The 69,565-nt window shown below is 56.6% G+C and overlaps 1 protein-coding gene across 3 annotated transcripts; it reads right to left on the bottom strand.

Annotated features, from left to right (window-relative positions):
• Positions 1–28,103: 28,103 nt before the first annotated feature.
• On the bottom strand, positions 28,104–55,329 carry NTN3 (netrin 3). 3 transcript variants are annotated; one of them, XM_042864365.1, is made up of 8 exons: positions 55,294–55,329; positions 52,588–52,663; positions 47,195–48,166; positions 40,839–41,027; positions 35,325–35,474; positions 34,959–35,012; positions 30,991–31,065; positions 28,104–30,901 (listed from the first exon to the last, which is right to left on the bottom strand). In XM_042864365.1, exons 2-8 carry the CDS (start codon positions 52,598–52,600, stop codon positions 30,573–30,575), a joined length of 1,782 nt encoding a protein of 593 aa, XP_042720299.1. In that variant the 5' UTR covers positions 52,601–52,663; positions 55,294–55,329; the 3' UTR covers positions 28,104–30,572. The 3 variants fall into 3 exon arrangements, with proteins under 3 accessions (XP_042720299.1, XP_042720300.1, XP_042720298.1); XM_042864366.1 differs by lacking the exon at positions 52,588–52,663; XM_042864364.1 differs by lacking the exons at positions 52,588–52,663; positions 55,294–55,329 and having other exon boundaries at positions 47,195–48,203.
• Positions 55,330–69,565: the final 14,236 nt, after the last annotated feature.

Raw genomic sequence — 69,565 nt, 5'->3', positions numbered from 1 at the left:
TTACAGCCAGTTTTTGCAGACCACACAGGGAGAGGTTACACTCTCCAAAACCTTGGAGATTTTTTAAAAAATATTTTTATATTTAAAAAAAAAAAAATAGTTTCCAAGAATTAAATAACACGAAAGCGTATGAAATATGATGTAGGGAATGTTCCCATTGCACTCACATCTGAAGTTAATTTGGGAGACGCTCTGAATAGCTTTTTAAAGAGTGGATAAACATTGGCATCAAAAGTGTAAATAAAGTTACCAGACAAAGCGGCCGTTCAAAGAGAATTGTCTCTGGGATATTGGCCGGGCAGTTTTAATGGCTGCATGCAGGAACATTTGAAGATAAAATAAGGGCCTCGCTGATTAGCTTGGGGCTGAGTTTCCCTGCTTGGTCTCCCTCTCATGACGTCACATCGGAGCAGTGCTGGCAGCTGCTCATCAACGGTTTCCTACCCAGCGGTATCTCCGCTCAGGTTCCCATGCCCACGGCACCCAGCAACCCGGCCGTCCCACTGCTGCTCTGCACCTGCTGGTGGATCGCCCGCTGTGCCTCAGCAGGAAGGTGGTCTCTGTTTTTTTTCCTTGTTTTCTTGTCCAAGCAGGAGCTGTGCAAGGTCCGGGTTTTCACGTGGTGAGCGCTGCTCCCATGGGGACCCATGGGGCGAACGGCTGAAGAGAGCTCAGAGCATCTCTGACAAACCTGGCTTCTGGATCGCGTGGAAAAAGAGTGTTCACGTTGCTTCCCTGCATCCAGGAGCTCCATGTCAAGGGCTGATGTTACACTTGAATACATGGAGCAAAGCCAGAGCTCCTTCTTCACACGAGACCTTGGTCATGGTCCTGTGGACAGGGTGCAAGCAGTGGCAGTGAGAATGGACAGAGTGTAAATCCATCTCAGTGTTATCCACGCGCAGATCACCTACTCTTGTGGCTGGATATATATAGCAAATAACCATCTCTAATTTTGTCTTAATGACTTCATTTTGCTTTCCACAGGGAAAGCACTCGAATTCCGGTATGATGCTTCAGCCTGGTGGTTTTTGGATGATCTGTACTGCTGCTCCATGCTTTTTGTGGGACTTCACAAGGAAAGCACGTCCATTTTCAATGTTACACTTGACGGGATAGCAACCTCTCCCTGCACGGTGGGTGTGCTTCCATTCACCTCAACTGCAGGAGAGTCCACCCACGGCCACTGCTGACCCAGCCCTGGGGACGTGCACCTTGTCCAAGCCCAGCCTGGGGAGCTTCTTGGATCCAATGGGATGGCACCGACCTGTCTCCCTGCGGGAAGGACCTCCCAGCCCAGCCCAGGGCAGTGCACACAGCCTGCACTCACTGTGAGCCCATGGATTTTCACCTCTTTGCTGAGCTGACTTCACTTGGAAGCTGTTAAGATGGATAAACCTGGGAGGACCAGTTTTCTCTGTCCCTCCCTTGGATATAATAGGAGTTAAGAACGTTCATAACTCTTTTGATCTCTTTTTTTCCCAAGTGATAAAGAGCAAACCTCGCTCTGGTTGGTCCCTCAGCACTGCTGCTAACCACAAACAGCAGCAGCTCTCCGCACTCCCACCACGTGCAGAACCCAGCACAACAGGGAAGCTGCTCACCCGGGCACTGTCCAGAGGGAGTGCCATTCCCCCAGAGACCGTGGCATGAATTTTGTTGCAAATAACTCAGTAATTACACTTGAACTCCTCCTTTGCCTGGGACTTGCCTGCACTCTGTGTCAGATTCCTGCTCAAACGTTGGAGGGACGGAATCCCTGATGGAGGTTTCATGATCACCTTTGGGGTAGAGGACCTCCACACCACAGAGCTGTCCTGGAGGAGGAAGAGGAAGAGGAGGAGGAGGAGCTCAGTGCAGGCTCTCACAGCACGGTGCCATCCCAGGGTGGGGGGACAGGAGCCCTCCCCACCCGCCCAGCACTGCGAGCGTCGTGAGGCATCAGCCTTCGTGCCACTTGTGTAAACTATTACAGCAAAGGGCAGAGGTTAAACGCAGCACATGTGTGGCATCAATTAACAGGATTTCAAGGTCTCTGGTGGAGTTTCTGCTCAAATCTCTTGTGGCAGGTTTGGTTTTCTTAACCCCTCGGATGCCGTGCAGTTGGCAGCCTCGGCTCTGCCCTGCTCCCTGCTGCTGCGGGGGTCCCCTGGGGCCATGCTGGGAGCAGCCCCTGTCAGTTTGGGCACAAGGGGACAGCACACAGCCCATGGGGCCGGGGGTTGAGTGGGAGGGGAAGCGCTGTCCCCATAGGAATTGATCCTCCGAGTGCCCCAGGGCTTTGGGTCTCACTGTGCCTTTGGTTGCTGCATGTAAAACGGACAGAGCGTCCCCACGTCTTTTGGGGCAGCAGGAGGACAAAAGTGCTGTGAGGGATTTGGTGAGATTTGGCATTTGGGGTTGTAGTGCATGAGGGGGTTCCCACTGTGCTTGGCTGGGGGGTTTTGGCAAGGAAAAGGAAGGTTTTAGCTCCTAAGGCTGTGGAGGAAACCTGAAAATGTGATACTAGCATGGCCTGAAGGCTCATAAACTCTAAGGCAATAAAAAGAAATCCTAAAAAAAAAAAAAAAAAAATTAAAATTAAAACCAATGCAAACCGAAGTGCCCCAGCCTGGTTGCATGAGCAGCTTCTTCCCCTGCACGTATGAATTGTTCATCTGTCAGGTGTGGGTTTTGCAGATGGGAAGCCTGCCTTGGGGTTGTACTGCAGGGCTGGGGACAGTGGCAGGAGCAGCACAGAGCTCTGCCTGGGCTGTTTGCTCAGCAGTGTCCCGGGGGCAGTCCCCACGCTGCAGCAGGATGCACTCCTGTGTCTGTTTGCCTGTGTACACCTCTTCTTTATGAAAGGAGTAATTTCAGTCCTCTGAGTCAAAACCAAACATTCAGAAGTGCTACAAAGCTACACGTTTTAGATACCATTTGAAGAGAGATTTACATGTACTTTTAAGCACCCGGATCCTGTTTAGGTGACCAAAAGGCTTTTCTAAGAGAAGGAGATAGTCAGCTCCCTGATTCCTGGTGTCAGAGCTGTGGGGAGACTTCTGGATGAAAGATGGGTTTGGTCCAGACGACTCCACACAGATATCCACTGTTTGTTAGCAAACCTGTAAAAATCTTGGTAATCCCCTTGATCTGAAACAAATGGGCTCTGCTGTCTAGTGCTGATTTTATTATCAGACACTGCTTAATATCATCACATGGCTTGGACTCGTGCCTAAGACTCAACGTCAAGTCAGTCGTGTGTTGGCCAGCGAAGGTCTGTGCTTTGCAATGGATCAGTTCTGGTTCCTGGCATCTGTGTGCTGCCTGGGTGGTGCTCAGAGCTGCAGGGCAGAGCTCTGTGGCCACCACTGCCCTTTGGGGACATGGTGAACCCCGAGTGGCTGCAGGCTGGGCCAGCTGTGTGATGGCTCAGGACGTGGGCTGCCTGGTGAGTGGATGAACCCCTCTGCCAGCTCAAGTGTTGGCCCCTTCCACTTTCTGGGAGTGTTTCAGCCCCCAAGGCTGCACAGGGAAGGAGTGTCCTCAGGTCGAAGCCCACAGTCTTGATGGTTACACATGCTGGATGCAATGTTGGCCTGCCAGCCGTGCAGAGGGGTCACCAACCTTCGTATAAGGTGGCCTTGCTAGGGAAGCAGAAGGCTGTCTGCTGCAGAGCTCCTGTCCCAGAACTGAAGCTGCGGTGCCAAACCGAGGGGCAGAGTCTCACTGCAGCTCAGCTCTGAGGGGTCTGAGGTCACTGCCTCTGGTCCCAGGTCACCAGAGTCGCCCTTCTTCCCCAATCTGCAGAGAGGTGGGGGCTGAGCAAGGTAGGCCCAGGCTGAAATGCCCACATTGGGCTGTATGGATCTCAGACTTCTCCTATCAGAAGTGTGGGGCACAGGGAGGGTCTGGCCAGGCTGTTCAGGACCCTTTGCTTCTGTCCCCGAGTGAGGCACTGGGGTGGGCAGGACGTGGGGAAGAGGTCTCCGGAACCCAAGCTGTGGCTCTTTCTGTGGGTGCAGGCAGGCTCTCTCCCCATGTCCCATTTTGGCACAGGCACGAGTTCCTTCATGTTGGAGGAGGAGTCCTATCCAGGTGGGAACATGGCACACACCATGTGTGTGTGTCCTGCAGCACTTGGCACCTGCGGGCACAGCCAGCACCCTCCTGCTGCCACTGTGCTGCCGCTGCTCCCCCATCCCACTACTTCGCCCACAGCACGTCCAGCAGCACCACCCCTGATTTTGAAAAATGCATTTATTTCTTTGTTTGGGAAGAAAGGTCACCCCTCGCTAGCGACTCATTACACTGGAACAATGGAGATGGCAGCGGCCGGCCGGGATCCTGGCGCTGGGATCAGCTCCTGCGGGCGTGTGAGCGGGTGCTGGTGGGGTGGCACAGCGGGAGAGCCTCCCCAGAGCAGTTCAAGGCATGGCTGGAGGACCTCCGTGTGCATTTGGGCTTTTGTTTGTTTGTTTTGCGAGTGTGTGTGTGTGCGCAGTGTGCGTTAGCCCCGCTGTCGTTAGGAGAAAAAGGAGTATTTAATGAAGATTTTCTCTTTGCCCCCTCCCGAGCTCCCCGGCTTTGACCAGTTCTGCTTCCTTCATGTGGGAGGCAGCTGAGTTTGCCTCAGTAATTGCATTTCGCTGTTGCTCTGTACCACCGCGGGCTCAGTGACACAATGAAGATAGGAAGCACTCCTCGTTCCCAGGCCTGGCACTGTGCAGGGCCGTCCTTTCTCCCTTCTCTCCAGCACGCAGTGGGGTTTGCTGCCCATGGGGGCGTCTGTGAGAGATGCCATCGGTGGCACTCGGGATCGATGAGGAGCTGGAACCGTCGCTCGGGGCACTGCGCGTGGCGCAGCCTGCCCCAGCAGAAGGCGTGCCTCTGCATCCACCTGGATGTGATCCTCCCGCAGGCTTCCGGGCAGCCCAACAGCCCCATAACTCCCTGTGCCCAGCGCTGCCCAGCTGGCTATGCAGCCCCTCCCGTCCCCTCGACGTCCCCAGCCGTGTCCCCTCTCCCCCCGCAGCGCACAGCTGTCCGTCGGGGCTCTCGGGGGACGGTGGGTGACACGGAGCCGGAGGGATTCCCCGCGGGGCTGCGTTTCTCGAACGCGCGGGGAGGTGGCAGCAGAGGCCCTACGACGGCGGCGCGGGGCGGCGGGGACGCGCCTAGGGCGAATGGAGCGGTGCCGCGGCCCGACGGCGGGGGTGCAGCCGGGGCACCCCGTAAACCAGCTCCGTGCGCTGCCCGCCTGTGTCCGGAGCCGGGCCCGGCTGCAGGAACCTTCACAGGGCAGCAACGAGGAGTTAGAATCGTAGGATCAGAAGGTCAAAATCTGCTTTAGAGCCGTCCGTGCTTCAGCATCCCGTTCCCTGCTCGGCCCCAGGCTGTGTCCCGGTGAGGGTGTGGGGAGATGGGAATGCCACGAGAGCCGCCCGCGAGGCTTCGGGGCTGTCAGAGCTGAGTTTGAACCCTGATCTCAGGTTGGCCCGCTGCCCGCAGTCCAGCCAGATCTAATCTGGGGCTGTACGCTGCCCATGTTTAATGAGGTATTGTATACAGATGTGTCTGACTGTGTATATGCACATGTCCCCAGCTGCGGGTGTCTCGCACAGTGTTTGCATCTGTCTGTTAGTGAGTTTGGGCATCTGGGGCTCTTCCCCTCTCCTGATTAAATGTCTGCCCGGCAGCATGTTTGTGTATCTGCGGATCTTATCGCGTTTGTCTGTGTCTGCACGTGGAGGTGCTCACAGCTGACGGCGTTTGCATACACACGGGTTGCTCTGCGCTGCCGATGCACTCCTTCCAGCATGGGGACAAGTGGAACGATGGGGCAGCTGGGAGCAGCTCAGGTCCCCTGCCTGCAGGAAGCTGGGGGACCCCAGCCCCCTGCCCATGTGCTGCCCACCCTGCCATTGCCCAGAGTTGGCTGGGGTGTGACCTCCAGCTCGTACCCTCAGTGCTGAGGTGCCAAGCGTGCATACTGGGAAGCACAGTCAGTGGTGGAACCATCCCTGGTGGAGCAAGGCAATCCTTTCTGTGCTCCGTGGCCGTGGGGGTGTTTGGCTGCAGACTGAACAATTTGCATTCGATTACAGAAGCTGGAAGTATTGGAAGGATTTTCCTTCTGGTTTTCTCTCAACCAAAGCCAACTTGTCTGAATTATGACCTAGGAAGCGTCTCGTTAGAGGCAAGCAAGGTCTCCAAAACACAGACCTCACTGAAGACGTTCCCTAGTGGTGCAGTGTTGCGGGCTGCCTGAACTACATGTGGGTGAGCATTCATCTGCATGCTATCGTCTTGTCCATGGTTGTCTTCCCCAGCTGGGCCCACTCTTGTGGAACCTGAGTGGACAGATTTCTGAAGGCCACCAGCTTGTCACGCAATGTCCTCATCCCTTTGCTTCTGCTAAGCCAAGGTCTGGACATCCTCCTCCTCCTTCTGCCCTCCCCTGGAGGTGCCTGTGTGGGGCCAGTGGGGCACCATGGCCGGGGATGTCATCTCCGCATCTCTGCAGTGAGGTGAACAGCCAAGGGCAGGGTGTGGAGCAGGGGCTGAATAGAGAGGCTGGATGGATGGCAGTGGTATCTTCTGCCCAGGTTTGGGGATGGCAGAGAGGCAAGGGAGTGCAGCTGGCAGCTGTGCTGTGAGCTGCGACATGGCTGCGAGGCAGCTTTCATACTGATGACAAAATGCCCTTCCAAAAATGTTTTCTTGGACAGAGCTCACTTGCAGTCTGCTGAGCCAGCTTCATCCAGCTGCTGGGCACGAGCTGTGGTGGGGAGGCACGGATTCAACGCTCCCCAACTGTGGGGCTCAGCGTTGCACACACTGGCTGTTGCTGCCATGCAGGAGGGGACGGGGTGTGCTGGGTGCTGTGGGGACCTGTGCCACTGCCCTGAATGCTGGCCCTCATGCTGAGGCACCTGCTGTTCCCTGCCAAGGACCTGTCTGCCTCTGCACCGTGGCCAACTCAGGCTCCTGGTGCTGCCCAGCTGGGGACCCTATGCTTCCCAGCCACTGAGTGCGGGACCCTGGACCCTGCAGCTGGGTGACAGCAGTGCCTGGGATGGGGCCCCTGCCTGGCCTGACTGTTCTTCTGTGCTTCATTTCTGTTTCCTGGTAGCTGCTATTTCAAGGTTGAATTTGATGAGCATCAACTTTCCATCAGGTGATCTTGCGATGACTTTGTCTGCAGATCAGCCCTGCTCCTGCCTCCCACAGCCATTCCCAGTGCACGTGTTGCACTGTGTGCAGACTGCCCCAAGCACCAGGAGAAAGAAAGCCAACCCCTCTGCGCCAGCCCAGCCGCCCTGTGTCCCCATCCTGCACTGGCCCCAGTGGCAGAGGGCCATCCAGGTTTCTGTGACATGAGTGGCTCTGCACACAGCTGGGCTGACCAGTGCTCTGAGAACACTCCAGGCTGCCGTGGGGCCCCTGCTGCTCCCATACACCAAGAGGAGGAGGTTTGCCAACTGTGCCTGGTGCAGCGGGGACATGGGATGCGGAGTTTCCATGGCAGGCTGCCCACCCGGAGCGATGGATGGGTCCTCATGCACTGCGGGGAGGGCCAGCAGGGAGAGGGGACGGCCCCACGGCTGCTCCCAGCCCCGCAGCCCCACTCGTCACCCCGCCATTCATCGGGCCAGACAGATGCCCCCAAATAAAGGCCGCTGTGATTGATACCCAAAGACAATGCGGTGGGAGGGGCCAGCGGGGCTCCGCATGAATAAACATGAGGGTCTTTGGACAGAGCTTCCTCTCTTCACAAAATGGGACTGATTGTGTGGCAGGCATTTAACATTCAGCTGTGGTTGGCCTGTCTTCCATTGCCCCCCCAAACTGCCGAGGTGCTTCATTTATTTAATAATTTCCCCTCCTCCCCTTTTGCGCTCGCTCAGCGACAGACCTGGGTCCTTTCACGCTTTGTCCTCCCTCTTTCTTTCGTTCTTGCTCGCGCTCTCTCTCTCTCCCTTTTTTATCTTCCTTCCTTTTCCTACTCCTTGTTTCTTTCTCTCTCCGGCTTTTGTGCAGGGGGCCGTGACGAATGGCTCAGAAAAGAGGGTGCTGTGAGAAACTGGAGCTGTGCTGGCAGAGTGGGTGGTGAGGACTTGGTGCGAGGGGTGAGGGGGGTCTGGGGGCTCCACGTGGAGTGGGGCCGGGGGCGGTGGGGGGCAGGGGCTGTGCGGGGCCTCTCTCTGTGCCTTGGGGAAACCGAGGGTGGTGGTGCTGGGGTAGGGGTGCCCTGTGCCCCCTGCCTGTGGGGACCCGGCCCTCCCTGCTCACCCTGCACCTCCACTGCTGGCTCTGTGTTGCCACCAAGGAAGGGCTGCCTTTCTGCATCACTTAGTGCATTGAGATGTGGCCCCAGGAGAGGATGGTGAAGCTGCTTGGGAAGGTGCAAGAGTGAGGTTGCGGTGGTTTTGGTGGAGGATTCTTCATCCAAGGCTTGTAGGAGTGCTGATGAGCTCCCGTGCTGGTATGGTGAGGTCTGTGCCAATGTCCCCCATGGCTGCTGCAGCCCCTGATGCATGAAAGCTTCTGCTCCTGCAGAGGGACTGAGGAACCGGCACGGAGTCCAGGGCTGGTGGAACCGTGATGCACAGGGAGCTGTGAGCCACAGGCTGGAACCGCTGTGCTGCTCACCCCTGGAAAGGCCAAGATGCACCTGGGACAATCAGAGCGAGGGCTGCACGTGGGATGGCTCTGCTCACTGTGACATCCCACCCCTGCTCTTGGTGCTGCGGAGCTCATGGCTGGGGTGCTCAGTGACTACAGAAAGACAGAAAGAGGAGAGAGAGCATCCCTGATGTGCATCCTGCTTCTTGCCCACCCAAGGCTAGGGCAGCTGCACCAGCAGCTCCTTGCTGACCCTTCCTCCACCCCGCTCCCTCAGCCCCAGCTCTCCATCCTCAGCCCCAGGGACTGATCCTGCTGTCCCGTTGCCCACAGCAGGGCCCAGCCGGCAGCCTGCAGGGGACGGGCCTGGCAGGCTCCAGCAGCAGGAGGGCTCATGCATTACAATCCAGTACAATCTGTCCCCCTTCCCGCTGCCCAGCGGTAGGGGAGATGGTTACTGTTTAATCCCATTTGACAGCTCTTTCATCATCTGCCTGCCTCCCTCCAGCTTCCCTGTGGATCCTCCAAGGCTCCTTTGTGGCCATAATCAAAGCCTGGTGAGTGATGGCTGTTTGGGGGGAGGGAAGTAAGGGACAGCGGAGGGTGGCTCTCCCGCTGGGGGGCGAGGGAGCGTGGCCTCACCATGGCCTGGAGAGCTGATGGAGACAGGGATGATAGGATGCAAGGTGTGGGGTGCCCCCAGTATGCAGCTCCTGTGGGCATGGCTGTGGGTGGTGATGCTGGGGCTGGACACAGCATCCCTGGCACTGGAAGCTGGGCAATGTTGCCACACTGCTGATGGGCCCATGTGGCTCTGCTTCACAGTGTGAACTAACCTCCCAGCAGTGCTTCCAGGGAGTCATTGGCACCGCCAGCCTGGCCTGACCCTCATAAAGTCACTGAGTGTTTGTCATGGGTTTCAATAGGCGTTAGGCTGTAGGGCTCTGCCTTTGCCTGACTGTAAACTTTTAGGGGCTTTATTCCTACCTACCACCTGGCAGAGATGAGGCATGGTGCACAGGAGGATGGCTTGGCACACACTTCAAGTGCCTCCTGGACTGACCAGACAAATACAGGGTCTGTACCAAGACAACTCCTTGCTCAGGAGTGGCGGAGCTGGGAGGTATGGGAACCTCCCAGCAATGAGCCGCAGTGCTGCTCCTGTGGCCCACGGCTGCCAGCCCAAGTGCCATGGCCAAGGGTAGGCTGGAAGCAGGGCCCTGCGCTTCCCAGGAAGGAGTCTGCGCACCCGTGGGTTATCGCTGCATCAGGGCTCAGTGACGGCGCTTCCCAAGAACACATGTTCCCTCGTAAACCCGGGATCTGCTTATCTCAAAGGGCACATCCGACAATTAGCTTATCTGCTGTGAAAGTGAGGAACAGCTTTAGTTATCTGCCCGGCTTCCGCAAGCCAAAAAAAAAAAAGGAGAAAGAGCCCCTGGAAGGACAAGGCACATACACAGCGTCCTATAAATAAAGTGAGTGCAGTGAGTGTGCTGCAGACAGGCTCCATGTGCTTGCAGTGGGAGCTGGAGATGCCCCTGAGTTTTAAGGATGCTTGGTGCTTCCTGGTGTCAAACGCTGCCTTCGGCTGCTGGCAGCTTTGCCAAACCGTTCCAGGCTGGGTGGTAATATTTCAGGGTGGGTTGTGGCTTATGATTAAATTTTTGGGGAAAAATCTTATCCATAGTGCCAGGCTGTTTCCAAGAGTGAGGGTATTAGGAGATGAAGCATTTGTCCTTATTTTGTTATAAAATTCTGCAAGAGCTTGAAATTTGGCAAGTAGGGAAGGGAGAGAGGCTGAGATTTGTCTCGTGTCCCTGGAATATACTCAAATTTGACCAAGTCAGAACACTTTATTTGGGAAAAAATGCACTTAGCACACGCTGACCATGGAAGTGGGCCCTGCTCGGAGGTGTAGGTTCCCCCCTGCATTTCCCACCCTGGTGGCACTAGGGGACATCTTGGGATGTTGATGCTTCTTCCCTGATGCTGCTCTTTGCTTGACTCCACAGCAGCATGGCAGTGCTGGCTTCATGGCTGGCAGATTAGTCTTCATGGCTGCATGATGTGGCAGTGGCTGTGCTTGCTGAGCCCATGGGATCTGATGGAAACCGTGGTTTCCCAAGTGCTTGCCCTGAGGCAGCATGCAGACAGGTGAGCTCCCCTCTGCTGTGCTGTGTTCAATGTCATTTCGAGTGCCCCACAGCTTTTTTCTCTTGTCCCTCAACAAACCAGCCTGAATCACATACATATGATGAAGCAGAGAGTTTAACCATCACCTTCTGCGCTGATGGACACCGGCAGTGATGTGCAAACTGCCCAAACTCAGGGTGCTGCAGGTGGGGAGACTGTGAGTGTGGCCCCTCTGCTGCTGCCCCCACTCCCTGTCCCCATCATTGCCACGGGCACAGAGGTGCTGGCAGAAGCAGAAGCCCTGGGGCTGCTGGGCAGCTCTCTTTGGAGTGATGGGTGCTGGGCACACAGCAATGAAATTGCCAACAGATGTTGGAGAGAAGGCTGTCAGAGTGCTCACGATGGTTCAGAGCCCAGCTGTGGGGCCATATGATGCCGGTGCATCGCTCACCTCCCTCCCAGCCCTGCCACCACCTCCTGGTGCCTGCTGGCCTGGCTGGCACCTTCCTGCCTGCAGGGCAAGGATACTGCTGCTCTGCCTGGCCTGGAGCACCACATCCCCATCCCACCACTTCCACATTAGGGAGCATATGAACAGGAAGAGGAACGGTTGTTTGCAAGGGTGGGTAGTGATAGGACAAGGGGGAATGGTTTTAAACTGAGACAGGGGAGGTTGAGGTTGGATATTAGGAGGAAGCTTTTCCCCCAGAGGGTGGTGAGGCACTGGAACAGGTTGCCCAAGGAGGCTGTGGATGCCCCATCCCTGCAGGCATTCAAGGCCAGGCTGGATGTGGCTCTGGGCAGCCTGGGCTGCTGGTTGGCGACCTGCGCACAGCAGGGGGTTGGGACTGGGTGAGCATTGTGCTCCTTTGCAACCCAGGGCATTCTGTGATTCTATGATTCTGTAATCCCTTGCTCTAATGCCAGCTGTTGGACAAGTTGCTTTCCTGCAGGTCACTGCTTGAGGACTCCATTCTGTGGAGACCTCAGGAGTGCAGTGGAGCCAGTGCCCGACGTGGGGCAGGCAGGGATGGCCCTGGGGCTGCTGCTCCCTGGTTGTGGTCACTGCCCACTCCCCCCCTGGCCCAGCACTCTCTCCCTGTTCTCCCCAAAATCCACATGAAAAAACAAGTATCTTGTTTGCAAACTAAAAACTAGAAATGATTTATATGTTTATAAGCCCAGCTCTGGCTCTCTTTATTTTGGCAAAGGGATTGTTTGCATCTTTGCAGAATTCCTTCACCCAAACCACTCATTAGATATGAATTTCAAAACAGCCGGAGGGAGCGGGTGACTCAGGGGAATTAGCAAATGGCTTCCCAAAACCTTTTACGTCAAGGCCAGCAGCTCGATGCCAGTGGCACAGAAGATGTTGTCACTCGACGTTGGGTCAGCACCCTTGAGCCAGAGGATGTGTTGGAGAAGCTGGGCTTTCAGTGCCCTGCTGGCAGGTGCTTCAGCTGGGGAAGCAGTGCAAGCAGAAGGGCTGAGAGCTGTGGATTCCATCCCCAAGGCTTCAGCGACCTCCTGGTGCTGGGCCATGAGTGCTGCTTGGGATGGAGATGCATTCCCCAACGACCTTGCACCCTATTGTAGGGGACTTCTGGAGGAGTAGGCCTGCAGCCTGGGCATGGGGATAGCATATGGAAGCTGTGAGGGCTGTGTTGCTGGGGAGCAAGCAGGCTCAGCCTCTGCCCTGAGCCGTGGGGCTGAGCTCCTCCCTGAGCACATCTTGGCCCTCGTCTCGCGAGCAGAGATGAAAATAAACTCAGCTGAAGGGTCCTTTAACTTTCTCTACTCGAGTGAAAATAAATGCGATTTCCCTGCCACCCGGCCCTGTAAATTCCCCTCACTGTGAAATATCTTCCAGATATAGTAAAGAGACGGCTTTCGGCTATTTTTTTAAACATCTTTAACTGCTGTATATATTTCCAGGGAGACGTAATAAGCGCTGCAGCTAATTTATCTGCATGTACTGTAAATATTTTCAGGAGATAGCAGAAAGGATTTCAAACACATGGCTGGAGGACTGGCACACAGCGTACGCTGGGTGGGAAGGATGCTGTTAACCCTCTGCTTGCCGCTGCCCTCCGCAGGCCATCCCCATTCCTCCAGCTGCATGCAGGGTACCCACAGGGGGGCAGAGGCTCTGCATCCCCCCTGCCCCCCTCCAGATGAGATCTGCTCCAGCCTGGGCAGTGCTGGGAGATGCAGCGCTGATGCTGCCAGCATGGGGTGGGCTCTGGGAAGGCAGAGGCTGCAGTTTTAACCTCTGTGAGTGCCTGGCTGTGCTTGCAACCCTGGGTTTCTGCAGGCCTCACCGGAGAGGCCAGGTTGGTGGGCCCTCAGTCTTTCAGAGGACACATTTCATGTTGTTCCTCCTGACTTCAGACAGCGTTCTCTTCCTAACTGGCTGACCACATCACTGCCATGTGCCACTGCTGCATGTCTGGCTCCCAGCCTGTCTGCAGCACCGTAATCCACAGTGGAGAGATGTCCCAGGGGCAGGTGAGGGCAGGGCACGTCATAGGGCAGATGTAGGGTGACGACTGGGTGCTGGGTGGGAGAGCAGAGCCGTGTCGTCCTGAGAGGCTGTGCCTGGTATCAGCAGGAAGCATCACAAAAAGCACATTCAATTCAATGCCTGCTATGGAACTAACAGCCCTGTGTCACGAACAGCCTGTCCTGAAGCTGTGGGTCATCCCAGTGCAATGCTCAACCCTCGAAGGGGCTGCACTCTGACCTGCTGGGCAAATCTGCTGCAGGCATCCCTTGCTGCTATGGACACCCCTTGCTGCTGTGGTTATCCTTCATTGCTGTGGACACCCCTCACTGCTGCCCCAACCCTGGGGGAACCTGGGGAGACCCTGGCCCTGCATCCTCAGCTCTGGTGGCTGTGTGTCCCCTGCCACATCCCTGCCCACTGTTCCTGCTGCACTGCGCAGTGCGGCTCTGGGCTCTACTGCAGCTTTCTGCTTTCACCGAAGGAACCGTTCTCTCAGCTTGTGATTTGTTCCCAAGCCTCGTTTTTACATGGTGCAATTTAACATGCAGCAAGGACAAGAAGTACCTGTTGGCTTGGAGCCCACTCTAAAAGCCGTAAAAAGGAGATAAAAGCCTTTAAATGCTAAGCCTGTCCGAGGAGACAATAAAAGGCAAATGTCTTCCCAGTTTTATGTCTATGCTTTTTACTTGATTTATGAAGATTTTACCATATTCCTTCATGGTTTGTGACTCTTCAAGCAGTTTGACTGTCGTAAAAGGACCAGAGAAGCAAACCTCACCCTTCAGAGGCTGCGTGGTCTCCAGGTTCAGGCTGGTCTCATTGTGCAGGGCTGCGGTGCCCCGGCTTCCCCCTCTCAGCAGAGGGCACCGCCAGCAGTAGAGGAAGCATGGAGCAAAGAGAAAGGGCCAGGATGTTTCTGCTCAGCCTCCTCGTGGTCAGCGATGTATTGGGGAGAGAGCTGCAAAGAGGATCCAGATGGGGAAACTGCAGCGGCTCCCCGCGAGCAGCTCAGTGTTTGCACTGGGGATGCGTGGCCCTGTGGGAAGGTTGGGGTCAGCATAGGGCCATGCGAGGGGTGTGGGGCCAAGAGACCGGGGTCTTCATTGAGCCAGAGCACTCAGATCTGGAGCTCATCAGCCCAGGGGCAGGATGTGTGCATGCCTGTTGGGGCAGGGATGTGAAAGCAATTTCTCTCAGTAAAACAATGCTTCCCTCCTCTGCTTCTTTCAGAAGCGGAGCTGTGAGCCCAAATGTCCTCAGCTGACTCTGGTGGTACACGGCCTCCTTGGGGGAGGTTCTGTGGGTTGCTCAGGGAGTGGAACAGCCGTGGAGGTCTCGGACGGAGCAGGAGAGCAGCACCTGACTGCTCGGGGTGCTGCTGCCCGGTGCCAGCTTAGCTGCCACCCCTGCGAGGGCTCCCTGCACCATCCCTGTCCTACCAGGTGCTGTGGCCCTCAGGCACATTTTGCTTTACCCAGCAAGAGGGAGTGATTGATACACATGAAGCTGCATTGTTTTTTTCCTATTTCTGACACTTCCAAGCTCCAGATTCAAGTGGTGACCGGAGTCTCTCCATCCAGCTCTGTGGTCATCAGCCCTGGCTTGCTGAGCCATCCACTGCCTCTCACGCCTTGGGAAACTCCCAACGTGCATCTGTGGTTAGGGGTGCTGGAGAGCAATGTGGGGGAGCAGAACTTGGCTTGTCCTTAAAAGTCTCTAAAAATATATATTCTTGCCTGTAAAAAAATTAGTAATTTTAAACCACAGGCGAGTGCTTCACATTCCTGAGGAATGCTGCCCTCTGTTTACTGCTCGTATTGTTCTCAATGAGCTGGAACCGTGGAAATGAATATTCGCTCTGACGCCATCCTTCGCCTTGAGAAAGAAAGGAAGAAAGAAAGAAAAGGGAAAAAGAACCAAAAGTGCCGAAGGAAAACAGAGTCATTCTCCCCATGACTGAATGAAAGAATAACACGGGACCGTGGAAACAGAGCTGCCAGGGCGCAGCAATTGATTTAAAGTGGGCTCTGAATGCCGTCACCGTGGTGGTGCGAGGGCTCGGCCCAGCTGGGGGTCACTCCTGGTGTCCCTGAGCCCCTCCCCAGCACGGAGGGCACATGAGGGGTGAGGCGCTTGGGGGTCTCTGGCCGGGACATGGTGAAGGGAGGAAGATTTAAAGCCCAGCCCAGAGCTTCCTGTGCTTAGGTTATCTCAGGCTGGGGCATTGCTTCAGACCACACAGGAACATGCTGAAATAATTTTTACTGGTTCCGCAATATAACGTGCAGCACATGGGGATAGGAGCCGTGCTGTGCTGACACGGTGCCTCAGCGTGCCAGCATGCTGCAGGGCTGCCAGCACACGGGTCTGCAGCAGGTCAGGCATTGGGATGCAGGGGTGACGTTCACTGGGATGCAGGAGAATGCGCATTGGGATTCAGTAAGGATGTGCAGTGGGATGCGGTGAGAACGTGCAGTGGGATGCAGTGAGCGGATGCACTGGGATGTAGGACATGCACTGGGATGCACTGAGGACATGCACTGGGATGTAAGACATGCATTGGGATGCAGTGAGGGGATGCACTGGGATGTAGGACACACATAGGAATGCAGTAAGGATGTGCAGGCTTTGCAGCCTTGTCCTGAACTGGACCAAGGACTTCCAGGCTGCTGTGACCTGGGAGCAGAAAGTCTTCCTGCAGGATGCAAGCCTCCTTGCCTAGGTTCTGCCTTTCCAGAACATACCCTGAGGGCTGGAAGGAGCAGCAAAAGCAGCTGAGCACTTGGGCTTTGCCCCAGGCAGGCCCAGTGCCCCATTTCTGGGAAGGGCAGGGACAAGGGAGATGCAGCACTGTGGCACAGCCAGGGAGGGACCGGGGGGGGTCCCACGCCACCTGCACCTCGGAATGAGGGCAGTGTGCTGCTGGCAGGGAGGCACCCCCGTTAATCATCACGTCGGGTAATTGCGTGAGTGGCCGAGCGGGCAGAGCAGGGCTGGCCTGCAGGTGTGGTGAGAGTCGGGGGCCCCGCGGCCGTGGGCCGGCACAGAAAGCTTTCAACTGGAATAGGGTTACCGCCAGGCAGCCCAGCAATGCCAGGGATGTGAGGAATCCCCTATCTGCTTCAAAAGGACGCATTCTTTATCGGCTAATTAAAAAAAGGGCAGCGGTGGGGGGTGGGGGGGGAGCGGTGCGCACCTGTTCCAGAAAGCACATGGCCAAGAAGGGGGTGAGGGGGGGCTGGGGAGGGCGGCCGAGTGGTGAGCAGGGCAGTGGTGGCACCTGGCAGCACTGCTGGGTGCGGTGACACCGTGGTGCATTGCTGTGGATGCTCCTGCTCACTGCACCCCGGGTACTGCAGGGACACTGAGCCCCGTTGGGTCAGTGCTGAGCACAGGGGCTTGGGGGCTGTGACCGTGTCTTCTGCATCCTCGTGTAGCTGTCATCCACCACCTGGGTTTGGTTGAAATTGTCCTGTAGGAAAGACTCAGGCTAGAAAACACCTGCACTATTGATTTATTGGCAGGATTTATCCATAGAGATGCCTCCTCTGGATGGTGGTGTGGCACATCTCCCTGCCACTGGTCAGGTTTTGTGCTGCCACTCTGCGGTTGCTGTTTCCTCTTTCTTGGTTGTCGTTACTGAGAGAGAAGAATGTTCAAAATTTGGGTTTTGTCCTGAATTGCTCCCACAGGGAATCGATCTCAGCAGCATTGATCTGGACAAAATTTTGAATAGAAGAGAGGAAATAATTGTTCTCAGAGCTGGAGAGCAGTGAGCCACAAACTGACCATTTATGGATCCTGCTGCATCCTTCTCCTTTCTTCACATGGCACATGCGGGGAAAGAGCATCTTCAAATTCTCCTTCCCTCTCTGAATTTGGATGCAATCAGTTGGTGTCTTCAAGTCTCAGAGCTGGAAAGTGAGACATACCCACAGACAGCATGATTGCACCAACCTCATTTTCTTTGGAAACCGAGCCAAAAAAGAAAGAAAAAAAAGGGTGAACCGTGGTGGAAATGAGCCAATTGTAAGCTGTCAGAGCAGTTTGCACACACAGCTCAGCACTGATTTAATGAGATCGTTTCTCATCTTTACTTAAATAGGTGTGACTGGGACTGGAGGAGCTGAGGACGGAGGATCCCAGTGGAGGACTGGCTGCTGTGATGGTGCTGGGGCAAGGGACAGATCTGTCACTGAGAGCGCAGGAGAAAGCATGGTGGAGTGGCTGGATGTAGGGGATTTCCTGCCTGCACACCTCCATGCCAGCACAGATTGACCCTATACAAGGGCAGGCATTGTCCCCAGGCCCTCGTGGGATGCTGGCGGCACAGGAGTGGGACATGCTACCCTTGCAGAGATGTAGGAGGGACCATGGGGATGCTGGAGCCCAGGGCCTGGAGCCTGGGGATTTGGGCAGCAGCTGAAGTCCAAATAAAGCGAGGCTGGCTCTGAGGCAGTGAGGGTTTCCTGGGGGTCCCTGAGGACTTCCTCCCCCACAGCCAGGTGGACATTGGCAGCAGAACTGAGGGCTGTCCTGACATTGGCAGGGGTGATGGATAAGTCCCACCCCCTGAAACACCTGACACAGTGTCTGGCTTGGGTATGCAAGGGCTCATCCCATGGATCACACCCCGCACCATGGCTCAGATCACAGTCACGCTTGGCAGGGGCACAGCTGGATGTGGTGGAGTTTGGGATGGCTCCCTCCTTAATCCTTTTCCACCCACATGCAGTGCAGTGCATCCACTGCTCTGCCATGCTCCTGCCCAGCCCAGCCCTGCCTGCACACAGAGACAGCACCATCCTGCATCCCTTGTGGACAGGGGATGGATGGATACACCCTGAGCACGCACATGCTTCCTCCCCCGCACCTTTTCCCTCACTCTTGGCTCAGCCTCCTCTCCTCCCTCTGCCTGGCAGCTGGGCTCTGTGTGGCCCCATGCCAGCTGAAACCTAATGTCCTCCTTTCCTTCCTCACGGATGCAGGGGACCTGCTGGCAAAGCTGGGACCCAGGTGATGGCAGAGGGAGAGGAGGCTCTTGAAGTCACACAGGGACCACACACCCCAGTAGGACAGGCTCTTGCCTCTGTGGCCAGGTGACAGCATGGCCCAGCCATGGAGACACAGCTGAACCCCATGCTGGCCCCTGCTCCCCCAGCCCCTGCTGCAGGAGTGGAGCTGCACGATGTGTAGCTGAGCCTTGGCAGCAACCCCACAGTGGCCAGGAGGGGACAGATGGTGTTCGGACGCACAGAGGACACAAAAGCTGGTGTCCTGGTCACCTGAGCTGGGGGCAGCTGCAGGCTGGCAAATGGCCTGGTTGCCTCTTGCTGAGCCAGCCCTGGGCACACCATGGGATGCATGTGACACCCGAAGGGCTGGTGTGTTCCTTGCTGGTCCACTGTGGCTCCCAGCTTTCCAGCACACCCCATCTTGCCACGGGATGTTGACTCGTTGCCACTCTGAGCCTTGTTCCTGCTGGCAGTGTTGCCAGTTGCCTGTCCCCATCCGTGCTCCCAAAAGACAACATACTGCTTCTCTTTGTGCCAGCGATGAGAAGCTCCTGCCACCAACCCCTATCCTGTGTGTGCAAACACACGCAAATATGTTCCCATGGCCAGTGTGCCAGCTCCATCCTGCAAACACCTGCTGGTCCCCTGCAAATGCAACACATGTGCTGCAGCCTCAGGGCACTGGGACTGGGCTGGCAGGCTGCTGGAGACAGCAGAGCTTCAGGCTGTGTGCCCGATCCATTCCCTCCCTGTGTCAGGTGACAAAACCTAAAGGAAGATTTCAGGGCGAGTACGTGGGAACCTCATTTGTTTCCCCAAGGAGAGACTGAAGCAGAGCACAGAATCCAGCTCTGTGTTGTGCAGAGCTGCTCGTATCTGCCGGCTCCCATTTGTGAGTGCTCACAACTTGGCACACCTGTACACCAGAGCCAGGGACACAGAGCAGGGGGAAAGTGCCAGGTCTGGCTGCACCAATCTTCGGCAACCTCCACGTTGGCACAGGGGTGGCACAACCTGGCAGTCCCATGCCCCACACCCATCCATGGCTGAGGACCCCATTCCATGATGTTGGATTTTCCAGCAAAAACGTGAGAAGCTAAGCTGCCTCCAAGGAGAAACCGGGGGTGGGGGAGTGGTGGGAAGAGGGAGGGGGAGCTTCCCCTCCTAATTTCAATAAACTAAATGAAAGGGGTGGAAAATTGGTATTTCATGCAAAACTTGGCGAAGGTTAAACCACTTCCAGATGCTGTCTCAGAAGGTTTTGCTCCAACCTGATCTGTTGCAGATAAAGCTATAGACACCCCTGCCAGATATTGTATTACATGCCAGTGGAGTTTCCAAGCAGCACTAAGATCCAGTCGGCCTTTTGTGCTGCATTGTCCCATAAATGAAACAGGAAGGACCCAACAGTGTCCCTGTGGCCATGCACCTGACTGGAGTCCCACCAGGCATCTCTGGGGACCTGCAGCAGAGCAGGCAGTGTACTGGATGGGCAGTGACAGCCTCAGCACAGGGGACTGAGCACAGTGTGGCTGCTGCTGGGTTTTAAGGTTAGGGAAACTGAGGTAGGGCCAGGCCAAGCCTGGAAAGGGGCTGCTGTCCCCTGGGCTACCACCCTGCTCCTCTCCTGGCCGTGCTGGGGCAAGGAGCTGCTATGCCCAGTATGGGGTCAGCACACCTGCCCATCACTGGCATTCCTGCCCCCTGAGCCTGCTTCCTCCTCCCCCTGCCTGCGTTTTGCCCCCGCTGCCTTTCAGCCTCCGCTTGTTTTCTTAGAAGGCGTCTCCTGTGCTCACCGAGCCCAACAATTTCCTGCCCAGGCGAGTGCATTCCTCATCCCTGTTGCAGGTCCCTCCCACTGCCTCCCCACCTTGGGAGCACAGCACAGCCCAACCCCGTGCCCCCCCTTCCCTCCCAGTGCCCTGCCTCAGTTTCCCCAGCTGACACCCCACACTGTTTTTGGGAAGCAAATCAAAGCTTGGGGATGCAGGGTCCTCTGCACTGGGTTTGGGGTGTAGTGGGAGGTGCCATCTGCCCCTTCTGGCATTGCTGGAGAGGAAGGGGTGGTCAGGACAGTGGTCTGCAGCAGATCCAGTGTGCCAGTCCAGCTCCAGCCTGGGCACTGATTCAGGTTACGCTGCTGTTCAGAGGTGCCACAGGCCCTGCTGATGGCACTGAGATGTCCCCTGGCTCTCCAATGGGAGAGCGTTCCCTTTTCCCCCCACACATGGCACAGGAGGGTGATGTGGCAAACAGGACAGAGCTGCTGGCAGCTGTGCAGTAATCCTGAAGGCATGTTGCTGCCCTGCCTATGTCACTGCTCAGGTTGTCTTCCTGCTGTGTGAGCTGGGAAAGCATGTGAAGGTCACCCAGGACAGCGAGGGTGGCTGTCATCTTGGGGCACTGAGCCCAGCACTCACATGAGACTGGCACTGCGTGGGGGAGAGCGCGTTGTCTCCCCCTGGGTGGCCACCACCAGGTCCTCAGTGGCCAGTGGGACCTGCTTCACCACAAGGACCCTGGTGGATGGGGCTGGGGCTGCGACGGATGCGCGGGCAGGGGCCAGGGGCACGGGGCAGGCAGCCCAGCAGTGTGGGTGCAGTGGCCGGATGCGCCCTTCCCTGTGCAAGCTGCCAGCCCAATACCCACCCATGGCCCGAAAAGAAAGAAAAGCCCCAGCCCGCCTGTCAGGAAACCTCAAATCAGGGCCAATGTTTTCAAAAGTTTTTTTATCCTCTCTCTTTTAACACATCTGCCAATATAATCTGACCTTTTCCAAATAAATAAAGCCCTCGCGCTCCGGCTTTGATCCCGCACTCCAAATTTTCTATTTACTTAATTGGCCCATCCAAGGTCTGAGCAAGCCGCGGGCCCACAGCTGCCGCCGCCGCATTCCTGGGGGCTTATCGCCACCCGCTCACCTGGTTGTCATTACTGCAGGGCCAGCTGCGCCCCGACACAGCCTCCCAGCCCCATCCTGGCATCCCCGGGGCTCACAGGGACCCCTCACTCATGTGTCCAATGCAGGCACTGCTCACCTGTCCCCAGTACCCTGCAGGCCCTGTGCCACCAAGGGCGGGGGAGAGGTTTCCTGGAGTAGTGCAGGAGGAGAGCTGGCAGGGAGGGAGGGGGCAAAGCCTGATGTGCTGCTCTGAGATCGCATCCTGGTGATCCCATCTTCCTTCAGGTTTGGGAATGAGTGTGCGCTGCAGGAGGGAGCGCAGATCTCAGAGTGGCAGCGATGGAACACAGCACCGTGAGGACCAGGATCTGCTGGGCAGCTGGGACAGCTGTGGGTTCATGGCCATGAGGAGCAGCCCCAAGGAGGTCAGCAGAGCTGGGGGATGCACGGTGCTAGGTACCTTCATTGGGGTCTGCCTGCCCCCTGTCTCTCTGCAGATGTGTCTGCAGGACCACAGGAGGATGGGGAGCCCCTTCAGCTGTCATTCTTTTGTTTAGGAAATGGGAAAATGTCCAGTGAAGGCTCTAGACAGACCCAGACGTGCTTCTTGATCCTGTGTCTTCCATCCATGTGTTGGCTAAGCTCATCCCTGCCCTAAGAGGCAGAGGATGCTTTTTCTGGCTTTGACTTCTCAGCCTCTGCAGGCAGGAGGCAGAGTCCTGGGAGCACCCAGAGAGAGCTGGGGACTGGGCTGCTCACTGGGCAGGAAAGACCAGCACTGCTGCATGGAGCCTCCAGCCCCAACCTGTGTGTCATCCCCAGGGAGTGACCTGCAACGGCCGTGCCTGAAGCATGCTCTGTGCAGGGGATGTCACTCTTTGGCGCTGCCAGTTTGCCTCCCCATGTCCATTCTCTGCCTGCCCATCTGGCTCTGGAGCCAGGAGGAATCCTCATAGCCCATTTATGCTGCTTTGAGTGGCTCCCTGGGTGATACCATAACTCAGTTTGTGCCCAAGATCTCCTTTCCCTGGAGAAGGCTGTCTGCATCCTGTGACTCACTAGTGCCTACCTGTTTAGCTGGGTTCACCCAGAGACTGAGAAAGGTCCTTGCTTTCCTTGCTGGGACAGTGGCTGTCCCTCTGCAGCTGTGTTCTCAGCTTTATGAAACCACACTGGGTATCTCCTCCGCTGCCCAGCTCTGCCCCATCCAGTTCAGCCTGTTGTTAGGCAGTGCCTCCTGGTGACACCCAGTCCCCAAACCACCCCTTCCTCCTCCGTGGCAGCAGCAGGAGGCAGAGCAGAGGGTAGGGAGGGAAGGAAGGTGGGGTAGGGTGGGATTTCCACGTTTGACGTGTTGATGTTTCCCGAGTAGAAGCCAGTCATTCAACATCTGGCCGAGAATATTGCGTCTTGCTTAAGAGCAACTCCAGATGTTCCCAAGACCTTTTTTTCATTATTTTATTTCTTTCTTTCATTCTTTTCTTCTCCCCCCTCCCTCCCAGCCACTCTTGACTCACTAAATCAAGGGAGACAGGCTTTTAACTCTCTGGAACGACTCAATGGTGAGATGAAACGAATTCTCTGGAACTGTGTGAGCAGATGTGTGCTGGGGGAGGGAGAGGGGGAGCAAGGTAAAGCAGAGCAGGAGACAGAGCAGGCACAGTGGCCATCGCTTTGCATGAGGTGCCCCACTTGGATCCATAGAATGATGATGGCCAGAGGGATGAGTGGCCTGTGAGGAGTGTGCAGGGCTGGCAAAGACAGGACCTGAGACTGGGGGTATAGGGGATGGAGCAGATCCTGTTTCACTGGGTGAACTGGTGATCTCCTCTCCAGCATAATTGGGTCCAGTTCTTACCTCCTGAAAGTGGCTCAGAGCCGAGGAGGTCAAGAGAAGGATGGGGCTGGTATGTCGGTGACGCTCATCCAAAGAGGTGATTTATCATTGCTGACGGGAATGGGAGAACGAGCAGCCAAACAGCAAGAGACTTGGGAAAAGGGAAAGTGTGATGGGAGGAGGGGAGAGGTCAAAGGTGAGAGAGATGAGTAGCAGAAAGATGGAGGATGGTGGTGAGAACGTGAAAGGAAGACCCAGAGATGTGGAGGCACGGATCGCTCTCACGTTTCTTGACTCCTGCTGGGGCTCTGTTCTGGTTGGCCCTGCAGCATCAGTACCAATCATGCACCATGCAGGATGGGGCCTCAGGTACCTCTGAAGTCCTAGAGCTGCAGTGTCTGAAATCTCTTCAGGCAGAGAATCACAAGTGTGGTGCCTGTCTCCCATTACCTGCACTGTCCCCTCCTGAGCCATCAGGTCTGGCTGCAGCCATTTGTCAGAGCTGCTCTGTTGGGGTTTGAGTGCTCCCTGGCAAGCTCACCCCTTCCCAGCGGGGTTCTGCACACTCCTCAGATAAAGCCAAGAGGCTTAAACCATCTGCTTTCTTCTCTTCTCTACATCTGCAAAGTTACACTGACAAAAGATGCAGTGACGGGGATGGAGAGGGGGGAGGGTAGCACAAGAAAATCTCACTTTGCTGCCTTCCCTTAGAATTAATGAGCTAAAATATTGGATGAGTGCTGCAGTCAGCCAAGAGGAGCAGCCTGATGGCATACCTCCATCCAGCGTGAGGCTGCACCGACAAACCCAGGGGAGATCTTCCCAGAGAAATAACCCATGGAGGCAGTTAGCACGGCAGCCCCATGACATCATGTCCCCAGAAGGTTTGTTGTCACCAGGGCTGAGTCCCTTGCCATTCCCACTGCTCAGCGCCCAGCCCAGTGATGGCCCCAGGTGGGCTTAGTGCTGGCTGCAGGTGGCCACTGTCCTGGGGATGGGGCTGGGAGGTGTCCCGGCTTCCTGCCCTGCATGGGGGTCTTGGCTTCTAGCTCCTGGCTCCGGAGAGCGAGGCTGAGAGGCCATCCTGGCTCTCAGGAGGACCTATGCCTCAACATTTTCCAAACAAATCACTTGGATTATTTCTAACTGACGTTTTTTGGAGGGCTTTTCCTTCTGCCGGAAGGGAACGATTTGATTTATTTATTTCTCAAAAATTCTCGAGGAAGGGAACTTCTGACTTTGGACAACTGCATGGAAAGCTTCTCCCAGCCATAAGCAGCACCTACACCACCATGTGTGCTGATCCAGGGCGACCTGCAGGAGAACAAACTGCATATCCCCAGCCCCAAAGCACCTGAAGGAGTGTGCCTTGCTGGAGGAGCCAGGCTGCTGAACCTCAGCCCCAGCTCTGTACTGGCCTACCTGCCTATGTTTGGGGTGCCTGTGGTAGGGACAGCCCAGGGATGGCCGCACCGTGGCCCCACTGTGGGCTGGGGTGGGATGCGGAGGGCTGACACCTGCCAGGTCACCTTTTAGCAGCAGGGATGGGGCAGATCTCAGAGGCTGTGAGATTTGGATGGGAAAAAATACATATATTTTCAGCCATTATATTTCACAAAAGGAGCTGTTGGTCTGCTTAGAATGTAGGTGACAAGTACAAAAGGCATTTGGCGTCATAAAGCAGGCCAAATTTTCAGGAGGTCGAAGATATATGGTATGCAATCGAGTCCCAGCTTCAATCTGCTTCTACACTGTAAATTCCAATTACATCATGCTGCCTTGTTTAAATACCGTGAAACCTGGCTCATGCCCGAAGTATGTTTTATATATTGCCACATCCATTTGAAATAGATGGGCAATGTGTTTTACGACACATGTGCAAATATCTCCGTATTTTTCCATCTGGGGGTTTATGAGATCTTTCAGAAAATTAATAATGGGGCTCGGAGGAAATGTTCGACTCGGAGGCAGTAGCAGAGATTTATGGCTGTCCCAGTGGATGCCAGGGAAAAGTCTGGGAGCGCCCGCAGCAGACAAAGGCCCGCGGTTTCGCCAGGCGCTCCGCGAGAGCTGATTTGGCAGAAGGGACGAGTGCGGGAATTTCCCCATGTGAGCCGGCAGGTTGTTGGCGAGGGGTTTCTCTGCAGGCACTGAGCAAAGATTGGGTCGGGAGGAAGGGATGTGGCCGCGCCTGCAGGCTTTGCGTGAAGGCAGTGGGGTGGGCAGGGGAAAGCACGCAGTCGGGCTCTGTGGACAAGGACCTACCCCAGAACTCCGGGCTCCGTGGCGCTGCATGCTGCCCTGAGACCCCGGATCTCAGCCAGGCACCTCTCTTTGAGTCTCCCCAAAATCAGCCGTGCTCTGGGAGTGCTGCACCTCCCTGGCTCTCGCTGTGAACAAAAGCGGATCGTTTCCCCTCGCGTGGATCTTCCATGGGGGAAATGCTGGCTGGTGTTTATTTTGATAGCAGAGAGATCTGTTCTCTGAGCGTTCTGGGTACTGAGTGTTGTCCAAGATGAAAAAATGAGCCGTTTATTTGAGTCTCACATTGGCTGTGTAAATAGAGGACTCACTACAACAGATGCTGGCTGGCGGATCAACGGAGTGGGGCCGATCCTGTGCTGTGACTGCCAGCACCGTGGCTGGGACATGGCACACCCCGGGTAAGCACCACCCAGCCCTGCACTGCGTGAGCAACATGTGCCTGAGGATGGACCAGAGCTGAGGCTGCTGCAGGGTTCTGCAGAGGAAGCTCGGGAGAGATGCGAGGCTGAGCCCATCGCTGAGCCTGTGTCACTGAGCGCTGTGTCACTGAGCACTGTGTTGCCATGCCCATCACTGAGCCATGTCACTCAGCCCACGTCACCAAACAGTGTGTCACTGGGTCCGTATCACTCAGCCCGTGCCACCAAGTCCATGTCACCAAGTTCTGTGTTCCTGAGCCCGTATCACCAAGCACCAGTCTTGCTGCTCAGGTGGGAGCAGTGCTGGCCTGGTCCCACTCCCTGGAGGACACATATCCCTTTGCTTTGTGCCACCACGGCTCCTATGGGCTGCAGCACACCACACATTGCAGCTGTGCCATAGGGTCAGTGCTGTGTGGCAACGGGGTGGGCACCCCATTTTCAGCACCTCACTGAGGGAACTGCAAAGCTGGGGGCTGCCCACCCGGTGCCATCACCTCAGAGCCCCATCCCTGCACAGCCCTGCCTGGGATCGCCTGTTCATTGAGACCACAGGGACCACAGGGACCATGGGGACCATAGGGACTCCTTTTCTGCTTTGCAGCCGCTCACCGTCACTGCTGAGGTGGGAAGCCCCAGCAGGAGGGCCCCGGCGGGCTTCTCCAGATGGTGCCCCGTTGACCTCAGCCGTTCTCCGTCTTCGAGTCTTCCTTAGGAAAACACGTCGTGAGCCAGCCCATCGATTAATGGTTTCCGCATGTTCCCCCCGTGCGGCCGCCGTGGGAAGCTGCCTCCCCAAGCCAGACCTGCTCCCTGCTCCCAGAAGGGGAGTCCCCTTTTGGGGTTTGCTCCCTGTGCCCAGGGTGGGTATGCAGCTGCTGGGGACAGTGCATGGGATGCTGGCTGCTCTGCCCAAAATACGCCTGGGCAAAGATGAATGAGTGAGTGCACAAACATGTCAGTGACACAGTGATTAACTCTGATGTAAAAAATGCCCTGAAAGCATGTGAGAGCCACAGAACCACAGAATGACTAGGGTTGGAAGGGACCTCAAGGATCACGAATCTCCAACTCCCTGCCACATGCAGGGCCACCAACCTCCACATTTAACACCAGCCCAGGCTGCCCAGGGCCCCATCCAACCTGGCCTTGAACACCTCCACGGATGGATGGGGCATCACAGCCTCTCTTGGCAGCTGTTCCAGCACCTCACCCTGACATCCAACCTCAATCTGCCCTCCCTCAACTTCAAACCATTTCCCCTTGTCCTGCTAGGCGCTTTGGAAAGCAGCGCTTGGGAAACAGGAGGCAGGTGAAGTGCTCAGTGCCCACTGCACTGTGAGCACTGTGAGCTGCGTGCCCCAGTGCTGGGGGAGCCTGGGCATGCCCGTGAGTGCCCTCCTGGCTCTCAGCAAGGGGCTGAGCAGTGCTGCTCAGAGATGGTGATGCTCCGAGCACAGCACTGAGCCATGGGAGCAGGGATGGGAGTACGCTGTGCGTGCATCTGTCTGTCCGGCCATCCGCCCGCCTGTCTGCTCAGATCGGGGCTCGGCTGTCAGCACTCGTGTGATCTCTCATGACTGGAGCTGGCTGGAGAATATGGAAAAAAGAGAATCAAATTTTCTTGTAATATTCTCGTATTTTGCTTCTTTCCTTGGCCAAATTCCGGCTTTCCATGACAAAAAATGTCCATCAGTGTTTTAAAATGAGAAAAATTTCAACCAGCTGCAAAATTCAGTCCCAAAGCAGGGGGAAGCTCACAGACTTGGCCTCTTCCAGAGACATTTTGCCCCAGCTGACTGCACAACGCCAGGACAAGCCCCGGAGGTCTGCTCAGGGAAGCGATCCCATGAAACACGCCTGGCCGCCTCGCTGATCCCAGTGCAGCACTGCCTCACACCTGGGTGGGAACTGCTCAGCTGGCTGCTTATTACCCCATTTCTTCCCCCAAAACTCTGGCTCTCAAAGCAGCTAAGCCTACTGGAAATTCGGTTTGATTGTGCCTTGTGTTAACTGTGGCTCTGTTTAAATATTGGCGTTATGAACAACAATGAAATAATGACATAAACCATTAATGATCATATAAAAGTAGTACCTAAATAAAATAAACAGCAAGTTACATTGTTAGGGTTCCTGTTCTGCTCGGCTACAGCTCTTGGAGTTGGAGCTGGAAGACTCTGCGTGGGGTCGAAGCCTGCTCCAGGAGATCACAAAACAGGGACGTGGCTTCTGTGGCACCCGTGGGACGCCCATGGAAACCCATGGGACACGCATGGGACACCAGTGGGACACCCATGGGACACTTGTGGGACACCCATAGAAACCCATGGGACACTCAGAGCTGGGCACAGGAACAGCATGAAGCCCTTTGGCTTCCCGGCACCCACAGAGAAGACACGAAATTAGGCGGTCAATACTTATTAGACTCGTGTTATTAAAAATAATAATAATAAAATAATAATAAAAAACAAACGTACATATGTATGTTACACTGTGGTCCGTAGCATCTGCTGGCTTTTCTTTGTACATGTTTGGCACGGCTTTCATGGGTGCCCCAGGTGGTACATATATTGCACATCTCAGCAGACCAGAAAGCCCAGCAAAGCCCCCCAAACCCACATAGGGCTCCCCAAAATGATCCTGCCAGTCTCTTGGGTCTGCTCCACCTGGTGATACGCTTCACTTCTAAAGCAAATGGGAAGAGGTGACAAAAAGGCGTGCAGACATGTGGGAGTTACATACACCTCTCAGAGCACCCCCAGCAGTGCTGCTGGGCCCCCAGATGTGGGTCCCTGCCTGCAGCTGGTGGCCAGCTCAGGTTCATGTGTTGGCAGCTGCGTGGTGGCGCTGGGCTGCACAGTGCAGGGCCCCAGCAGGATGCATGTGAGGCACTGCTGGGATCACTTGTCCTGGGGGCTGAACAGAGAGCAGGATAAATCCCAAACAGCAGCTGCCGACACCAAAGTCCTCCCAGAGCTTTAGAGGTGACTTCAGATGAAGAGGAGACAGGTGCCAAAGGAAAACCTGAAGCTTCCTGTCCCGCAGTATGTGTGGAGTGGATTTTGGGGAGCACGGGATCTTCACGTGCGTGCTTGGAGGTTGCATGCTCCTTCTGCAGTCCTGTCCAGGGCAGCATTCATGTTCTGCTGCTCTTCCACAGCTGTGGCTGAGGAGGAGAGGGCCAGGCAGATCCCAGTGCAATGCTGAGCCCATCCCAAGAAGAGTCCCTCCATGCACAGCTGAGGATGCCTCTGCCCAGTTCCAGCATGACAACAGCGGTGTGGCCAGCCAGGGTTGCTGGGTGCAAGCAGCAGCAGGAGTAAGAGGGCTGGGTGTCTGTGTAGTTCAAGGGACATCTTGTGGCAGAGGCTGGTGGCCTGTGACAACCAGAACAGCAGAACTGGGGACGGGACAGTCCCTTCAACTCGTCCAGAGCAGGGAAGGAAGCTCTGAGTTGGAAGCATAGCACAGGAACAACTCATCCAAAACCACACAGGCCCAACTCACACTTTGCCCCTCTTCTACTCCAGTTCTTCCCGTGCTCTGCAAGAGCAAAGTGGCATCCGCAGGGCCAGAAGGACAGCACTGCTGGCCCCAAGTGCCTCTGAAAAGCAATCATTGCTATCTTCAACAGCTTCTCCAAGTGCGTAGATGCTCACTCCCCTTACTCCCCTGACCTGATGCCCCAGGGCTGTGCCATCTCCTCTGCTGCAGACACCCCTGGGATGGGTTGGCTGCTCACCATGTGATGGGCACAGAAGGCCAAAGCATCTTCCTAACACACCAGGAAACAGCAGCACAGGCTGCAGCTCCTTGCTGAGCCTCGCAGCTTTCCTAAACAGGCAAGGTTTATATGGAAAGGAACATCTACTGTCAGATCAGCTATTATTTCCACTCATGTTTATTATGCTGAGACCACTATAACCTCAACATGGAAAGAAACTGATGTCTGTTTGAACTGGAGACTAATACAGTATGAAGAAGAAATAAAAGACTGGAGGTTGGTCAGCAAAAGCTCTTCTCTCTTCCTGCCACCTCTGCCTCCGCACCTCTGGCACGGCCAAAGTCACAGCAGCACGCAGAGCTGGCACAAGAGGAGAATATGGGTATCTGCAGGTCTTTCCTGTTGGGTCACCTGGGCCGTGCACCTGGACAGGCAGTTCCCTGCTCCCTGCTGAGCACAGCTCTGTGGGGTGGTGGCCAACAACCCTGGCTGTCCCCAAGATTTCCATGGGCCCCTACCCCTGGGCAGCAGCACCAGTCCATGTAAAGCTGAGGTCCTGCAGGATCAGGTCTGGAGAAAGGTCACTTGGTTCTCCCAGTGGAGCTTTTGGGGCTGGTCCTGCAGCGCTGGATGGTCTCCACCCAGCCAGTCCGTGTGTGCACCGGGATGGAGGAAACTGACCTCCTGTCTCTGCTGCACAAGAAAAGGGGGCACGAGAGCTGAGAGCAGCGCATGTGCAGCACGTGATAGGGAAGCAGGCCCTCAGCACACAGCAGAGAGAGCTGCAAGCTCAGACAGCAGCACTGGGCAGAAGGTTTTGTACAAGGGGAAAGAGAGACTAGGACAGAAGGATGAGGAACAGCACGCCCAGAGCAAGAAACCAGCCCCTCAAGCTCCTTTAGGCAACAGGCACCCCCAGGACCCCCTCTGCTTTGCTCCTCATTAAAGGTTTGTCATTACCGCCTTATTTTTAATACACACTGAGAGAAGGAGACCCACACACACACACACCCACGCGTGCACACACACACACAAAGGGGAACCATTGCCAAAATATACACTATAGACAGAACAGTCCGTTCACACGATATATATGTACAGAGTCTCTGGGCACGGGCTGGGTGCGCGGCCGGGCCGGGACCTGTGCAGGGCACGAGGCCCTCAGGGCTTCACACACTTCCCTTTCTTCTCCCGCCGCTGCAGTTTCCGAAGACGGCGAGTCCAGGCATCCCTCCATTGGATGACCAGGCTGTTCTTGTCGGCCATCAGTCCTGGCCGGTCGGTGGAGTTCTCGCTGATCCCCATCACCAGGTACTTCTTGCTGATCTGGATTTTGGGGCATTTGCAGGACAGGTCCTTGAGGTGGATCCACAAGAAGTTGTCTCCACGCTTGACCCGCTCGTCGCGGCACTTGTAGACGGAGAGGATGTTGATGGTAAACTTGGCCCAGTTGGCCACCGTCTCCATTTCCAAAATGTTCACTTGGACCACTGAGGGAAAAGAGGGAGAGGAGGGTGATGGGGATGCTCTGCCAGCTCCTGATGGAACCACCGTCCCTGGGGATGCAGGGCAGCCTTACCATAATCTTTCTTGCAGTATTTCTTCATGTTAATCTTGTAGTTGCCTTTGGCTGGCTTGCAGTAGGAGTCACAGTCTGCAGAGGAGGAACAGAGGGTTTAGCATGTGGCACAGCACTGTGCATGGGGCCCTGCCCCACGAGGGGGGAAGGTGTCATGGTGGGGGCATGTCAGAGTGGGCTTCCCTGTCCCTGCGTCCTCCAGAAGGCTCCAAGCCAGGCCTGGGATGCTGCTAACAGTGGGGTCCCTGAGCCCTGCTATGCCCCCCTATTATCTCAGCAGCTCTTGCAGACTGAGACTGGTCCCACTGCAGCCCCTGAAGTCCCCTTGGGCCTCTCAGGCCGGCCACATCCTCTCCTGTGATGACAGTGACAATGCCATGAAGGATTATTCGGGACACGGCTGGTGGAAGGAGCCTGGGGACCCTCCTCTGGGAGGCAGGAGAGGGTGGAAGAACCCCAAAAGAGCATCTGACTCTAGAGCAAGGGACAGAGTCTGGATTGTGACTCCTACTTCTGTGGGGCCCCAGAGGATCTTAGGAACATGGGAAGCTGGCAGGTGAGGTCACTCCCTGCTGCTCAAGCATCTCCTGCTGGCACTGACCAAGCATGGCCAGGGAGGTCACCACGCTGAGCTTCCTGCACACACCCACGCCGGCAGCATCCCGCTTTGTAGCATCCTTCCCTATAGCATCCCTCCTTCCCTGCAGCATCCATCCTTCCCTGCAGCATCCCTCCCTCCTCGCAATATCCCTCCCTGCCATTCCTCCCCATGCTGGGGCAGAAGCTCATGTCCTCAAGGAAGCTTTTCTCTGTGCATTTCTAAAGGCTTCAGATTTGCATCTCAAGCAGAGGGAGGGCAGGCCAGGAATGCCTCTCCTTCTCCCCAAAGGCTTTGATCCCAACAATTGCCTGAAGCAGCCCAGTTCTCCTCCTTTCTTTGCCCCTGCCACCTTCTTTTGAACATCTCAATTTGTCTCTTTCCAAATGGCATGTTCTTCTAAGCCCATCTTTCTTCCTTTCTCTCCCTCTCCCAGGTTCTCTGTCCAGTTGGCAGAGCCCTCACCAGTCCCAGGACAGAGGGCAGCCACTGAGCTGCCTTTGTCTGCGGGTTGCCACAGCGATCGCTGGAGATGGAGGGGGATGGTGGGGAAATAACAGCACTCTGTGCCAAGAGAGAGGAAGGAGAAAGAGGAAAGAAAGAAGCCCAGAAGCACAAACTCATCCTGAGCTCTGCTGCTCCCCTTTCTGCCCAGCTCCTTTCAGTGAGGACTTTGTGCCGCCTGTTCCAAATTTCTCATCGACAGAAGTGGCTCAGCATGAACCTAATTCCTGGCAGAGTGGGGTGAGCTCTGCTTTTCGGCGCAGCCCCACAGCGCTGCCCCTGGGCTGGGCTGCCATAACCACCCCATTCCTATCCTTGCCCCCATGAGGTTCCTCAGTCCCCAGCGCCACCGAACCACACAGGGACACCACGCAGGGACAGGAGGGACCTTGGAGAGGCAGAAGGGACTGAGGAGCACTGCCAGAGACCAACCCCCCCCGTGGGGCTGAGCCTTTCTGGACCAGAGTGGTTTTTAAGTACCACAAGCTGTAGAGTCATCTGCGGGGGCAGAAAACACGTTTTGTGGATTGGAGTGATTTTTCTCAGAGAAACCAGAATGCTTTCAGGGGAAAAGAGGGGAGGCATCATAAAAGGAAGGAGGAGCAGCGGGAGTGATTAATTGCACTCTTCTTGCAGCTTGACAGGGCGCCCGGCATCCATGTCCCCTCTTGGGAGCTGTGCACAGGGATGGAGCCGTTGGTGGCAGTGAGGACAGAGCCCAGGGGCACGGCACACTGCGGCTGGCAGTGCGCAGCATCTTCAGAGAGGGCCACGCTTTAGGCTCCTATGAAGTGAAAACCCCGCTGGGGCCGCTTTCAGCTCCTTGCAAATCTGGCCAGATCCAAGCTGCAGTTTCACAAGGACACACAGGACCATATGGGCTCGCGGTCCCCTCCGCTGCTGGAGACGGGGGTTGGGAGCAAAGCCACGGCAGTAGCAGCCAGCGCCGCACAATGCAGGGCCAGGCGGAGAAAGCTGCACGGAGAGCCTCCCGCGTTCAGCCCTGCTACAGCTGGGCCGTGGGGCGGCGATGCGCTGTGGGGCGCTGAGCTGTGGGGCAGCCCTGGTCAACCTGCCAGCCCAGGCCCTCTGCCGGCTCTGTGCTTGGGAACAAAGGAAAGGAAGAAAAGAAGAAAGAAAAAACAATAACCGCCCTGGGCTCCCGCTCACGATTAACATCATAAAACTGCGATTCTGAAAAGCCAGAGATGGTATTTGGAATTAACAGTTTGGGATTCGTTTGGGGACTTTTAACCTCAGCTTTGCGCTGAGGAACGTTCCTCAAAAATAAAAACAATTCCCGCTCCGTTTATGTAAGAAACTCAGAGGAAAAAAAAAAAATAAATGAAGAAGATTCGTGTCTGGCCATGGGCCTCAGTGTGCTGCAGAACTGAGCGTGGGGTGCCAGGCAGAGTCCCAGCCCCACAGCCCCACTGGGGCTACGGGATGCCCAGTGCTGGGGGATGGGAGGAGCACGGGGGGGTGGTGAGTTTGCACATCTGGTTGACTTCTCTGTGCCTCGAAAAAAAAAAGAAGGAATATTTTGTTTTAAGAGAGATGTAACTTAATTAGGTGTTACGGCTGCAAATCTTTTACTGCTGACTTTGAATTCCTTTAAAGCCCTCTTTTGCACTCCGCTAGTTTTGTTAATTCCACTAACGGGGAACAAGTTTTGTTTTTTTTTTTTTTTAAGCTATTATTATTTTTTTGCAAAGTGGAAAATATTTGGGACTAATAATAATAAAAATTACAAGAAATGGAGGCAGGACGCTTTGCTGTAAAGCTGGCCGGCTTTTGGGCAGGGATCAAAGCCGGACCCCAGCGGCTGCGAGGGGCTGGGGAGCAAAACGTGGGAATGGGATGGCGATGTCAGCGCACAGCCCGGATGCAGACGGGGCTGTGATGTGGTGGTGGGGAAGCACCTGAGCAGCCGCAGCCCTGAACAATGTCCCCCTGTTTCTCCAGGCACACCTGCTGTGGGACGGAGGGGAGGGGGGCTCTGGGGCTCCAGGGAGGTAGAAGAGGTGCAGGCAGCGGGAGGGGGGTAGGGGCCAGTGCACAGCCCTGGGCGGCCCCTGGCCGTGCCCAGTAATCCCAAGAGGGTCCTGTGGGACCCCGGTCCCTGGCGCAGGCTGTGGGCAGAGGTGGGCTGTGTTGCACTGAATGTACTGGAACTAGAAGCCAGAAACCTTCCAACGAGAAAGGCACAGGTACAGAGACAGGCTGCTGAACACAGACCTGCTCCGTCAAAGCAAAGTGAATGCCGGGGTCTGCACTGAGTGCCATTTATTTTCATGCACCTGAAAATATCAGACAGGATACTAAGAATGCTCCTATTTATAAAGCACTGGTGGGAGTCACCCTGATTAACTCTGCCCCACTCATCCCTCTCTGTTTACAACAAAATCACTCAAATCCACTCAATTTTCCTTTCACCAAAGCCTCTTCTCTGGCATTCCCATCTCCTGCTTGGATGCCTCATGGCCAGAAAGCAAAGCAAGCTGGAGAGCAGCCTTCACCTCCACACCCATCACCCTACATGCCCAAACCAGAGCAAGGAAAGACAAACACTTGCTCCCAGCCCCTGGCCTGCTGCAGAAACCAAAGGCCCTTAATGCACTCCCTGTTCCCCATGAGAACCACTGCCAGCCCTGGTGCTCCCTGTGTCAGCAGCTCTGCAGGTTTGTTGGTCCCTTTGCAGAAACACAAAAGATTTCCACTCTTGTTAATTCTTTCACTAAAGGCAACCTCGTGGCTGGCGATGTGGGTTTGGAGAGGTTTGGCACTCCTGATAGGTGTGCTGTGGGGCAGAGAGTGGAGGCAGTGTCTCTCAGCAGGGCTGGGGCTGGATGCGCAGAGCACTTACCTGCAGGTGCCTCTGTGCTGGTGATGAGGGAGGTCGGATTGATGGCAGGGATCTCTGGAAGAGAAAGGGGGAAATGTCTTAAGGAAAGAGGTCGCCAGCCCTGGGCAGCCCCCATTCCCAGCCCACCATGCACAGCCCTTCCTTTCCAGACAGAGGGGTCTCCCAGCCCTGGCTGCTTTACCAAGAACTTCGGGGTCTGACTGAAGCAGGGGGTGGCACACAGACAAGAGCCCTCTGCAGATTGGGTGCAGAGGGGATTTAGTGCATCACCCCTAGGAAGCTCGCTAAGAAAGACTGGGTGAGCCTGCCCTGAATAACACAGGCCCTTAAGTACTCCTGGGACACTTCATCTGGTGCAGGACTCACTGATGCAGGGGGCCACGGGCGAGCGGCTCTGCTGGAAGCCCTTGGCGCAGCGGTTGCAGGTGAGGCCGGTCACGCCGTCCTTACATGGGCACTGCCCCGTTGTTTGGTTGCAGGTCTTGCCGGCAGCTCCGACCGGGTGGCAGTCACAGGCTGGACAGGAAAGGGAGAAAAGTCTTTGGTTATGTGGGAGGAAATGCATAGCACAAACCCACGGCTTGTCTGTGGCACTTATGGCCAGCCACCCGCTGCCAGTTCCAGGGGACAGTGGGGAGAGCCCATGGGGGAGGTCCCCTGAGCCTCCTCTCCATAGAGGTGAGCCAACATGGAGTTGGCACACCAACTGAGCCTTGTTTTGATCTGGGATGGCCTGAAGTGTGTCTTCTAGTAGTGATAGGTCAAGGAGGAATGGTCTTCAACTAAAAGAGGAGAGTTAGGTCAGACGCTGGGGAGGAAAGTGAGGCCGTAGCACTGCTGCCCAGAGCTGTAGGTGCCCATCCCTAGAGGTGCAGAAGAGCTGGTGAGGGCAGCCAGCCCATGGCAGGGATAGGGCTGGGGGCTGTGTGGGCCCTTCTAACCCAACCATCTGGGATTCTATGATTCTCAATGCTGCCCTGGCTCATAAACCCTAACATCCACCCAATCTCCTGCAAGCCCTTACTGGAGAATGCTGTTCTAATGGCCTTCCATCACAGTCTCCCCAAGAGACAAGCCAAACCTGACCTGAGTGAAAATTTGATTTCCAACCCTGGGATGGATCTGAAGCATATCATCCTCACACTGGATATACCCATACTGGATGATGGAGCTAATGATCTGGATGATGGAAGCAGGGATGTGGGAGGAATAAGACAATGCTTTGTCAGGAGAGGACCCTCCCTCTGCTGACCCAAGGCTGGGCCTGGCTACAAGCTGGAGGAGGTTATCTTGGCCTCCATCGGTGTAAGAGTTGAACGTGATTCCAAAGCAAAACAAAAACATCTCCCCCCACCCATCCCCACAGCCCCCCGATGTTATCACTTCCCTAATTTTCACCAGATGGGACTGCTTGCAGCACCACGGCACGGCTCCCCAGGCTTCTCCTGCACGGCGAGAAACAAGAGCAAGCAGCCTCTAATGGGGACCAGATGCTGCACTCCTTATCAGATCCTGGCTGGGGCTGGAAACGGACGTGTTTCTGACAAGGATATTTTGGGGGCTCAGCTGTGATAACAAATGGCAGAGAGCGAGGGAGCCTTGGCATGACGCAGGGAGCAAGGGGCCTTTCTCCAGCCATAGCTTTGGTTGGGGCCATGAGCACCACCTGCAGCCATTTCTTTGGAGCTGGGGGTAAAGGCGTGCCACAGAGTCCCTTCTGTGCGGGGCCGGTGGGCACAGGTACCCTTGAGGAGCTGGCAGGTATGGCTGCTCCTTGAGAGCGGCCAAGGCTTTGTCTCTGCCACCAGGAAGGTTTGAATTGCTGCGTGAGGCTGCACACAGAGCCCCAGCAGGGCTGTGGTGCCAGGTGGGCTCAGCCGCGGGCACCGCACGCAGGCTGTGAGCACAGCGAGGGACAGTTTGTGCCCTGGGAAATTTATGGCAGGAGGCACACGTCCAGACAAGATTTATGCAAGCGCTCAGCTTCACACACTGTGCATGATCTCCCTGGTCTCAGCGGTGTATTCCCAGTGTAAAGTTTAAGTAGGTCCATAAATCTCAGCTTGGTCAGGATCCAGTTCTTCCAGCCGGATCCTCCTTGCGCTGTGAAGAACTCTTCTGAAGACTCGACACCTTACCTGGAGCAGCAGGTGAGCTGGCTTTGCTCATGCCATGTCCTGCAGAGACAGCTCTGTCCCAGCAGGTTGCTGTCTCACTGTGCCCCCTCTCTCCCAGGGCTGACCCCTGTGTGTCCCCACCTCTGTGCCCGTTGCCTGCAATGCCTGAGCTCCCGCTGGGTGCTGGGAAGGAGTCTCCAGATCAGGGCATAACCCATGGAGCTGTGCTTGCCAGGAAGAATGTCTTGTACCTAGTATCGAGAGTAGCTGTGCTTTTTGAGGCTTAGCTGTTGCTGCTTCCTCAGTTTCCATTGGAGAAAGCTCACGTTTTACGGTTTTGTTTGAATTACAGGGACTAATGCACAGCCATTCTGTATTTGACTTTCCAATTACCACCGTTGGATTAATCCTGCACACTGTCCTGTGTGTTGCACTCTCCTCCACGCCTCAGTGCCCTGTGGTGATGCTGGCTGCTGGTGGCCATTGCTGGGCTCACCTCTACTCCATCAGGTGCTGTGGGAGATGCAGGCTGGTGCAATCCACGGGGAGCATCTTTGTACCCATCTCTGAATCCCAGCAGAGATGAACCACGCTTGGATTGTTATTTGATAGAACAGTTTGGGTTTCTTTAAATAACACACACTGTGATAATGCTGGCCTCTGGGCTAGCATTTCAAGTCTTGAATATGAGCTGAGCTTTCTTTCAATATTTTCCTTTGTTAGGCTGCTCCACTGCTGCCCTGGACCAGCTCTGGAGGAAGATCTTTGCTCAATGCCTGCAGCTCTCCTTGCTCTGCAGTATGCTCTCCAGATCTGCTCTCATGGGCCTTGCCTTTTATTCTCCTCCTTTTTCCTAGCAGAAATGTAGCTATTCAAAGCAGCAGGTGCATGGCACAGCTTTGGAAAAAACAAGCCCAAACCATCCGATTGCATCTCCATCACCTGGGGCAGGCACACTCTGGAGGGCACGGATGCACACCGATCTGCTCCTGCATATGCACGAGGAAAGGGGAAATGCTCTCTGCTCTGCGAGGGAGGGACGGTCAAAGGAACAGAAGCGTGAAGGATTTTATTATTGACTCGGATGCCTGGGACAGAGCCAGGAGCTGGCTCCGCAGATCCAGGCACTGCTCTGCTGCAAGATCCTCTTCAACATATGCCCCGTAGCAGGGGACAGGCTTTGTGCACATGTTCATCTGGCTGGGCTGAGCCTTTGCAGCATTTCAAAACCGCTCGCAAGCGCTGCCAGCCTTCAGGAAGTGGCACTGTGGCCCTGCGTGGCACAGGGACCTGCAGGAGAGCTCTTCTTGCAGGGGGAGCCTGCTGCAGCACCCTGCTCCTATGCTGCACTGGGGTCAGTGGCTTCACTCGCAGGGCTGAGTGCTGCAGTCCCAGAGCAGTGTTGATATCTGAGCCTCTGCCAGAGTTGGAAACACACTGAACCTCTCCTGCAGCTTAGTGCCTGCGTCCAGAAACTGGATGGGCCCTCAGCACCCTCATGCACACCTGCACAACGTGTCCCCATGGCTGGAGGATGCTCCCGCAGCCCCAGGCACCATGGGATGAGTGGAACATTGCCCCAGAGCTCCTGGCACAGAGCAGCACAATGGGAAGTGCTCACACTAACCCGCACTCAGCTCATGCTCACACCTCGAGGCTGGGCTGTGCTAAGCCTTCCCATCTGCAGCATCTAGCAAAATCCTGTTTCTTGGGTTCTTTATTTTTCATTCTGTTAGCGCTCTTCCCTGGATGGACCAGCACTGGGTGATGGCAGGGTGAGAGGGAATGCAAGGTGGGGGGACTGTGCATGTGTGCCAGATGTGGGGATAGCAGCCGGACTGGGGTCTTCACTGCAGCTCCATTTTAGGCAGCCCCCTGCCTGCCCTCCAGAGGAAATGACTCAGGGCTTTCCCTGAAACCGCAGGCTGATGAGGCTGCCGCCTGCCCGGCTGCTCCTGCGCATGGAGGGCTCTTGCCTGGGGCTGGGGGCACCTCTGGGGATGAGAGGGGGATCAAGCACAGCCCCGGTGCAGGGAAATCCTCATGGAAAAGGTGGAAAAGGCCGCAGTGCTGCACTGCTCTAGCCTGGCTGTGTTGCAGCAGGAGCTGGGGCTGCTGCTGTCCTGCTCTGTCCCATCTCATCTCATCTCACAGCTGCTCAGTCATGCCCTCAGTCCGTGCCACAACCCCTCCCCTGGCTGTCTCCAGTCTCAGGAGGCTGGAGAGGCTGTGGGGAGATGCTACAAGCTGCAGGGAAGGGAGCAGCCTCCCTTTCCTCTGCTTCAGCCTCCTTATGTGCAAAGACATGGAATCTCCTGAACAGTGGGCAAATCAGGGGCCATCCCCAGCAGGGATCCTGGGAGCCTGCCTGGCGCTCCTCAGGATCAAAGCACTACCCGTGATGCGGTGTACAGACCCTCAGGATGTGCTCCTCATCCTGCATCCTCCTCTTCCTCTCCCACTGTCACCCCAAGGACACATGAGCACTGCCAATGGGAAACACTCATGTCCTGGGGCTCAGCTGTGGGGCTGCTGCGCCCAAAGCCCGTTTCCCTTTGCTTTGTTCTGCCAAAGCCCCAGATGAAACAAGGGTAGAGAAAAGCCAAGGTGATTCATACAGGATGGACAACAAAAGGTTTTTAGTTGTGACAACACTGGATGCATTCTGGACCCAAATGAGCCCATCCTACCCATGAAGCTTACACACCATGGAGCCTTGCAAGCCAAATACTTCAGTTCTACGACCACAAAGTTGCTGCACAACACCAGCATCAGAAGTTGCTGTAGATCCCACATAAACACACAGAAACCTGGCCAAGTGCTCGTCTGCTTTGAGGGCACCAATGGGCTGGAGGGTGGGCAGCATTCCACCGCCACCCCAACACACCTCCAGCACACATGGAAGCAGCTTTCCCTGCTATCTGTGCAGTACCACTGCCAGAGGGGAAGCCGCACTCCCTTCCGGGAGATACTTGCAATCTCAGCTGGAAAAATAGGATCAGGGGTGAGTTCCTGGCCTTGGAGAAACCATGGCAAAGCTCCTGTCCCCACCAGTGGGGTCAGCACAGCAGCAGCAGTCCAGGGGGATGGTCAAGGTGGCTTTTTGTTATCTGACCACTGGTGGGACCATTGTTTGGAGGCGCTGCAAAGGATGGAGGCTGCATGGAGAGGGCTGGTCGGGAGAGATAAGGCATGGCAGCCCCGGGAGAGGAAAGCCTCAGCTTGGCACAGGCCAGGACCAGTGGGGCCAGGCTGTGCTCCCTGCTTGGAGCCAGAACGGTTCCCAGACGCCTCAGGGCAATGCACCCTGCCCATGGGCAGCACTGCTCAGCACCCCACAGGCGGAGCGGCCCATCAGCAGCACCCATGGCAGCACAGCAGGGAGAAGGGAATCCCTGCCAGCATTGCCCCAGCCCTTCCAGTGTGAGGAAGCACCACAATCCTTTTGTGATGCAGTGTGAAGACTTCCAAGAGTATCTACTGCCAAGACTATGTTGGTGTCAGAGCCTAACCCCCAGCAAGCTGCCACTGGCATTCTGCAGCACCTGCACAGCTCCACACCTCCCCAAATCCCAACACTAATGGCTGTGCCTGCAGTTGTGCCAGGGCCAAGGGCCGTTCCTCGTGGGGCAGAGGGGTCTCCCCAGCCACCTGCTCCCACAGGTCTCCCTCCCCATCCCTTGGGTCTGGGCGCCCGCAGACACACTGGGCTCAAGGCCATTGCCCACCATTCCCTCGGGGCAGCAGATCGCTCCCGGCTCACCTTTGCAGGCCTTGCGGTCCGTGATGGACTTGCTGAGGTCCCGGTAGAAGCCTTCCTTGCAGTAGTGGCAGTGCCTCCCAGCTGTGTTGTGTCGGCAGTTGAGGCAAACGCCGCCGCTCTTCCTGCCCGACAGCTTGTACAGCTCCATGTTGAAGCGGCAGCGCCGAGCGTGCAGGTTGCAGTTGCAGGCTGGAAAGGAATAGAGTGTCAGCAGAGGCAGCTCAACATCACCGTGAGCACCAATTGCTGGGGTCAGACACAGCGCTCCCTGTGCTCCACAGTCCCCAGCACGGTGGTCATGCCCTCTCCATCCACACAAACGTGCAGGCACGGCTTTTACTGCATGGAGTCCTAAAAGCTGAGGCTGGTGGTCCGCTGGGATTCTGCTGCACCAGCACTGCCTGAGCAGGGAAACAGGAGGGGTAAACTCACGCCAGGTGCACAGCATGGACCCCACAGAAGGGCTCCGGATGCAGGGTCAGGAAGGAGGAGAACATGGCTGGAAGTGGTGGTGCAGCCAGCCCCGGTGTGTCATCCAGATGTGTAGCATCTGCCTCTTAAAGAGACCAGGGCTGGAAGTTGGGCACGTGTGGGCATGGAGCATGGGGCTGCTCAGCCAAAGGCAGAGCACTGAGATGCAGTTGGGCAGGGAGTCCATTAGTGCTGGCCAGGCAGTGCCAGCCAGGCACCTGCAACCTGCTGCCCCACAGCCTCAGCGCCAGCAGCACAGCCCCCAAACTGCTGTTAGTTGAAGCTCTGCTCTGCACACACACACACAGAAGCCCACAGTGACACACGCATGCACAGACATGCAGAAGTATGCGTGCACTCTCACACGCGCTTACATGTGTGCGTGTGCAGTCACAAGCATGTGCACAAGCATGCATGTTCATATCTGCACACCGGTACGTGTGCTCACACATATGCACACGTACACACAGAGCTGCATGCACGTGCCCCCACACACGTGCACACTGATTCAAACACACACACTATTCCTTTCCTTAGCCACAGGAACTGAGAAGACCCCCCCGCCCTATTCCACGTGTGTGAGATAAAAAGGAAAAGCAGTGCCAGTTCCTGTTTAACACTCTCGCAAAAAGATAATGGGAACAAGATTTCCTTTGGCAAAACACAGCGCCCGCCCCCAGCCCCCTCCCTGCGCTGGTAAATTGAGGCTGGTTGGGGTTTTTTCCGGGGTTACTGTGAAATTCATTAACATGTCAGCCCAGATTTAACTGCTGGGCCTGCTTGTCGTTTGTGTGAAGTTTCCCCCGCTCTCCCCCCCGGGTTGCCCAGGAGCACATTGGGAGCCTCAGCCTGCGCAGATCAAACGGTCCTGGCATCATGTGGGGAGAGCAGCAGCACACCCTGAACCCAACCTGCACAACCCCTGAGCCCAGCCTGCTTCCAACTCCCATGCACCCCACCTTGGCTCCCTCACATTATGAGACTGGTGTAAGAATCCCAGGGCAGGTACAACACCGACACTCCATTGGGCAGTGGGTGCATCCTGGGGTCTGTTCCTTCTGAGCTCACTTTTTACTGGTGGTGGCGGGATGAACTCTCATGCTTGGCTGGACAGTGGGACACAGTGCCTGAAGGAAGAGCAGCACATTTCGCTGGGTGGTGGGGATGCAGCTGCTTGGCAGGGATGGTGTTGGAAGAGTGGGGACAGTGCTGGCATGGTGGGAATGGTGCTGAGACGTTGGGGGTGGTGCTGGTGTGATGGGGATGTTGCCCCAATTGTTACCTGCTCAGGAGTTAGGAGATTCAGAAAGCAAGCATCTGATTCTGCACAGAATTAAACAAAGACCTTCCTGTGGGTCCCAACTCAGTGTGCTTTTGACTTGGTGCACCAGGCATGGACCAGCTCCCAGATCCCAAGTGGGATAACAGTGATGCAGTGGGCACAGTGGGGATGTGGTGCAGCAGGGATGCAGCTGCTCTGCCAGGCTCTGCGCAGGGCCAGCACCAGAGCACAGGATGCTGCTCTGTCCCCAGGCTGGGAACAAGCTGGCTTGTGTTGCTGAGCAGAGGCACCTGCAGGGAAATAATTCTGGGGGCAAAGGGACCCTTTTTTTTGCCTTGCTCACCCAGCAGGAGAAAACCAGGGCCCCTGCAAGCTCCTGCATCCTCTGGGAAGCAGAAGGGACACGGGGCAGTGGAGGAGGAAGGTCAGGTAAATGATTCACCACGGCCATCACAGGTCTCTCTCTGCCCCAGTTTAATTGGTGATGGAATAACTGGCCTGGCCTTTCTGTGGCATTGAAGCAGGGCCAGGGGCTGGCTCACTGCCCTGCTGCTGTGTGGCACGTCCCCACCAGCCCCAGGGCCACCCTGCATGGCCACAGCACTGTCCCAGCACAGAGCGATACTGGCCATCGCGAGGACCTCGGTGTGAGCATGTGGCCAGGCTTGGCCATGCTGGGGTGGGGACAGGGTCACAGCGTGGCACATGAGCGGCTCTGCACTCCTGGGCATGCAGTGCTAATCGGAGCGGACGGTCCCCCTCACACTGTGCTAAATGCTTGTGCTGTTCTCAGAGCCGACTTGGTTGCAAGCTCTGTCTGTCTCCTGTTAATCACTAATTAAAGGCTTGAATGCTCCCTGCTGTTTGGGGTATTAATAAGAATTTAATTGCACAGTTTGGGGCTAATTACGTAGTGGTTTGCTTCTGCCCTTGTACAGTATGCCCAATTAAACAATCATATGATCAATTAAGCAATCACAAGATCTAATAATTTGCAATAATAGACTAATTAAACGTCAACACCTTGAAATGGGGCCGCCTTCTGTCCCCCTTTTGAAGGCTTTGAACCCCCCGCCTGGACTCTGGCTACCCCCATACCTCCTCCCCTCCAGCTCCCCACGGGTCAGCAGCGAGGTGACGGTGGGAGGGGTGCAGGGCTGGGGACCCCCTATGGGGACACGGGACGGGCAGCATCGTGCGTGGGGAGCACACGTGCAGCAGATGCCGGTGCCAGCAGGACGTGAGGGGGTTCGCCGCCCCCACGAGCTCCCTGGGAGTGATTAGTTAACGGAGCTGGCTCAGCGAAACCCTAGACCGGCTGCCGCTGCCAACCCGCAGCGGATCCGAGCTACGCCCCTGCTTTGGCTGGAGGGGAGCCCAGCCGGGAGGCGAGGCGGGACGGCTGCACCTCAGCCCCGGACAGGAGCGGGGCAGGAGAGCCCCTGTGCACAGCGCCGACACGTGGGCCGTTCCCCGCCTCTGCGGGACGGCGGTGGGGACAGGGACCCAGGCACAGCCGGGATGGCGCTGCCGCACAGCAGCCCAGCTCGCCGCCTGGCCGCCAGGGTGGCGTGAGGCTGAGCCACCGCAGCCCACCCCGGGAGCAGGGCTCGGGACTCGCAGCTGAGCTCTAATGCCCTCTGTTGCAGGCAGACCCCCGGCCCCGGCTCTCCCATTGCCCCACAGCCGCTGGGGAGGGAGGATGCTGGCGGGGGGAGGGCGTCTGCTGCCCTGCTCGCCGCCTCCCAGAGCCACCTCCTGCCTGGCACCAGCGTAAAGGAGGCCAGATCAGCTCACCGGGCTTAAAAAGGGGATCTCTGAAGGAATTCTGCATCGGGAGCACTGAGATGAGAACAAGAAAACGCACACGAGAAGGGGACAGAGGGGACGAACGAAAGAGAGGGGGGCCTGCAAAACCCATCAGCACTCCTCCGCGCACACGCATCCCAGATTGATGCCCTCAGTTCCTGGCTGCTCCTCTGCCCGGTGCGGGGGAAGAGCAGTTCCGCCGGGAGCACGCAGAGCCCGGATCAAAGCGAGCCCCGAGCGCTATCCGTGGGCTCCGCAGGTTCTGCTCTGGGAGCAGGGTCTCCCCTTTGTGCCGCGGGCAGAAAGGCACTCCAGCCGCGGCGGCGACAATGGGAACAAGAGCTCCAGCATTACCAGCGAGTGGATCAATTACTTCCAGTGGCTGCTTTGCACTAATCCGCTCCCCCCTGCCTTGGGGACAGCCTCCCGACTGGGGCACCGGGCTCTGGGTGGCAGCTCCGCGGGAACAGCAGCAGGGACGGAGTGCAGGGCAGGGCAGGACTCCAGAACAGCACTAACGCGTCCCTCAGGGGGCTGGGGAGACTCGTGACCCTGCCCACACCTCTGTGCTGCGGGGATTTCCCCTCCTTGATCCCATCCCGGAGGTTGGGAGGGCCCGGCTGTGCCCGGGGGACATCGGCACTGCTCTGCAGGCAGCCCGGTGGGCACGGGGCCATGCAGCCTGCAGCATGGAGCTGGCCTTGCCCTCGTGCCAAGCTGGCAATGTGGCAAAGCCACTGTTGTCCCCAAAACCTGACCTGTGAACAACACTCAGCTATGCAGAGTGGCAGCGTCTCTGCTCTCTACAGACACCACAGCAACTCCTCGATGCACACATCTCTGCCTTTCTGCTGAAAGACACGCATCTCTGCTGTTCTCACCTCTGCTCTCCTTAGCACCACAGAGAAGCAGAAATTCTTGTGACAAGAGAAGAGCAGAACCCATGGGAAGCCCTAAAAACAGCACCCATCTGCCCAGACCTCCATCCTCCTCCACACGCCATGGGCCAGCTCAGCTGCTGCACAAACTCCCAGGAAAATGGGGACGGATGCACCAGCTTTGTTTTTTGACCCAGATGCACACTTGGCCGTGCCTGTACTCCACTTCCTGAGGGGCAGGACTTCCCCTCATCCCCTATCCAGAGCTGCTCACACAGCAGGGTGAGCCCACAGCCGTATGGGCAGCACCAGGGAGCACAGGGCAGAAACTGCACCAGCCCCTCGACTCCATCCCCAGCTGCACACATGGGGATGCAGAACACTCGGGGGCACTCGGACCGCCTTCCTCCTCCTCCTCCTCCACCACGGGGCAGCACAGGGCTGGGGCGTGGGACGGAGTCGGAAACCCCACAGCCTGGGCTGAGCAAAGGGAACTTCCCGGGCGGCCTCTCCTTTTAATTGGTGCTAATTGCTGCGTCTGTTCGTGCTGGCTGGGGAGATGTCATTGTTGAAAGGCACAGAGGGGAAGGCTCGGGGAGCTAATCCAGCTTTCAGCCGCTAAGCCCTTCGGAGGCGTGTGATGGAGGAGCTCTTTCAGGTCCCTTCAGAGAAGGCACAAAGCCCGAGAGGGAAAAGGGAGAAAGAAGGGGATCGAATCAACAGGAAAAACCACTTTCACACGCAGCTTGGCTAAGGGCCTTTGTGTGCAGGGTTTGTCAGGGTGTCTTGAAGGGACCGCTCCGTGCCCCCGCCTCCTCCCCACTCTTCTTTTCTCTCCCTCGTTTATCTTTTCAGCCTCATCTGCCAAAAGGGACCCGGCTGGGGGGAGGCCCTTCGGTCTCCTCTTGGGTCACCCGTCCCGCAGGGCAGAGCGAAGGGCACAGCGCAGCACGGGGCGGAGGGGCTGCTGGGTCGGGGTTGTCCTTTTGCTCCACCTCCAAGTTTTGCTCCAAAATGTGGTGTTTTGGGGGGAAACATCATGGCTAACCCACTCCCACGGGGTGCGGGGTGCTCTGCAGAATGGCTCAGGCTGTCCCTTTGGACCAGCGAACTTTTTTAGCTTTTTTAGCCTTTTTAGCCTTTTTTTTTTTTTTTTTTTTTTTTTTTTTTTTTTTTCCCGAGAAGAAATCCTGCCTAACAAACATATATTGAAGCCGGCAGCTGGGATCTCAACAAGTCATCGATCACGAACACTAACAGGTCCCCTGACCTCTGGCACATCCAGCAAGCCATTCGGGGCCTGATTGATGGTGTGGTTCCCTTGTCCCCATCCTGCTGCCCCCTGGGACAGGGTGGGGGTCCAGGAAGGGCTGGAGCCGGTTCCTCCCTCTCCCAGGGCTTTGTGGGGCTCTGGCATCCCCCATGCTGCATGGACAAAAGGCAAAAGCCGCACAGAAACCCCAAAGAAACGGACATGAGAGTGGGGCAGGCGAGCAACATGAAATCGATATTTGTGAAAACTTTCCTTCAGGTTACAACACCTTTAATCTGCATAAAGCTGTCTAAGGAGAGATGAGCCAAACACCCAATACACAGCACCATGCCAGACTGACTGAATGATGACATGCTGAAATGGCAAAGCTCGGACATTCCCTTAAACCCTGCTAGGTTTTCACTGCCCATACCAAACCAGGTGCCCATCTCTGCGTTATCCCAGGGACAAGCACTCCCCTCATGTGCTGATGTCCCTAAACACACCCTCATGCCTTTAGGGGGGCTGAGTGCTCACGGCCAAGCTAACACATCCTGTGGGTCACAGGCAGCAGAGGCTCACGCCTGTCCCCATTGCACCCAGGGCTCGGCCCCGTGTCCCCTCCCCCCACTCACGCCCCCCGGGCAGCACAGTGGCCACTTACCCAGGCACTCGTTGGCCTCGCGGGCGCTGGCCCGCTGCCACGGCCGGTCGTAGTGGAAGGGCTTGCAGCGGTCGCACTCGGGCCCCTCGGTGTTGTGCTTGCAGTCGCACACCAGCTTCTGCTCCTTGTCCTTGACGCAGCGCGAGGCGTGCCCGTTGCACTTGCAGCGCCCGCCAACCTGCAGCTCGCCCACCGAGTAGTAATAGGGGGTGGCCCCGGCCCCCCCGTCCTCCTCGCCAGCCTCGCGGCCCCCCAACTCGCGGAAGAGGTGGGGACGGCTGAACACCACCCGGATGTCGGTGGCCGTCACCCAGTCCTGCAGCACAGGGCTGCTGTCAAAGTCCTGGGCCGAGGGCCGCCCGTCGAGCGTGCTGAAGGCGATGAGGCCGCCGGTGAGCGGGTAGAGGTCGGTGAGGCCGTCGGTGCACAGGGCCTCCTGCTCGTTCTGCTTGGTGACGGTGGCCTTGCTGGGCTTGCCGTAGATCTTGCGGCACTGCGAGGAGTAGTACTGGTATGGCACCCACGTCTTGCCATAGTCCATGGACTTGAAGATGGCGGTGGACTCCGGCCGGGGCGAGCAGAACTGGAGGCTGACGTAGACCACCTCGAACTTCTTGCCAAGGGAGAGGGTGAGGGTGACGTTATGGGGGAGGTGGTGCAGGGTCTCGGAGCGCCAGCACGTCATGTTGGCGGCCGTGTTGAGGTCGGTCAGGTAGGCGGGTGGGTGGGCTCGGCGGGGGTCCGAGGCATCGCAGTGCCGAGTCGGGGGCTTCCCACAGGTGCTGGAAGCCTGCACCTCCTTCCCGAAAGCAGCATTGACAAACTCGGGGATGCAGCGACGGGGAGCCCCACTCTCATCATAGCAGGGATCTGGGGGTGTCTGCTGAGCCACGAAGGGGTTTGCAGTCTGTGCCAGGTGCAACACGCTGGTGGTGAGCAGCAGGCGCAGGAGCTGTGGGGCCTCCATCCTCCCTGGGATGAGAGCACAGAGTGAGGGATGGCAGGGCATGGCACACCCATAGCATAGCACAGACCCTGCAGGGGGCACAGGGTGCAGGGATGAGCTCAACACCTGGGCACTGGGCTGCATATGTCCTCCCACAGCATGCCCTGCTACAGCATCATCTCAGGATGCCCTACTGACAGCACTGGAAGGAGGAAGTCAGAAGCAGCCCCTTCCTGCACAAACGCCCTGCAGGTTTCAGGCAGGATGGGGACATTCACACCCATGGATATCATAGGGCTTTCATGCACTGAGGTGATGCCCCTGAGCTGAAACTCCCTACAGCGAGAGCATGGGGATGGGACTCAGCCCCACAGTGCTGTCACAACTTGCTGGGGTCAGCACCCCATTCCCCTCTGCCTCCCTGTGAGGTAGACCATCGCACATCTCCCTTGTTGCTGACCCTGAGGTGATTACAAGCCAGTGGCCAACCTCCCTGAAAACCCCACTGCCACACAGCCACAGCATTCCCACTGCCAGGAGCTCCTTCTGGCCTTGCTCCCCCAGTGGAGTAGGAAGCCCACCACCCCTGTGCCCCCAGCACAGCGCTGCAGGATGGCTGGGGATGTGCTGCACTCCCATGAATAAAGTATTGATCTTCAGCCCCTGTGCTGCTCCCAGCAGCACGCTCCTGCTGCTGAGGACAGCCCTGTTTCTATTGCTCTGTGTTATTTTCCTTTTGCTGTGGAAGGGAGCTCACCCTGGCCAGGCTGCCAAACCACTAATGGGGGAAGCTCCTCCCTGCCCGGCCAGGCCCAGCTCTGCAGCCCCTGAGCCAGCAGCAGGCAGCGGGGAGGGCAACAGCAGCTGCTGCCCAGGGAGTTCCCCACTGCGGATGGGCCCTTCCCTCTGCTCCACCACCACGAATGGAAGAGGAGTGTCTGCAGCCAACTTGGTGGCTTGCACTGCCCAGCAGCACATCCTCTGCTACTTGCAGAGCCTCTTGGGGACAGCCCTGTGCATGGACAAGTGGCTAGGCACTCAGCAAGCAGCACCAGGAATCTCTTGTGCCACAAGCACAGCGAGTGGGTGGCACTGCTAGAGCAGGGGTGGGCATGGGGACAACCCTAGAGAGGAGAGCATTGCCCAAGGCCATGCCCAGCAGCAGGGCCTGTGGGCAGCAGGCGTGGAGCTATCACTGCAGAGCAGGAAACACTGTGCCACTCTGCTAGCACTGCTGCATTAAAGCTGGCAGAGGCTGGAGCTACAGGAGATGTGCCTCACTCCAAACCCTATTCTTCCTGGGTAGACTGTGATGGAAACACATTGGGATGCAACTATTCTGACCCTAAGCCATCCATCTGCTTCTGTGCACGTGGCATCCCTGCTGCTTGCAGGACACCTGCAGTGAGCAGGGGAACATCACCCAGGGAGCGGCAATGCAGGAACATGAGGACTTGTACTCAGCGGAGCCCTGCCTACGCCCCACCACCTGCAGCCAGCTTTGCACCATGTGCTGCACCACACAAAGCAGGAGAGCACCTGTGTGTTCCTGGGCTACAACAAATTCTTCTCCATCAGGATCTTTTCTGGTCTTTCCAAACCATTTTTTTCCTGATCTTCCCCTGCAAACTTAGCTGCTTTGTGCTGGCAGCAAGCTGCTGGGGGCTCCCCAAGAGCTGCACTGCAGCTAAGCCACGTTCCAGGCCCCCTGGTGCAGTTCAGTCTGCTCCATGCACATTCACCCCATGCCTGCCAAGGAGATGAGGCTCATGCTGTGCACAGGGGGAGCTGCCCAGGTTGCTCTGACCATCACCTGCCCTACGTGCTGGGCTTTGCTCCCCCTATCTGCCTGGTGCATGCTAGTGAGATGCCCTGCACAGAGCCTAGAACATCCCCATCCTTCCCATGAGCTTCCAGCTCTCCCATCGCTCACGTCCCCCGTGAGCAGGGAACTCCCCTTCCTGCCCCAGGGAAGGAACGGATGGGGCGCAGCCACCACCCTGACCCCCAGCCCTACGTGTCACAAGGGGACATCTCCGAAAGGACGGATAACCAGTGGGATGACACCACGGCAGAGGCCTTCCTGCCCTACTCTGTGCTCTGGTGCCCAAATTTTTGGGGCTGTGCTGAGGAGCAGCCGTGGAGGAGCCGGGCCCCGGTGCTTGCCGAGCGGCGTGTCGGCACTGCAGAGGCACCGTGTGAATGGAAATCATTATCATCTGCCAGACCACACACATGCACACACGCTCTGTGTGCAGCTCACCCCATTATCCCACTGAAAGGGAGCCGGGGCCGGTGGTCTCCACGGGTCTCACCTCTGCATCGGAGAGGAGGGCAGCTGCAATCTGCTCCCTTTTATGCATATTCAGTGTGACCCCTGGGCTGTCGGCAAGCTGCCAGGGAGGCCCGGCAGTGGGTATTTCTCTCCTAGCTCCACCTGCCCCCCTTCTACTTCCCTCTTTGGTGCCCTTGCTTCAAACCTAATGGAGACTCTGCCAGCTGAGTGCTGGAGAAGGCATCCAAGGAGCAATGCTGACCCTGCATCAAGATGGATTTGGCCCTCCATGGCCCCCAGGCGAGGTTCCCTCATGCCTTCCAGCCGGGTGAGGACACGATGCCAGCCACAGCAGGAGCGTGGCACAGGGTTTGCCCTCCCCGAGGCCGCAGCCTCTAACCCAGCTGCTGCCGTGGCCACGCTCCTCCCCAGTGGCGGTTGCATTTTTGAGGTGGGTGATTTCCTCACTCCTCTGGCTGGGGAATGCTAACAGCCATGCGGTTTGGAAGAAAGTCCCCATGCCTTCACACTCGGAAGTGCTTTGCACTTTAAAAATTAGCTGCTATGCACGGCATCTCCACAACCCTGAGCCCCAGAGCAGCACTGCCAGGGGCATCCATGGTTCTGCACCGCCTGCAGACGTGCCGGGGTCTCACTGGGACAATGCAGACCCCATCCTCCCCCCGTAGGCACCGTGCTGCAGGTGTGCTGGGTTTGGATGCCGAACAGAGCTCCTAGTGCTGGCTGGGTGCTCATCGGCCTCAGTGCAAAGTCTGGATGCACGAAGGCAGGTGCAGCAGGTGAGCGGCACGGGAAGAACACACTTCCCAGCGCTGACCCCTGTGCCTGCAGCAGGTCCAGGGTCACTGGGGAGCAGAGCGAGGCCGCGGCAGCTTTGCAGAGGTAATTATAGGATTAAGTGGAACAACATGGGGAGGGGAGGGAAGGCGGTTATTAGCCAGATTTGATCCCAGGACCTTTGCGGCGCTGGAGCAGCCTTCTCCAATTAAAGCAGCAGGGAAGCTGCGAGCAGCCTGAGCGATGGCCACACCACGCGCCGCAGCCCGGCCACCGCAGCAGCACTCCAGGGTGCAATGGAGGCCCAAGTCATGCACTGGCAGATGCCGTTTAGCACATGGCCGACAACGGCCACAGCTGGGTAATGAGCCCACAAAGGGCAGGGAAGCACAGGGGCTCACCCAGCCCTATCCCCTCAGCCCTGTGCTTGGGCAGAGGATGTCTGGTCCCCGCTGAGTGTGGGCAGAGATGCAGGGTGCTGGACCCACAGGGCTCCATGCAGCATGGCACAGTGAGGGGTGGAAGCATCCAACAGGGCACGGGGGACCTGAGCAGATGAGGGGCTCTGCCCCACAGCCACATGTGCTGCAGGAGAGACCCATAGGGCATCTGCCCAATTCCACGAGCTGGGAGGCCGTGAAGCCCCTCTTTATGTGCCTGCCAGTGCCAGCTGGGGGCTTCGGGCCTCCAGCAAGAGGCATGCACCAGGACCAAAATCGGGCTCTGGACACGGATAAATCATTCCATGTGTCGTTAGGACAAAAACACAACGGAGAAATATTTAAAAGGAAAGGAAAAACCCCATGCACTGGGAGCAGGCTTGGCTTTTGGGCAGGAAGGGGCGAGGCAGAGATGAGCGTGCCACAGCGGGGCTGCAGGCACCAGGGACAGGCTAAGGCTGTGGGCACTGGAGCAGCCACCCACCAGGACGAGGACGAGGCTGTGGCTCCCGCGCAGCACAGTCCTGGCCGAGCTCCCTCTTCCCCCCTCCTTTCTGATTTCAAAGGGCCGTCAATGCGTACAGACCCACAACCACTCCCCTATTGCGGAGCTGCTCACTCCTTGCAGCCCCTCAGGCTTCCAGCCCGTGCCCCACGCTGTGCACATGGCTCATGTGGGCGACGCGAGGCAGTGCGCTCCCGCAGCAGGCGCTGGGCGACAGCTATTGCAATGCTCTCTGGCAGGCTGGAGGCAGCGTTACACAAGCCATGCGGTACCCCAGCAGTGCCAAGAGACGCATACATATTACCCCGCACGCAGGAAAGGATGGTCCAGATTCTGACCTCAGCCCCTCTGGCATCAGACAGAAGCAGCTCCATTCAGACCAGGCCAAGCAAGACGTAAGCGACTCCATTCAAATTTACACTGGCATACCTGTGGTCAGCATCTGGCCTGGCTTGAATTAGCTTCAGTCTGACGTTACAAAAGGGAGGAACGGTGCCCAGATTTCCTAGGTTATCGAAAACAAAAAAAAAAAAAAGGAGTCCACCCAAACCACCCCAAGGCCGCTCAGACATGTGCACGGAGGTGTCAAAGATGTTCGGATGCATCACCCACTTTGGGAGCTTTCGGTGAGCTGCCCCCAGGGAGGACATGCTGGGGCTGTGCAGTGCCCCGTTTAGCTCTGAGCAGAGCCTGTCCCCTCGCTGGAGTGAGGCTCATGGTACAGTGGGGCTGAGCCCACTTCCCCGTGACACTGAACTCACCGCAGAGCGGGGCGAGCACTTCCCACCAGCTGCAGATCTCCTCACCCGATAACAGCAGCCCACCGAGCCCCAGCCTTGTGGGAGCAGAGAGCACAGCCGCCTCCATGCTGCCACGTTGGTTCATCTCTGCGACCACTCGACTCGCTCTGTCACACACTGGGGACCCTCCCATCACTCCCCACGGCGCTCGGCCCCATCGCAGAGCCCTCACGGCTCCTGCCCTTTCCACTCCATCTGGGAATAAAGCGATCTGGTTTCCATAACGGCCCTTGTTGCCTTTTCACAACATGCCGGGCACAGATGTTGAAAATAGTCTGGATGAATATTTAAAATGGTATTCAGAGATGAGAACATTTGGCCAGCTTTGAAAGATCTCTCACATCGGGTACGGGATGGCTCACGACAACGGGGCCGGAAGCGTGCTGCACTCTGACATCTCGTCCTCTCTCTCCCTGGCTATGGGTACCATGTTTCATGTCCCTGGTGTCACACTGCCTGTTACTGACCGCCAGCCAAGTCTGCAGCATTTGGAAGAGGCTGTCACGTACGTTTTTAACATCACGGGGCAAAGTGGAATATGGAAAATCTGTCGCATTTCCATACTGAGCCTAAGTGTCCTGCGCAGGCTCAGGCAGGGACTGGTGGGGGCACAGAATAATTGCTTCCTTATGGAGCAGGGCCCAGGTGGGAGGTGGGGGAACAGGAGGCAAAGGTGCTGCTTCCCTGGAGAGGGCAGATGGAGGCAGCCCCATTGGGAACACATGTCCAGGGCCTGCACCGCCACTCGCCTCCCCCCAGGGCCCTTGCCCAGCTCTGCACCTCCCCCAGTTGCTGCCCAAGGAAGCCCCTCAGCACGCCATGCCGAAAGCCCTTGGCTGCCAGCACCCCTCCACCTGGGCTCCTCGGCAGCTTGCATTCTGCAAGGCTCCTTGGTGGAAGCTGTATCCCCACAGAAAAGATCCTTCTCTCCAGGCTCACTCTCGTTCCTGCCAAAGCCAGCATGGCACTTGCCATCGATACGGACCTGATGCCTTCCTGCTGCACACCACACCTCACCGGGAGGTGAGGATCCCACGGAACAGCACATCCAGTGCTGGAACAGCAGGACCTTCACCAGGCAGTCAGAAAAGCACAGCAGCTCCCTCTGTTTTATAACGGGAATACTGCAGAAAGGGAAGGTGCCACCATCCATCACAACGCCTCGAAGCGGGTGTCTGCAGCATGGCTCAGGCCCCGTCTCGACAGGGAGCTGCGGTCCCTCCTCGCCTTGGGAGTGGACAGCAGTGGATTCAGTGAGGGAAGGAGAACCTGTGTCACTCCTGGCTATTGAGGGCTGCACACCGCAGGATACCCTCAGCACCACTGTGGGTCCCTCACAGACAGCACTGCCAGAGGTGGGGATGCTCAGCCTAGCTCCCATCTCACCTCCTGCCCGCATGCATCTGAGCTCACCACAGCTGAATGCACACACGAGTGCTGCCTGGCAGGACCCTCACTGCTCCATCCTCGGCCTCCCTCACCTCAGCTCACAGCATGGTGAGAGCTGGGCCATGTGAGAGGCTGCTGAGCACCACATCCCCAGCGCAGCAGCCAGTCCTTATCCCAGCAAAGGTATTTCCATCCACCCACCCACTCTCCAGCGGCACGGGAAAGCTGTGGGAGGGACGGCGTTTCGAAAAAATGAGGGTTCAGCAGCAGCTCTGGGACAGAAAGGCAAAAGGAAAACCACCGAACGCAGCCGGGCTTCCCTTCTCCCTGCCTCACCCCCTGCTCACACACGGTGCTGTGCAGGGGCAGCTCTTCCCCCAACTGCAGTGTAGGGCCAAGGCATGGTGGGGGTGGGGGGGGAGGGGATCCGGGGGTTCTCCAGCAGCCCGAACGCGCCGCAGCTGAGAGCAGCTCGCGGGAGCCTTTCCCGAGGGGAAGCCCCCTTCACCGTGCAGGATGACGGTCCCCGACCCTGGCAGAGCCGCACCGCCGAGGTGCCAGCGCTCGCTGCCCGCAGCAACCGGGCACTGCTCCCGCACTGGGAGTCGGGTCTGCGGTCCCTCCCGGCAGCGCGGGGGCAGCGAGGCCGCGGAGCTTCGCGCAGCTCCGGGCACTCCCTTCCCCCCTCCGCAGGGCCGAGCCGGGCCGGGACAAAGCGCGGAGCGACGGAGCTCCGTGCCGGGGGTTCGGCCGTGCCCATGGGGGCACCGCGGGGGAAAGTCCCGTTTTTCGGCGAGACCGGAGAGAAAGGATGAAACGGGAGGGGAGGGAGGGGGAAGGGCGGGTGGGGGAGAAAGGGGAGGAATAAAAGGCAGCGAGGGAGGGAGCGGTGGGAAGGGACGCGGGGTGCAGCTTCCCGCGCCGGGAAGTTGGAGGAGCAGCTTACCGCGGCCAGGCAGGTAGCGGGCTCGGTCCGCCGGAGGGTCCGGGGCCGCGGCGGCGAGAGGAGCCGGGGCCGCCACAGCAGCGCGGGCGGCAGTGCGGGGCCGCTCCCCTTCCCTTGGCTGATGGCAACAGGAAAAAAGAAAAAAAAAAAAAGAAAAAAAAAAAAAAAAAAAAAAAAAAAAAAAAAAAAAAGGAGAAAAAGAGAAAGAAAGAAAGAAAAAAAAAAGAGCAATAATAATAATTTTCCAGGAAATAATAATAATAAAAAAAAACTAGAGCGAAAGCAAAATAAGGCGAAATAGAGCGAAGCGGGAGCGCTGCTCCGGCGCTGCGGGCGGGTCCACAGCGCTGTGCCCGCAGCCGGCAGAGCTCCCGCCCGCTCCACCGCACTGCCCGTGGCTGCTCGTGGGGCGGCGGGGAAGGAGCGAAGGAGAAAAGGAGAGGAAAAGGAAAAAATAATTGTTTAGGGGGAAAAAAAAAAAGACCCACACACACACCAAAAAAAAAATACAAAAGCCAAGAAGCGGAGAACCCGAGTCCCGGTCGCTGCCTGGAAGCGGAGTAAAAAGGCTCCAATAAATCCCGGGTTGAAAAGAAGGGAAAAGTCACCTCCCCGAGGAAATCAGAAGCAGATTTCGAGCCATTTAATCACATGCAGGGAGGTGTGTGTGCGTGTGTGCGCCGCCCGCCGCGCCGCTGCCAGCCCTGCCTCCGCCCTCCCGCCGCCGCGGCCGCCCCGCCGGGAGCGCAGCGGGCCGGGAAGGGGCCGGCCGGGGGCTGGGAGCGGAACGCAGCGGGCCGGGAGGAGAAGGGAAGGAGGGGAAGAGAAGCAAAGGGCCGCCCCGCCGGGAGAGCCGTCCTCGTCGAGGCTCCCACCTGCCGCCCGGCCGCGCTGCCCCCCCTTATGCCACCTCCACCCCGGTGCCCCAGGTCGCTCTCCGCTCTCCCCCCGCCGGCAGCGCGCTTTGCCCGACGTGCGCCCATCAGCGGGGTGCGCTCTGCGAGGAAAGCGGCCCTTAATCCTCCCCTGCTTCCCAGGGCAGAAGCGACGAGGGATATACCAGGCGAGGAGCAGCTTCCCGTTCCTTACACGATCGGCTCCGTCCCGTGATGCGGGGGCTCTTCACGCGTTGCCGCACCGGCACTCGGCCCGTGGTGGCTGGGCAGGAGGGAGGAGGGACGTGGGCAGCTCCGCTGGCACAGGCTGCCCAGCGCGGCGGTCCCGGCCCCCCCAGCAGCTGCCTGCCCCCAGCCATCCCGGGCCACCTGCGTTCCAGCTGACTCCAGGAGTGCCGGCTGTGTGTGGGGGGGTGAAACTAATTTAATCAGCATTTGTGTGAGGCGGTGAGGAGGGCAGCAGAAAACCTGGATCTGGATCCCCCTGCTCCCTGAGCCCACCGAGGCTGAGCTCACGGCAGCGTGGTCCCCAGGCTCACCACCCCCAGTTCCACCCGCGGATGTCGCTGCAACGAGCACCAGGACCGAGGAGGGCACTGCGGAAGGGCACGGCGCTCGCACGGCGCTGGAGCTGCCCACCCGCTGCGCCACCTGCGCCAGGCCCCGGCCCGCATCACCCGCTCCCGGAGGAGCCGGTTAGCCACATCCTGTTGCTTCGGGAGAGCAGGTTGCAGGGGAGGGGTCTCCCCCGCCGGGCTGGCAGATGCTGGAGGAGGAGACCCCAGCTGGCCGCAAGGCCCAGGGGAAAGACTGTTTGCAGCTTGCAACCTTGTAGCACAAAATGTATTTCCCCAGCACAGGGAAAAGGGATAAACAAAAGCAAAGCCACCGAGTGACAGCGAAGGGAAGTAGGAGATGGACAGGGGAAGCTCCGGACTCCTGAAGTTGGATGCAGTAGGTGTGTTGCGTTGTCTCTGTTTGGAATTTGGGCAGCCAGGAGGCTGCAAGCTGCAAAGCTCCAGCAGTGCAGTGCAGATACCAACGGGGCAGGCAAACACTGGGCCAATGTGTGTGAGCCAGATGTGTGCGTGGTGCAGAAGGAGGATGTCAAGGAAGTACAGGACTTTGTGCAAGGGCCTGGAAGCAGAGTGGAATGACTGAGGAGAAGGGGCAGAAGGGAGTACAGCTCCAAGACACAAAGCTGGAGCCATCCCAGCTACTGATCTGAAGGTGTTTTCCCCACCAGAAAACACAAGAACTAAAAAAAGTGAACCGTGATGCTGAGCCACCTTGGCCTGGTTGATGCAGTGTGGTGCAAGGCTGGGTGACTTTCCAAAATCTCTGTTTTCCCAATCAGTGGAAAGCACTGACTCCCTTGTCCTGGGACCCACAAGTGACACGAGAGAGGTTGGCCTCTGTGTGGGGAGTCCTGGAGCTGGTGTGCACAGACCTCACATCAGCAAAAGTCCAGACAGAAGACTCAGAATCTGGTTTCCCATTTCCACTGCTCCCTGCACATTCCCTCTTTCCAGGAGTAGACAAGGGCTCAAGAGAAAAAAGTGAATCTGGGCTTTTGGCAAACTGGGTACTGAGGAAGGCAGCAGGGACTGAACTCTTGCCGCAGTGGGAGCTGGACTATTGAGACCCTGCTAGGTGCCAGCGTTTGTCCTTTGGCACGGGGATACCCGACAGCCCAGTGATGCTCAGCCATCACAAAGACCCCTGGGCTGTGGGAAGGAGGGCTGGGAGGATAAGTGGGTGCATGGGCTGTGCTTTTCCTGTCACCCTGCTGCCCACGGGGAGCTCTGCCCATCACACCCACTGCTCTCTGTGTGCCCATCCACTCCTCTCCTTGTGTCAGCCTGGTGGAACACGAGGGACACAGAGACGGTTGGTGCCAGGCAGGCTCCTCACTTAGCGGTGGGGACACGGACACGGCCGTCGGAGGAACCCCTACTCGGGACGGGCGTCGCACCCTCCGCAGGTACCCAGGGCCGGGCACCTCGGCGCTGCCCCAGCTGCCAGCTCCCTGCCCCGGCCCCGCCGGCAGCGCTGGGGCCGCGGTCCCGCACTGAGCCCCGTTCCGGGGGTTCCCGGCGCTGCGCGGCGCTCGCTCGCCCTCTGCTGGTCCCGCATCCCCCGAGCAGCGCTGCGGGGCGGAGGAGGGAGAAGGCGCGGGGGAAACGCTCCGGGCGGGGCGGGCTCAGGTCCCCGGGCGGTCCTGCCGCCCCTTTTTTCCCCTTTCCAGAGTGCTCTCTTCAAATCTTCCCAAGGAGAAGATTTGCTGCCTGAAAGAAGGACTCGTCCCGTTGCTGCTCCCAGCCGGCTGCTGTCCCAGTGAGTGGGAGAAGAGCATCCTACCTTAGCCACCAGGTTGTCCTCAGGGCGATTCCACAGTTGCCGTATTTCCCTTCTCTCTGTGCCGTTTACTCTCTGAAGGATGCTCTGCCCTTCACCCGCCTTCCCCTTGCCAAGCTGCAGTTCTCCTGGCACACACATCTCCCCGCCGTGCTGTGCTCAAAGCCTGTCCCCACACCTGGTCTCTTCTGTGCGCAGGTCACCCCTGCAGTCCCTGGGAAATGAAGCGTGGCACTGCAGAGAGCTGTGAGCTCTGCAGAGATCAACGTGCTTTTGCAACGTGCCCCCAACCTCCCAGGGGAATGCTGAGCCGCTGCGGACCAGCTCTCATTTACCCACAAGCTGTTTGTCGCTGATATAAACACCCATTTTCAAGCATGAGCAGAAGTGAGAACCAGATCCTGCTGGGGACAGGGACTGCTGGTTGAAAAATATGCAATGAACGTGGCCTAGGGAGAAAAGAATCAAGGTGTGACATCACTGCTGCAGAGCGATGCTGTGTGCACTTTTTCCCTTTCCACACAGCTCAGAGGTGTGTAAAAACACACTTGCAGAGTGCTGTAGGAGGAGGGTGCTGGGGCCAGGACAGACATGCAGACAGGTGGGTGAGCAGTGCTCAGTGACCCCCGCACGTCCCAGCACCCACAGCTCTGCTGGGCGAGTGGTGCCGACGGTACGAGGCCGGATCCGGCCCCGGCGCTGCCAGGAGATGGAGCCGTCTCACCGCCGTCGGCTTCGTGCTGCAGCCCTGGTTCCTCCGCAAGTGCCGCCGCCGCTTTCGCCCTCTGTTTGAGCCCCCGGGACCTTTGCTCTAAGCGAAGGCAGAGCTGGGTGCTCGCTGAGTGGGGCTGCGTGGGTGCAGAGCAAGGGCTGCTCCTGGGGGACACCTCAACGAGTTGCAAGGGATGAGCTCTGCTGTTCAGGGGTCCAAAAACTGTCCACAGGCCTGGAGTAGTCAGCAAACCTCAGCATTAGCATGAAGAACAAGAGCTTTTTGAATGAATTTCAGCATCCCTGGGGGCTGGGGACACCCCCTGTCACCTCCAAGCTGTGCCTACCAGCCCCAGGTCTGCAGGAGCAGGGCGATGTCCCCCTGCCTCACAAAATTCTGGCACATGAGTTGTGCTGACAGCTCCTCATGATGCTGGAGAGCAGGTGTCCAACACAGAGAGTGGCTGCAGGCACTGCGGTTGGAGCACAGCACGCTCCTCATGCTGCAGGGACATTCCCAGAGCTCCCACTGCAGACCTCCCCACAGAAGCCGTGCTGCCCAGCATTGCTGGTGCCTGCACTGCACCCTGAGCCTGGTGGATGGAGCCGTCCCGTGAGCCAGGAGCTGCTCATGCAGGGCTCTGCCATGGCCAGGGCTGAGGTTTGGTTCAGTTTGCTCCAAACCGATCCAACCTTCAGTGCTGGGTGGGCTGAGATTGGGATTCTAGAAACCCTCAAGCACTCGGGGCATGGCTGTGCAGCTCAGTGGGCACAGTGTGGCACTTGTGGAGAGGGCAGCTCCTGTTCCAAAGCATCACTGCCAGTGCTTCTCCACTGTTGCCTCCAGCAGAACCCAGAACCCTGTGCTCTCTGCTAGCAGCCTGTGGCTACAAAGTCTGTGTGATTGTGAGCAGCAGTGTGATGGCAACAAATCCCTGAGTGTTGAAGTGCTGGTGGGATCCAAGCGCCTGCTTCCTTGGCCTCTCTGGGACTGCTGGCATGCAGGTAGAATCACAAGAATCACAAGAATCACAAGTTTGGAAACGGCCTATAAGATCATCCAGTCCAACCGTCTCCTCATCACCATTGCCACCACTAGTACTAAACCATATCACGCAGCACGTCATCCAGACGCGTCTTGAACACTGCCAGGGATGGTGACTCCACCACCTCCCTGGGCAGCCATTCCAGTGCCTGACTACTCTCTGAGAGAAGAAGTTCTTCCTTATGTCTAACCTGAACCTCCTCTGATAGAACTTGCGGCCATTGCCCCGTGTCCTGCTCGTTGCCTGGGAGAAGAGGCCAAATCCCTCTTCACCACAACCTCCCTTCAGGAGGTTGTAGAGTGCAATGAGGTCTCCCCTGAGCCTCCTCTTCTCCAGACTGAACAATCCCAGCTCCCTCAGCCGCTCCTCATAAGGTTTGTGCTCCAGACCCCTCACCAGTTTTGTTGCCCTTCTCTGAATACGCTCCAGGATCTCAACATCTTTCCTGTAGTGAGGGGCCCAAAACTGAACACAGTACTCGAGATGCGGCCTCACCAGTGCTGAGTACAGGGGGATGATCACCTCCCTGCTTCTGCTGGCCACACTATTTCTGATGCAGGCCAGGATGCCATTGGCCCTCTTGGCCACCTGAGCACACTGTCGGCTCATGTTCAGCTGAGCATCAACCAACACCCCCAGGTCCTTCTCTTCTTCACACTCATCCAGCCACTCATCCCCAAGCCTGTAACGCTGCATGGGGTTGTTATGGCCAAAATGGAGGACCCGACACTTGGCCTTGTTGAATCTCATCCCATTCACCTCAGCCCAGTGGTTCAGCCTGTCTAAATCCCTCTGAAGAGCCTCCCTACCCTCAGGCAGATCAACACCACCTCCCAGCTTGGTATCATCTGCAAACTTGCTGAGGGTACGCTCAATCCCCTCATCCAGGTCATCAATAAAGATATTAAACAAGGTCAGCCCCAGTACCGACCCCTGGGGGACACCACTTGAAACAGGTCGCCAGCTGGACTTCACTCCATTCACCATGACCCGCTGGGCACGGCCCTCTAGCCAGTTCCTTACCCAAAGAAGGGTGTATCTGTTCAGACCACGGGCAGCCAGTTTCCCCAGAAGAAGCCTGTGAGGGACCGTGTCAAAGGCTGTGCTGAAGTCTAGGAAGACTACATCAACAGCCCTTCCCTCATCTATCAGACTAGTCACCCAGTCGTAGAAAGAGATGAGGTTGGTCAAGCACGACCTGCCCTTCACAAACCCATGCTGTCTGGGTCTGATCCCCTGGACACTGCGTACATGCTGTGCAATCTCATCCAAGATGATTTGCTCCATAACCTTCCCTGGTACTGAGGTCAGGCTGACAGGCCTATAGTTCCCCGGATCCTCCCTGCAGCCCTTCTTGAAGATGGGAGTCACATCAGCAAGCCTCCAATCCTCTGGGACCTCACCAGTTAACCAGGAGAGTTGATAGATGGCCGAGAGGGGCTCGGCAATCACCCCCACCAGCTCCCTCAGCACCCGAGGGTGCAGCCCATCCGGTCCCATGGACCTGTGACAGTCCAGACAGAGGAGGAGCTCTCTGACTGTCTCCACTGGAATTGCTGGGGGCATATTCTGTGCTGTGTCCCAGACTTCCAGATCGGAGCATAAAAAGCCCAGAGGATAACTGATTTGGCTATTAAAGGCAGATGTAAAGAAGGCATTGAGGATCTCAGCCTTCTCCTTGTCCTCAGTGACCACGTTCCCTGCTGCATCAAGTATAGGATGAGAATTATCTTTGATTCTTCTTTTCCCATTGATATATTTATAAAAGGATTTTTTGTTGTCTTTTACTGCAGAGGCCAACCTGAGCTCAAGTTGGGCTTTCGCCCTCCTAACTTCTTCCCTGCATACCTTAGCTACTTCTTTGTAATCTCCCCGAGCAGCCTGTCCCTTCTTCCAGAGGATGTAGACTCTCTTTTTCTCCTTGAGTCTCAACAGTATTTCCCGGCTCATCCACACCAGACGCCTTCCCCTGCAGCTTGCCTTACGGCACTCAGCACAGCCTGTTCTTGTGCCTTCAAGATTTCAGTCTTGAGGAGCGTCCAGGCTTCCTGTGCCCCTTTACCCTTGAGAAGCGACTCCCAAGGGACCCGCGCTACCAGCTCCCTGAACAGGTCAAAGTCTGCCCTCTGGAAGTTCAAGAAGGTAGTTCTGCTGACCACTCTTTTGACATCCCCGAGAATGGAGAATTCTACAATTCTGTGGTCACTCTGTCCAAGACGGTCCCCAACCTTCACTTCTCCCACCAGTCCTTCTCTGTTAGCGAAGACCAGATCCAGCAGGGCACTGCCCCTGGTTGGCTCTCCTACCAGTTGCGTAAGGAAGCAATCTTTCACGCAGTCTAGAAACCTTCTGGACTGCTTCCTCTGCGCTATATTATATTTCCAACATATGTCAGGGAAGTTGAAGTCTCCCATCAGAACAAGTGCTGGCGATCGCGTGACTTCTGCGAGCTGCTCATAGAATGCCTCATCCAACTCTTCGTCCTGACTAGGCGGTCTATAACAGACCCCAACTACGATGTCTCCCCTACAGGCCTTCCCCCTGATCCTTACCCACAGACACTCCATCATTCCCTGCAGGTAGGCTGCAGGGCTGAGAGTAGTCCCCAGGAGGACGCAGGAGGAGGGTGAGAACTTGATCAAATAGGCATGCAGGAGGTAGCAGAAGCCTCATGCCCAGCAGAGGCTGGGCAGCATGGTGCTCCCAGAGCCGGGCTGTGCGGAAGGGTTGCACACTTCTCTTCCAAGCACAGCTGCGTGGCCCCTCACCTCGACACCCACATAAGCCAGCATGGCCCTTTCCCAGCATTTCCCATCCCACCATGTCCTTGTTTAGCATGCCTGTCCCAGCTTGACTCCGTTCCCCTGTGTCCCCTGTGTCCTCATCTCAGCATGTCCCCGTTCCAGTACATCCATCCCAGTGTAAGTCCATCCCAGCATTTCCTATCCCAGATTGTTCCTGTCTCAGTATGTCCTGTCCCTTCACGTCCCCACCCCAGCATGTCCCTGTCCTAGCACAGTACCAGACTGTGCTCACAGAAGGGCTGGTCCTGCTTTGCTGCCTGGGGAGGTCACTGACCCCCAGTTCCACCCCTGAGCATGGAGCTGAGTAGCCACTGTGGTACAGCCCTGAGGAGTCTTTGTGGCATGGCAGCACGGCACTGAGCAGCCATCCTTGCTCATCAGCTCTGGAGCTTCATTCGGGTCTGTCCTGGGAAGGAGGCTGGTCAGTGCTGGGGTGTCCTGCTAGCAAACCCAGGGAGCTGGGTGTAGTGGAGCTGGGGTGATGGAGAGGGAGGGGGGTGTGGGGAGAGGAGGCAGGAGAGGGAGAGGAAAGGTGGGAGAGGAAGGAAGGGAAAGATCAGAGGAAAGCAGAGCGTGAGGGGGAAGAGAAGCAAGACGGTCTGGGGGGAAGAGAGACACACACATAGAGACAGAGAGTTTTGTAACAACTTAAATTCATTCCAGACAATGTCCAAGGAGCCCTGGCAGCACGGGTTGAAACAAACCCTGCCTTTGATTTTATGAGTTCATTATATGTTGTTTGGGACAGTGATTCAAGCGTCTTGGCTGCTTCACATTTTCCCTTGTGTCACAAACGAAGAGGGGACCACGAGATGGATTCTTTGGGTGGAAAATATTCCCTCAATTGTTAGGTAGACGTCTCTGTGCCACGCAGAGGTCCCAGGGGAGCGGTCTCCTGGGCTGCTGAGCTATCCACACAGCACATCCAACCTCCAGCCCTGCTCCTTAAAGAGAAAACACCGGGATTGACCGGACAGGAGCAGACCAGAAGTTGCCTGATGGTGGCCATGCATGTTCTGCTCCATTGCATTGCTTCAAAGCGACGGTCACACACTCAGCACGACCTCGCTGTGGTTGCAGTGCAGCGCTGCGGTCCCTTTGCTGTGCTGGGTGATGCTCCTCGCTTCTGTCCCCATCCCTGCAGCGCTGCAGAGCTCGGTAGTCACTGCTGCTGGAGGTGTGAGGTGCTGGCTGAACTCCAGGGAAAACCATTCAGGAATGGGTCGGCGGCTTTCCTTGGTCTGGATGTATTCACGAACCTGGTCAGAAAAATAACAAATCCTTCCCCAGCCAGCACCGAAGTTTGCATTGGAGCTGATTGAAAAACACCGATGACTTGGTTGGGCATTGTTACTATTGTTAGCTCCCTGTGTCATTTCAGGTTTTCCAGCAAAAAGAGGGAAAAAATGCACTGATTTTTAAAACATGTTGTTGGTAGAGAAAATAAAGGCCTCGGAAACTGAGCACCAAAAGCTGTTTGCCCAGCGTTTTCTGGTTTTGATTTATAATTTCTCTCCCAAACCCAGGCAAAGTTCAGAAAAAAAATCTGTGTTGACCAGAAAGCCATTTTTCTGTATGGTCAGCTCTAGCCTGAGCCTGGGAAAGCAATTGTGCTACCAACCCCAACTGCCATAACCCAGCTAACACCAACAGGCAGCACCAGAGCTGCAGAGCCCTCTGTACTGACCAGCACAAAGGTGATGCAGAGAACCCTAGGATCCCCATCGAGGCATATAAACATTGTTGGTCCGTTTCAGGTCTTTGGAAAGTGTGAGGTGCTGGTGGAGCCTGAAGAGTCACAGAATCTCAGGATCATAGGGGTTGGAAGGAACCTCTGGGGGTTGTCAATCCAACCCCCTGCTAAAGCAGTTCCCTACAGCAGGTTGCAGAGGAAAGCATCCAAGTGGGTTCTGAATATCTCCAGAGAAGGAAACTCTAGCCCCTCCACCTCTCTGTGCAGATTGTTATGGGGTTCTGTCACCCTCAAAGTAAAGAAGTTTTTTCTCATGTTTGTATGGAACTTCCTATACTCCAGTTTGTACCTTTTGTCCTTTGTCTTGTTGCTGGGCACTGCTGAAAAGAGCCTGGCCCCATCCACAGTGATGAGCTCAACCCTGTCCCTGCTTTTCTTGAGCTGGGGAGCTCAGAACTGGACCCAGTGCTCCAGATGTGGCCTCCCCAGGGGAGGGCAGAGGGGGGAGAACATCACTGGCTCTGCTGGCCACACTCTGCAATGCATCCCAGTCTCTCGTTCGCCTTCTTAGCTCCAAGGGCACACTGCTGGCTCATGGTCAGCCTTTGGTCAACTGCTGATCAACCAAAACACCATTGGCCTTCTTGGCCTTGAGGGCACAGTGACGGCTCATAGTCAGCCTGTTAGTCACAGGGACACCCAAGTCCTTCTCCACAGAGCTCATTTCCAGCAGGTCAGCCCACAACCTGTACTGCTGCATGTGGTTATTCCTCACCATGTAGGACCCTACACTTCCCTTGCTGAACTTCCTATGGTTCCTCTCTGCCCAACTCTCAGCCTGTCCAGGTCTTGCTGGATGGCAGCACAGCCTTCTGGTGTGTCAGCCACTCCTCCTGGCTTCATATCATCAGCAAACTTGATGAGGGTGAACTCTATCCCTCCATCCAGGAGGCCAAGTGGTGTCTGGCAAGGAAAAGCATCATGTGGGGGAGATGGGTTGGACTTGGAGAGTGTGAGCAGCCCTTCTGCTCTTCTTTGGGTATTGCTGGATCTGAGCCCACGGCTTGGGCTCCAGAGTGTGCTTTTGGTCTCTGAAGAAGCAGAGGAGAAAGCAAGCTCTGGCCAAAGATGATCAGCCCAGCCCTACAGTGGCGGAGATGCCCTGCTCTGAATGAGTCCCTGAGCCAGAGCCAGCCCATGCTCCCTTTTGCTCTGCAGCAGGGCCAGGGCACTGCCAGTCCTGCAGGGAGTCTCTTCTGAGGATAAAGTGCAGTCTTTATTCTACTGGGGTTGCAGGCCGGCGTCTTCCTCCAGCACAAGCTTCACTTCAGGAAAAGGAGAGTTTTTTTAGTTTGAGTGTTGTTGTTTTTAAAGAGAATTCTTCGGGAAAACACTCGCTGAGTCTGATCAGCTCAGTTTCAGAGTTTTCCTGGGGCAAGAGACAGAGGGTGTGGGCTGCGATACACACCCACATCTGTACAATAAGGAAGGCAACAGCGCATAGCAAAAACAATTGCATGAAAAGCTTTCCAGCAACAAAGTTTGCAAACCAGCAGAGCCCAGGCTATTTCTTGTGGTCGGTGGGTACGAGTTCCCAGATAATGGGGCCTGACAATGGAACAATGGGGGCCGAAAGACACAGCTCATGATTAGGAGTTATATAACGGCGGCTGGCATTTATTAATAACACTCTCTCGTGCTTTATTTTCTTAGTTAGCACTTTTCAGGTTCAGAGCACTTCACAACCCCCTGGCTGTGCTATTTTCGATGCTCGGCACGAGGTGACTAGGAGGAAACGCTGGCCTGGAGCAGTAGGAACGTCCTTCATGCCTGCTTCTGGTTTAGACCTCGAAGAGGAGAGCGGGGAGACGTGAAGCAGTGGGCTTGCTGACCATTTGGGGCCTCTCCTGTTCCCCACGATCTTATGGGTGGCCTAAGAAACGTCACCTGGGAAAACAGGATCTTCCTGGGATGATTTGTGGAACTCAAACATTTTCAAAGTGCTCTTCTTTCTGGAGAATGAGCAAAGCTAGCAAAGCTGGAACCTTGGTTAGCACATCGGAGGACTATGCAGCATGCTCCCAAATGGGAAGCAGCGATGGCTTCCACCTCTTGGCACGGCTTGGGCTGCAGGAGGGAGACGTCCTGCTGGAACAAAGGCAGCCGCTTGCCACGTCTTTGGGATGTGCAGACGGATGTGCAGACCATGGCAGCTCCTGCAGGACCCGTTTGGGGCAGACTGGGCGTCCTTCCCTCGGCACGCACGAGGCCTTGACGCAGAGCAGGAGTCATTCTGCCCGGCGCAGGGATGAGCGGCCCAGTCTGAACAGGTTGTCTCCTTCTGGTCTGGGTAGGCTATTTATTACTCCTCTGACTGTTGCTCGTGGTATGTGCTGACCGCTCAGCCTGCTCGTGAAAAACAAGGGAATTCCCGTCCAAGCTCTGGAGCCAAGCAGGCAGCGACAGTTTTCTTCTGAACGGGTCTGGGAGCCTCTTCTCAGCCCTGGGTGGCAGATGTCTCTCAGCAGCCCCAACCTGAGGAGCTGGAGCTCGGGACCAGGGTTCGGACTCTCACCCAAGCGGCTCATCTGATAGTCCCGTGTTCTGTAAAAGCAGAACGAGCACGGAGAGGAGTGAAACCTGTCTTCACTTGTGCAGGTGAGAATGAAGGCGTCCTCCTGGCCCCCACCTCCGCTTCTAACCAGGAGGCGCTGGAGAGCTGCGGATTCCAGCGGTACAGCGCTTCACAACGAGAAGGTCTGAGCCAGAGCGTAGGCTGCGGCGTTCTGCTTTGCTCCGCTGGTGTTTGGAACTCCTGTGCCCCAGCAAACAGCCCTGAGGCGTGGAAATTCACACCTCCAGCAGGAAGGGCCCGGGGACATTGAACAAAGCTGAAGGTGAAGATCCACCCCAGGAGCAGCGCTGTGACGAGCTGGGAAGTCCTGCGGAGGTGTCCGTGCAGTGCTAGCTGTGGTTCTCAGCTCGATGGCTGAGGGCTCTGGGCTGTGATGCTGAAGTGCAGTTTCCAGAGAGCACTGAACAGCCAAATGGAGGCAGCCTGCACAGAGAAAATTTCGCTCATCGGTGTGATTATAATCCTTCCCACTTGTCCAGGAGAAAGCTTGAGGCAGCAGATACCACGATGCTGCTTTTGTTCAACCTGGTCTCTCAGAGGCAGCTGAATTTGAGGTTGGGACCCTCTCAGCTTCACAGAAGGTTGGAGTTTTGTTCCATACCTGTGATGTGAGGCCGATAGCTAGAAATGAGAAACGGCACAGCGCTCCTCACCAGAGACGTAATGTTCATTACTCACCCTGAAATTCTGCACAGAAAATGCTTAATTACAAAGAATACTCTTCGGAAAACAAAAATAAATAAACAAAACAAAGCAACACATATTGACACATGCAAGCTGATGAGGAATTCATGCACTTACTGGGCAAGGATTGCATCTGCATCTGTCCTGAAATGACCCCGTGGTTCCTTTTTTTCCTTTGGTCACTGCCACATCAGCTTCATAAGCTGAACATTCAGAATGTTGGCGTTCCTTGAAGTTCAAACTGCACTGAAAGACTTTGGTCCTATCTGAAGGAAGCCTCTGTTTTCCACACCTCATCATGAATTCTTGAGTGCTTGTCCTGCAGATGAGGTGCATTCAGCAGCATGGCTCTAGGTTGAAGGCGTCTTGAAAGCCAACCTTGACAACTATTCAGGGGCCTCTTGTATTTCTCGATCAGCCCTTCCAGGTTGTGCAGTTTTGCCCTGCTGGAGCTTGTTATTTTGGATCCTCCAAGAGCTTCCGAGCACCTTGGAGGTTCTGCACCTCGGGGACTGAGTTGAAGAGCAATTCAGAGAGGAGAATGGACACCACGTTGTCCAAAGCTATCCGTGGCATTGGGATTTCCTAGCTGAGCACCAATGGCGCTCAGGGCACAGTAGGGCCAATCTTTCCCTCAAAGCTCAGCGCCAAGGCAAGAGAAAAGGAAGATGTGTGGTAGGGGGGGTTGAATCAGTGGGGCCATTGGGTTTTCTGGTAGAAACTCTGCTGTTCTTACCAGGACTCCTCTATGCCCAGCTGTATGTCCTCATGCATGCTTGCCCAGAGCTCACCAAGTGCTCTAATTCTCATCCATGCATCTACAGAAGCATCCCCAAACCTTGTTGCAAAGGGATGGAAATCTGCAGCAGATGTGCTGCATCCTGCCAGCCAGCATTTGTTAATGTAAAATTGCATCAAAATATGAAATTTTGATGAAGAACAGAGGAAAAAAACCCAACTGGATTTTCACGCTTTCTTTCCTGGCTTGCTTCAGACTTGGTCAAAAGTTTCTAAATTCAGCAACACTTCCAAATTTTTGACCAAAAAACACGAGGATTTTTTTAGAAAAAGGTTTCTCAGTTTTTCCTTCTGGTTTGGCCATGTGTCCTACTCACTGAAAGGAGACTCCAGTTGGTTTTTCTGACTAGAACCACACTTTAAAGAGCACAACCATTCCCTTAATTGGGGCTGATAAATCTTTCAGGCGCAGATGAAGATAAATCACATTTTGAGCCCAAAGTACAAATTCTCAGGGTTGAAACATCGTGTGGTATTTGTTAAGCAATTTGAAGGCTTATTGAAGTAACTGAGCTGGACAACAGGGCTGGACCTGGACCAGGACAACAACTGTGTACAGACACTTGGAGCATAGGCAAAAAAGATGGAGGTCCTGATGTATCCCAGTTCACTTGGGGCACTCATGGAGGATATCTCCTTTCTTCTAC

Source organism: Lagopus leucura, unplaced genomic scaffold (genome assembly GCF_019238085.1).
Source record: "Lagopus leucura isolate 7727_CA_CO unplaced genomic scaffold, USGS_WTPT01 Super-Scaffold_760, whole genome shotgun sequence".
Taxonomy (NCBI): Eukaryota; Metazoa; Chordata; class Aves; order Galliformes; family Phasianidae; genus Lagopus; species Lagopus leucura.
This window is presented reverse-complemented; position numbering and strand designations above follow the sequence as displayed.

Bases quoted from the DNA above. Each gene is read 5' to 3' on its own strand.
- NTN3 (XM_042864364.1), bottom strand. From the start codon at position 48,203: ATGCCCTGCCATCCCTCACTCTGTGCTCTCATCCCAGGGAGGATGGAG. The intron at 35,475-40,838 runs GTGAGCCGGGAG...TTTCCTGTCCAG, and splicing joins GGACCGCAAGGCCTGCAAAG to CCTGTGACTGCCACCCGGTC. The intron at 31,066-34,958 runs GTAAGTGCTCTG...CCTCCTCTGCAG, and splicing joins CAGCACAGAGGCACCTGCAG to ACTGTGACTCCTACTGCAAG.